General features: G+C 42.7%; 1 protein-coding gene across 1 annotated transcript; it reads left to right on the top strand.

Annotated features, from left to right (window-relative positions):
* The first annotated feature begins 2323 nt into the window (after positions 1-2323).
* Positions 2324-38118, top strand: LOC110537037 (BCL2/adenovirus E1B 19 kDa protein-interacting protein 3). The gene is made up of 6 exons (XM_036937007.2): positions 2324-2697; positions 13722-13866; positions 33895-33982; positions 34148-34227; positions 34755-34904; positions 37277-38118. The coding sequence occupies exons 1-6, from the start codon at positions 2655-2657 to the stop codon at positions 37323-37325; spliced, it is 555 nt and encodes a 184-aa protein (XP_036792902.1). The 5' UTR covers positions 2324-2654; the 3' UTR covers positions 37326-38118.
* Positions 38119-62056: the final 23938 nt, after the last annotated feature.

Here is a 62056-nt window from a genome sequence, read left to right as displayed (position 1 = left end):
GTGTCTGGGGTATAGAGCTCGGGACCATTCCATCATGATAGGTAAATTAATAAATATTATTAATTTATTTTAAAATGTACACTACCGTTCAGAAGTTTGGGGTCACTTAGAAATGTGTATTGAGATCAGGGCTTTGTGATGGCCACTCCAATACCTTGACTTTGTTATCTTTAAGCCATTTTGCCACAACTTTGGAAGTGTGCTTGGTGTCATTGTCCATTTGGAAGACACATTTGCGAACAAGCTTTAACTTCTTGACTGATGTCTTGAGATGTTGAATCAAAATATCCACATAATTCTCCTTCCTCATGATGCCATCTATTTTGTGAAGTGCACCAGTCCCTCCTGCAGCAAAGCACCCCCACAACATGATGCTGCCACCCCTGTTCTTCACGGTTGGGATGGTGTTCTTCGGCTTGCAAGCCTCCCCCTTTTTCCTCCAAACATGACGATGGTCATTATGGCCAAACAGTTCTATTTTTGTTTCATCAGACCAGAGGACATTTCTCCAAAAAGTACGATCTTTGTCCCCATGTGCAGTTGCAAACCGTAGTCTGGCTTATTTAAGACGGTTTTGGAGCAGTGGCTTCTTCCTTGCTGAGCGGACTTTCAGGTTATTGTCGATATAGGACTTGTTTTACTGTGGATATAGATACTTTTGTACCTGTTTCCTTCAGCATCTTCACACGGTCCTTTGCTGTTGTTCTAGGATTGATTAGCACTTTCGCACCAAAGTGTGTTCATCTCTAGGAGACAGAACGCATCTCCTTCCTGAGCGGTATGACGGCTGCATGGGTCCATGGTGTTTATACTTGCGTACTATTGTTTGTACAGATGAACGTGGTACCTTCGGGCATTTGGAAATTGAACCAGACTTGTGGAGATTTAAAATTATAAGTTGTCAAAAATATAAATGGTAAAAAATAAACTTATGTAGTACTTTAAAGTATTTTTACTTAAGTATTTTACACCACTGGTGTCACACACACAGTGTCTACCATTGTCCTAGCTAGCTAGAGTAGCGGTGTCGCCTCCCGCTTGTGTCTTCGTTCTTTTTTCGTGTTATTATGATGAATAAATGTATTGGCTGGTAAGAATGTGGTATATTTTTTCATCTAGCTGCCACAGCTGCTGGTGGGCCAAAAATGTTGTTTTTTGGCTCTGTTCGTAAACCATGTCGAAGGTCATTCCAAATCCAGTCACAGGCATTTGTTTACACCTTGTTCCTTCATGTTAACTCATTAGCTAGCTAAAAAACTGGTTCATTCACCAGTATATCTAAACATTTGGGGGCACAGAAAGAAAGGAAAATGACTAGCTTCTTTAGAAGATCAATGATCATAGCAATTAAAAAATTACTGATCTCTTGCATGTCGTCACTCAAAAACGTTGTGCTCTTAAAGAGACCGTGTAGAATTTTCTATTCAATGCATCTCAATAGGAAGAGTTTTACACCATGTAGAAACCTACTATTCTACAAACGACTTTGAATTAATTTCAATTACAGCTTTTGTATCAACATTTTAGCTTTTTATAATAAACAAATATCTTTACAGGGTTAAATATTGGTTTCTAGAGCACAACATGTGCTTCAAAAGTAGATATAGGCCCAATATACTATATATCGATCAATAAAAAAATATTCTGGTTCTCCTAGATTTCATGTTGTGCTCCTAACTTTTTTATATTAGGAGCACCAGTGCTACCAATGAACAATATTAATTTAGAGCCGTGTGTGTGTGTGTTTGAAGAGGAAGCATGGAAGCAAAAACCTGGAATCAGAAGAGCTACTGTGCATCATGACGGCCCGCCCTTGTGCGCCATGGTATCTCTATGGACACAACAACATGCACTTACTTCACAGGCACTGAACGAGCCTGAGTCTACATGCGGAGTGCTGATGTCACTAGTTGCTGGGCTTCTTTTCAAAGGAATTAAATAGATCAGTCACTGTCCACCAACCACCACAAGCTGTGACAACTCCCAAGTCCTCTATTTGATTCAGACAAAAAAATTGTTCATGTGGGGTAGCTCATAGATTGTATACTGAACAGAAATATAAATGCAACAATTTTAACAATTTTACATGTGTTTATATTTTTGTTCACTATATATACACTGTATGTGTATATAGGATACACTGTACATATTATTATATGGGTGAATTTGTTTGTTTTTTAAACATTCCCTGGGTGTGCATTTAAAACTATTATTTAAATCACTTTCAATACACATTGTCTGAATGGAGTTGAAGTGAGTTAATTCAATTATCTCTTAATCTAATCCACCGTACAAGTGTTGTCAGCTACTTAAATTGCTGTATGGCTCTTTACTGTTGAGCTTCCCCACTGGGCACAGACGTCATTTCAACATCTATTCCACGTTGTTTCTTTGAAATTATGTGGAAACAACATTGATTCAACCAGTGTGTGCCCAGTGGGTCAAGTCTGTTTTGTTTACCTCGATCTTCTCTGCACGTGAGTAGGGAGGGAGTGCTGGCGGATTAGCGTGCTCTGATCATCACAGTCTACGTGCTACCATAACAACAGTGAATGAAGAAAGGCAGTTTAGAATACACTTTTCTCCTCATTGCCCGTGTTTGTCAGTGTGAGAATCTCTCTCTCTGAATTTAAATCATCCTTCGGCCACTAACCATGTCTCTGTCAGGTTCGCAGACTCCAGAGGACGGCTTGTACGGTAAGGGTTTGGGGGACTGAGCTGGTCGGGGTGGTTACTTTGTGTCAATGTATAAAAAATTATTTATTGTTTTTGGGTCAATGCAAAGTCGGGTCAATGATGATTGATGTGTGTGTTACTATCAAATGTTTCTTAAAGCCTTGTTACTGCCCTAGGATGACTCTTTCTCTGTGTTTACCATAGGGATTAACTATGGCCAAGTGTTTCTAGGTTACATTCTTTATAAATAATTGCAAAAGGGGTCCATCAGGAACAGAACACTATTGATGTATAAATTACTATGTTCATCCTCAGGCCTGTAACGCTTATTTGTTAGTAACAATCAATTAATGATGCATGAACATTGACCTCTTTCATTAGAATAAGGTTGTTTGCTACATTTGACTTAATTCACGCACAACACTTATATAATCATTAACCATGACAGAATGCATGGATAGCGTGGACTAAAAGGGCAGGTTAGGGGAGAAACGTTAGCACACCCATTTGGAGTTGTTGCAACGGACATGTCATTGTGTAAACGGATTTCATGACTCACCTTTTTCTATCTCCCTAAGCCAATTAAACCCGGGAGATTCCCCTGAGGCTTATAGCTCACTGTACAGTTTGCTTATAGCCTCTACAGTACATGGGAGATGTTGTCCAGCTGTCAATGAATACACAACTCATACACAGATGGGAATAGTACATTGGACATGGTTGAACCGTAAACAGATTTATAAAGCCGTAATATCTAGGACTTTAACGCAAAGCTTTGGAACGAGCACAACAACACATTTGTGCTGTTTTTCAAGAACTAGGCCTATATTAACAGACATTACATAAACCTGATTGGCACTAATTCTATGGATGGATACTGGACGATTGACAGGCATTGGGTATTGCTGCGGTGCAACATGGTCAAGGCCACAGAGAGAGAAAGAGAGAGAGAAACAGCAGGCTGTCAGCCAGTGATTATGTCATAACTCTCTCTCTCTGGGAGGAAAACTAGGGCAACAGCACAGTTTCCCCTCTGTGCTCTCTTCTCCACCCCCCCCCCCCCACCCCCACCCCCCTCTATTCACAATGCCATCTCCACTGTTGCTGTTTACATGGTCTCTCACTTCCTTAAAGAAAATAAAACAGGGGAAGAGAAAAACAGAGGGGATGAGTGTTGATGATGTTTGCATACATGCATTCCTGAGAGAGAGATAATGAGATAGGAGAGAGGAGAGGGTGGATCATCTCATACAGAAATAAGATCTTATGTAAGCAGGCGGCGCTCTGTCAGGGCACTCTGCCAGGGCACTCTGCCAGGGCACTCTGTCAGTGCTTGGCCCTGTTTGTTTGTGTGTGTTAGTGTGTGTTGTGTTCGTCCGTGTGCATGTGTTGCATGTGCTTATCATGGAACACTCCAACAATGCAACGGACTAGTTTCAGAGGGAGCAGTGATGAGATTATCATGTTAAAGACCAGAGACCAGTAGGTTTAAAGATAAGTGCTAAATGCATTTTAAGGAATATAGTTGTAGTTGTTATCTTAATAAAATATATAGAATTCACAATGTGATTCACACAATAAACAATGGTCACAATAGGCCTAGTTAAATTTCCATAACTCGGGTAAATAGTCTATCAGTATTTCAATATCTTGGGTAAATAGTCTATGGGTATTTCAATACCTCAGGTCCACCCATCTAATATCAATAATCACCGGTATATCATCAGATCAATTCAATATAGAACTTCGCTAGCACAGACTGGAATATGTTCCGGGATTCATCCAATAACATAGAGGAGTTTACCACATCACCGGCTTCTTCAATTAGTGCTACGACGAAGTCTACCCCACAGTGACCATACATACATATCCCAACCAGAAGCCATGGATTACAGGAAACATCCACACTGAGCTAAAGGCTAGAGCTGCCGCTAATCCGGCCTCTTATAATAAATCCAAGCTACGACCTCTGGCGAGCCATCAAACTTGCAAATGTCAATACAGGACCAATATCGAATCCTACTACTCCGGCCCTGACACTTGTCGGATGTGGCAGGGCTTGCAAACTATCACAGATTACAAAGGGAAATCCAGCCGTGAACTGCCCAGTGACGCGAGTCTACCAGATTACCTAAATGTACTGAACAAAAACAGAAAGTGTTGGTCCCATGCTGAAATAAAACATCTCAGAAATGTTCCATGTGCACAAAAAGCTTATTTCTCTCAAATGCTGTGCACACATTGGTTATATCCTTGTTAGTGAGCATTTCTTATTTGCCAAGACAATCCATCCACCTGACAGGTGTGGCATATCAAGAAGCTGATTAAATAGGATGATCATTACACAGGTGCACCTTGTGCTGAGGACAATAAAACGGCACTCTAAAATGTGCAGTTTTGTCACAACACAATGCCACAGATGACTCAAGTTGAGGGAGCATGCAATTGGCATGCTGACTGCAGGAATGTCCACCACAGCTGTTGCCAGAGTTGTTTTAGAGAATTTGGCAGTACGTCCAACTGGCTTCATAACCGCAGACCATGTGTAACCACGGCAGCTCAGGACCTCCATATCTGGCTTCTTCAACTGCGGGATCGTCTGAGACCAGCCACCTGGACAGCTGATGAAACTGTGGGGTTTCTACAACTGAACAATTTCTGCACAAACTGTCAGAAATCGTCTCAGGGAAGCTCATCTGCGGGCTTGTGGTCCTCACTAGGGTCTTGAAGTTAGCATTGGCCCAGTAACGCGACGCAAACACAGTAGCTTGATTTGTGAAAAATTTTACTTAATAAGTTAATGGTCCACAAACTCATTCAACCAGTCTCAGGACGAGCCCCAAATTAACTGTAGTATAGATCCATTACACTTTGTGATAAAAAATGGGAAAGCGGAACCAGAATTGTTTTATTTTATATGAATTAATATATACAATAATATATATAGTAATATATACAGTACCAGTCAAAAGTATGGACACACCTACTCATTCCAGGATTTTTCTTTATTTTTACTATTTTCTACACTGTAGAATAATAGTGAAAACATCAAAACAATGAAATAACACAATGTATTAAATGTATTAACACATACATTTTTTAAACAAATCAAAAATTTTATTTTTATTTATTTTTTATTTCACCTTTATTTAACCAGGTAGGCAAGTTGAGAACAAGTTCTCATTTACAATTGCGACCTGGCCAAGATAAAGCAAAGCAGTTCGACACATACAACGACACAGAGTTACACATGGAGTAAAACAAACATACAGTCAATAATACAGTATAAACAAGTCTATATACGATGTGAGCAAATGAGGTGAGATAAGGGAGGTAAAGGCAAAAAGACCATGGTGGCTAAGTACAGTGCCTTGCGAAAGTATTCGGCCCCCTTGAACTTTGCGACCTTTTGCCACATTTCAGGCTTCAAACATAAAGATATAAAACTGTATTTTTTTGTGAAGAATCAACAACAAGTGGGACACAATCATGAAGTGGAACAACATTTATTGGATATTTCAAACTTTTTTAACAAATCAAAATCTGAAAAATTGGGCGTGCAAAATTATTCAGCCCCTTTACTTTCAGTGCAGCAAACTCTCTCCAGAAGTTCAGTGAGGATCTCTGAATGATCCAATGTTGACCTAAATGACTAATGATGATAAATACAATCCACCTGTGTGTAATCAAGTCTCCGTATAAATGCACCTGCACTGTGATAGTCTCAGAGGTCCGTTAAAAGCGCAGAGAGTATCATGAAGAACAAGGAACACACCAGGCAGGTCCGAGATACTGTTGTGAAGAAGTTTAAAGCCGGATTTGGATACAAAAATATTTCCCAAGCTTTAAACATCCCAAGGAGCACTGTGCAAGCGATAATATTGAAATGGAAGGAGTATCAGACCACTGCAAATCTACCAAGACCTGGCCGTCCCTCTAAACTTTCAGCTCATACAAGGAGAAGACTGATCAGAGATGCAGCCAAGAGGCCCATGATCACTCTGGATGAACTGCAGAGATCTACAGCTAAGGTGGGAGACTCTGTCCATAGGACAACAATCAGTTGTATATTGCACAAATCTGGCCTTTATGGAAGAGTGGCGAGAAGAAAGCCATTTCTTAAAGATATCCATAAAAAGTGTAGTTTAAAGTTTGCCACAAGCCACCTGGGAGACACACCAAACATGTGGAAGAAGGTGCTCTGGTCAGATGAAACCAAAATTGAACTTTTTGGCAACAATGCAAAACGTTATGTTTGGCGTAAAAGCAACACAGCTGAACACACCATCCCCACTGTCAAACATGGTGGTGGCAGCATCATGGTTTGGGCCTGCTTTTCTTCAGCAGGGACAGGGAAAATTGATGGGAAGATGGATGGAGCCAAATACAGGACCATTCTGGAAGAAAACCTGATGGAGTCTGCAAAAGACCTGAGACTGGGACGGAGATTTGTCTTCCAACAAGACAATGATCCAAGACATAAAGCAAAATCTACAATGGAATGGTTCAAAAATAAACATATCCAGGTGTTAGAATGGCCAAGTCAAAGTCCAGACCTGAATCCAATCGAGAATCTGTGGAAAGAACTGAAAACTGCTGTTCACAAATGCTCTCAATCCAACCTCACTGAGCTGGAGCTGTTTTGCAAGGAAGAATGGGAAAAAATGTCAGTCTCTCGATGTGCAAAACTGATAGAGACATACCCCAAGCGACTTACAGCTGTAATCGCAGCAAAAGGTGGCGCTACAAAGTATTAACTTAAGGGGGCTGAATAATTTTGCACGCCCAATTTGTCCGTTTTTGATTTGTTAAAAAAGTTTGAAATATCCAATAACTGTCGTTCCACTTCATGATTGTGTCCCACTTGTTGTTGATTCTTAACAAAAAAATACAGTTTTATATCTTTATGTTTGAAGCCTGAAATGTGGCAAAAGGTTGCAAAGTTCAAGGGGGCCGAATACTTTCGCAAGGCACTGTAGATACAATATAGCAAGTAGAACACTGGAATGGTAATTTTGCAATGGGAGAATGTGCAAAGTAGAAATAAAAATAATGGGGGTGCAAAGGAGCAAAATAAATAAAATACAGTAGGGAAAGAGGTAGTTGTTTGGGCTAAATTATAGGTGGGCTATGTACAGGTGCAGTAATCTGTGAAAATACAAAATACAGTGCCTTGCGAAAGTATTCGGACCTCAGATTGCAGCCCAAATACATGCCTCACCGATTTCAAGTAACAGACACATCTCAACATGGTCGATTTGGTGCGAAGAAACCACTACTAAAGGACACTAATAAGAAAAATATACTTGCTTGGGCTAAGAAACACTAGCAATGGACATTAAACAGGTGGAAATCTGTCCTTTGGTCTAATGAGTCCAATTTTGAGAATTTTGGTTCCAATCGCCAAGTCTTTGTGAGACACAGAGTAGGTGAACGGATGATCTCCGTATGTGTGGTTCCCACCATGAAGCAAGGAGGACGAGGTGTGATGACGTGGTGGTGCTTTGCTGGTGACAATGTCTGTGATTTATTTAGAATTCAAGGCACACGTAACCACCATGGCTACCACAGCATTCTGAAGCGATACGCCATCCCATCCCATTTGCGCTTTGTGGGACTATCATTTGTCTTCCAACAAGACAATGACTCAACACACCTCCAGGCTGTGTAAGGGCTATTTGACCTAAAAGGAGAGTGATGGAGTGCTGCATCAGATGACCTGGCCCCACAATCTCCTGACCTCAACCCAATTGAGATGGTTTGAGATGAGTTGGAATGCAGTGAAGAAAAAGCAGCCAACAAGTCCTCAGCATATGTGGGAACTCCTTCAAGACTGTTGGAAAAGCACTCCAGGTGATATATATATATATATATATATATATATATATATATTGTATTACCCTACGTACTAACCCTATACTAATTAAAACCTGTAACTTATTCCAGTCAATCAATCAAATGTATTTATTAAGCTCTTCTTACATCAGCTGATGTCACAAAGTGTTGTACAGAAACCCAGCCTTAAACCCCAAATAGTAAATAATTCCACTACTTTAACCCTATCTGATCCTACCCCAGGCCATTGACCTGAGAGGATGGGACACTACCACTCAACACACTCTGTAACTCTTCTGAAGTCAAATATCGTACCCCCATGTACTTCTCTGCAGCTGGCACCACAACATCTATTTTCTGTGATTAACGTTCCATTTCTGTGGTACAGTTGATAACCATTGCTATGAATGCTAAGAAGCCAACCTTACTGAAGCATATGTCACTCATTGGTCTATCCCTCTGTACTGGCACAGATCTACTATTCACAGGGATCCTCTCAGAATCCCTGACTATTGACCCATTCTCTACTTTTTTTTCTCGCACTGGACACTTCCGATCCCCAGCAACATGTGCACCCCTACAGCTGACACACACAACTTTATCCACCAAAGCTTCACAGTCCTCTATCCCATGCCTTCCTGCACACTTCCCACATCTTGGAATCTCCCTCCTGCAACCAGCTATGACATGACCATAAACGTTGCACCTGAAACAGCGCAGTGGATTCGCCACAAACACTCTAACAGGATAATTGATATATTCTAACATGACCTTGTCAGGTAAAGACTCTGACTCAAAACTCAAAAGGACTGACAGTGACTCCTCTGTTTCACCACGCTCACCACCGCATATGTGTCACACCAAACGGTGGGCGTCACAAACACCAGGAATCTTCAACTTTAAATGCTCCACCTCCACACGTAATGCTACCCCAAGAATCACTCCTTTCAATCGTGCCCTGTTCCTAAGAGCAAAGTAAAAAACATATCTTGACCCAAGTTGCGTCGCATGGAGCGCCTCCTCCCTCTGATCTGAAGAAACCCAAACAAACATCACAAGACCACTTTGGGTTACCTCACCAACTCAATACCACCCACCATCTTTTCCACCCAACCTGAAACCACCCATGGATCAGCCAATCAGCCTGTTTCCACCCTCTTCAAAAGTCTAATTCCCACGGGACCAAACGTATCTTTATCAACCTCGGGCTCCGAGCTCCTCACAACACCGTCTATCCATTTCACCTCCAGAACTCGAACTGGTTTTCGGCTCACTCTGTTTGAACTTGACAAAAACCTTCCTCAACATACCCTCTCCCTTGTTATTGCAAGCTTCAACAGATTTGAACCCATCCTCAGTATTTTCAACCTCCTCTCTCTTTCCCTCCAATCCTCCTCCAATAACCAATTACCTGACTCTGAAAATATTAAACTTTCCAAGCTGAAATCTCCTTCTAGACACATGCTAAGCCCTGTTCTCCCTCCACTTCAAACATACCAACCTTATCTAGGTTATACTCGCTATTTCGCAGTCTAAAATGGTGCATCCTCTGCAGGGCTTTCTCGAGATTGAAAGTGACTGAGCTGTCAATCAAAGGCAGGACCTAAATAATTTGCGCACTTCTGATTGGTTAAATCGTTTCTCACATACACATAAAGATGTTTAAAGGAAAACTTAGCAATTTTGTGAATTAAGCCTTTTTTCCTACTTACCCAGAGTCAGACAAAGTAATGGACACCATTTTTATGTCTTTGTGTGTAGTTTGAAGGAAGTTGAAGGTAGCATATTGATAGCTTTGCGCAATTAGCCTCTCAGGAATCTGGAAAGTATTCGGCATGGACTCTCAGATCCTCAGAAAGTTCTACAGCTCCACGACTGAGAGCATCTTGACTGGCTGCATCGCCACTTGACATGGCAACTGCTTAGCATCCGACCGCAAGGTGCTACAATACCTACAGTATATACCAGGCGGTGTCAGAGGAAGGCCTTAAAAATGGTCAAAGACTCCAGACACCCAAGTCATAGACTGTTCTCTCTGCTACCGCACGGCAAGCGGTACCAATGCACCAAGTCTAGAACCAACAGCACCCAGAACAGCTTCTACCCCAAAGCCATAAACTGCTAAATAGTTAGTTAAATCATTCACCAATAGCTAGCTACCTGGAATATCTGCATTGACCCTTTTTGCAACACCTCTTTTGACTGATCACATACTATTTCTCTAGTATTTATCTTTCTCTCTCTGCATTGTTGGGAAGTAAGTAAGCATTTCACTGTTAGTCTACACCTGTTGTTTTAGGAAGCAAATTTCATTTGATTTGAATTGCTGGAAGTCTCCAGGAACTACTAGCTGGCTTCTCTCAAAAGCAGGGAAATAGACCTTCTAACTACTCAAAAGCTGGGTGGTTGGTCATTTATAGTTTTACAAAGCTATACATAGTAATCAATGCAGGTGTATGCCACCTGGCAAAGATTGTAAAAGAGGTGCATGAAAAGCTATTTATTATGTGTGAATTGTTTCGTATTGTTTTCTAGGTATTACTACTGCACTGCCGGAGCTAGAAACACAAGCATTTCACAGCACCTGTGATAACATCAGCAAATCTGTGTATAATAAACTTTGATTTGACTAGGCCCTAACATGCTTAAACTTTACTCCCCAACGGGCTCGGGAGAGGCGAAGGTCAAGAAATGCGTCCTCCGAAACATGATCCGCTACGACACGCTGCTTCTTAACACACTGCTCACTTAACCCGGAAGTCAGCCATGCCAATGTGTCAGAGGAAACACTGTTCAACTGACGACTGAAGTCAGTTTGCAAGTGCCGAGCCCGCCACAAGGAGTCTCTAGAGCACGATGAGCCAATGACAGCCCCCCGGCCAAACCCTCCCCTGACTCGTGCGCCTCCCTATGGTGCCAGCTGTGACACAGCCTGGGATCAGCTCTTCGATGTAGTGCCTAAGAACGCTACGCAATTTGGGAGGCCCAAGCTTATCTGTCAAAAATACATTCAGAATATTCTAATTCTAATAAATTCAGAATGTTTAGGCATGTTAGCTGGCTAACTCATTGATCCTGCTTTGCAGTATAGCCCTCTGCATTACGTGTCATAACCTTAAGACAGCCGTCTACTGTAATGATAAAGCAACAACAGACAATTAAACAGTCTCTTTAGATCAAATCAAAGGTTATTGATCGAGTACACATATTTTGCAGCTGTTATCGCAGGTACAGCGAAATGCTTATGTTAGTATACCTAACAATAGAAAACAACACAAGCAAATCCAAAAAATGTAAATAAAAAAATGAAGAAATATAGTACCCGCAAAACACCAGTCTCAATGTAAACAGTGAAGAGGTGACTCTAGGATACTGGCCTTCTAGGCAGAGTTCCTCTGTCCAGTGTCTGTGTTCTTTTGCCCATCTTAATCTTTTATTTTTATTGGCCAGTCTGAGATATGGATTTTTCATTGCAACTCTGCCTAGAAGGTCAGCATCCCAAAGTCGCTGCTTCACTGTTGACGTTGAGACTCATGTTTTGCAGGTACTATTTAATGAAGCTGCAAATTGAGGACTGGTGAGGTGTCTGTTTCTCAAACTAGACACTCTAATGTACTTATCCTCTCGCTCAGTTGTGCACTGGGGCCTGCCACTCCTCTTTCTATTCTGGTTAGAGCCAGCTCGCACCGTTCTGTGAAGGGACTAGTACACAGACCAGAGGGCATTTCTCCAAAAAGTACAATCTTTGTCCCCATGTGCAGTTGCAAACCGTGGCTTTTTTATGGCGGTTTTGGAGCAATGGCTTCTTCCATGCTGAGCGGCCTTTCAGGTTATGTCGATATAGGACTTGTTTTACTGTGGATATAGATATTTTTGTACCTGTTTCCTCCAGCATCTTTACAGTCCATCTTTGCATCTTTACAGGGTCCCTTGCTGTTGTTCTGGGATTGATTTGCACTTTTCGCACCAAAGTACGTTAATCTCTAGGAGACAGAACGTGTCTCCTTCCTGAGCGGTATGACAACTGCATGGTCCCATGGTGTTTATACTTGCGTACTATTGTTTGTACAGATGAATTTGGTACCTTCAGGCATTTGGAAATTGCGCCCAAGGATGAACCAGATTTGTGGAGGTCTACAATACTTTTTTGGGGGTCGTGGCTGATGTCTTTAGATTTTCCCATGATGTCAAGCAAAGAGGCACTGAGTTTGAAGGTAGGCCTTGAAATACATCCACAGAAACACCTCCAATTGACTCAAATTATGTCAATTAGCCTATCAGAAGATTCTAAAGCTATAACATCATTTTCTGGAATTTTTCAAGCTGTTTAAAGGCACAGTCAGCTTAGTGTATGTAAACTTCTGACCCACTGGAATTGTTATACAGTGAATTATAAGTGAAATAATCTGTATGTAAACAATTGTTATAAAAATGACTTGTGTCATGCACAAAGTAAATGTCCTAACCGACTTGCCAAAACTATAGTTTGTTAACAAGAAATCTGTGGAGTGGTTGAAAAACAAGTTTCTGACTTCAACTGTATATAGGGCAGCAGTCTCTAAGGTGCACGGTAGAGGACATGGATGGTAGCCGGCTAGTAACAGTGACTAAGTTCAGGTCAGGGTATTGGGAGCAGGCTGGCTAGTGGTGACTATTTAACAATCTGATGGCATCTAATTTTTAGGTATCTTGGCCCAGCTTTGATGCACCTGTACGGTCTCTGCCTTCTAGATAGTAGTGAGGTGAACAAGCCATGGCTCAGGTGGCTGAGGTCCTTCATGGTCTTCTGGGCCATTCTGTGACATAGCGTGCTGTAAATGTCCTGGAGGGCAAATAGACTTATTTGTCTATTTTTAGTGTGTTCATGCTGTATCCCTCACTTGCATGACTGCTGGCTGATATGTGGTCTGCCAAACCCTCCTGATTTAGCCTACAGTCTTCCAGAATGGGGCTTTAGTAAAGTTATTCCGGGAGATTGAAAACGATTGAATAAGATTAACTGAAAAGTAAACTATGGAATGTTCCAGAATTAGCCCAGCTCTCAGTTTGCAACATTGCTGACAGGGTGCATGTCTCTGTCTCTCTCTCTCTCTCACACACACACACACACACACACACACACACACACACACACACACACACACACACACACACACACACACACACACACACACACACACACACACACACACACACACACACACACACAGACTCTTGGGTGGAGCTGGAGGAGCTGCTATCAGCGGTGAGCAGCAGGGCGAGTCTGACAGGACAAGAACAGGACACAGCCTCCTGGGCCCTGCAGGGGGAGCTACAGAGGATCCTGCTAGAGGCACAGCTCGAGAGTAAAGACAGGTTAGTAGCTGAGAGGGGAATAATAACAGGTTAGTAGCTGAGAGAGTAGTAATAACAGGTTAGTAGCTGAGAGGAGTAATGACAGGTTGGTAGCTGAGAGAGGAATAATAACAGGTTAGTAGCTGAGAGAGGTGTAATAACAGGTTAGTAGCTGAGAGAGGAATAATAACAGGTTAGTAGCTGAGAAGAGTTATGACAGATTAGTAGCTGAGAGAGGAATAATGACAGGTTAGTAGCTGAGAGAGGAGTAATGACAGGTTAGTAGCTGAGAGAGGAATAATAACGTAGCTGAGAGGAGTGATGACAGGTTAGTAGCTGAGAGGAGTGATGACAGGTTAGTAGCTGAGAGAGGAATAATGACAGGTTAGTAGCTGAGAGGAGTAATGACAGGTTAGTAGCTGAGAGAGGAATAATGACAGGTTAGTAGCTGAGAGAGGAGTAATGACAGGTTAGTAGCTGAGAGAAGAGTCATGACAGGTTAGTAGCTGAGAGGAGTGATGAGAGGTTAGTGGCTGAGAGGAGTGATGACAGGTTAGTAGCTGAAGCTGAGAGGAGTAATGACAGGTTAGTAGCTGAGAGAGGAGTAATGACAGGTTAGTAGCTGAGAGAAGTAATGACAGGTTAGTAGCTGAGAGGAGTGATGACAGGTTAGTAGCTGAGAGGAGTAATGACAGGTTAGTAGCTGAGAGAGGAATAATAACAGGTTCGTAGCTGAGAGAGGAATAATAACAGGTTCGTAGCTGAGAGAGGAGTAATGACAGGTCAGTAGCTGAGAGGAGTGATGACAGGTTAGTAGCTGAGAGAAGAATAATAACAGGTTAGTAGCTGAGAGGAGTAATGACAGGTTAGTAGCTGAGAGAAGAATAATAACAGGTTCGTAGCTGAGAGATGAGTAATGACAGGTTAGTAGCTGAGAGGAGTAATGACAGGTTAGTAGCTGAGAGAGGAGTAATGACAGGTTAGTAGCTGAGAGGAGTAATGAAAGGTTAGTAGCTGAGAGAGGAGTAATGACAGGTTAGTAGCTGAGAGAGGAGTAATGACAGGTTAGTAGCTGAGAGAGAAGTAATGACAAGTTAGTAGCTGAGAGAGGAGTAATGACAGGTTAGTAGCTGAGAGAAGAATAATAACAGGTTCGTAGCTGAGAGAGGAGTAATGACAGGTTAGTAGCTGAGAGAGAAGTAATGACAAGTTAGTAGCTGAGAGAGGAGTAATGACAGGTTAGTAGCTGAGAAGACTAATGACAGGTTAGTAGCTGAGAGGAGTAATGACAGGTAAGTAGCTGAGAGAGGAGTAATGACAGGTTAGTAGCTGAGAGAGGAATAATAAGAGGTTAGTATCTGAAAGGAGTAATGACAGGTTAGTAGCTGAGAGAGAAGTAATGACAAGTTAGTAGCTGAGAGAGGAGTAATGACAGGTTAGTAGCTGAGAAGACTAATGACAGGTTAGTAGCTGAGAGGAGTAATGACAGGTTAGTAGCTGAGAGAAGAGTAATGACATATTAGTAGCTGAGATGAGTAATGACAGGTTAGTAGCTGAGAAGAGTAATGACAATTTAGTAGCTGAGAGGAGTAATGGCAGGTTAGTAGCTGAGAGAGGAGTAATGACAGGTTAGTAGCTGAGAGAGGAGTAATGACAGGTTAGTAGCTGAGAGAGGAGTAATGACATGTTAGTAGCTGAGAGGAGTAGCTGAGAGGAGTGGTGACAGGTTAGTAGCTGAGAGAGGAGTAATGACAGGTTAGTAGCTGAGAGAGGAATAATAACAGGTTAGTAGCTGAGAGAGGAGTAGTAACAGGTTAGTAGCTGAGAGTAGTAATGATAGGTTAGTAGCTGAGAGGAGTGATGACAGGTTAGTAGTTTAGAGGAGTAATAACAGGTTAGTAGCTGAGAGAGGAGTAATGACAGGTTAGTAGATGGGAGGAGTAATGACAGGTTAGTAGCTGAGAAGAGTAATGACAGGTTAGTAGCTGAGAGAGGAGTAATGACCGGTTAGTTGCTGAGAGGAGTAGCTGAGAGGAGTGATGACAGGTTAGTAGCTGAGAGAGGAGTAATAACAGGTTAGTAGCTGAAAGAGGAATAATAACAGGTTAGTAGCTGAGAGGAGTAATGACAGGTTAGTAGTTTAGAGGAGTAATCACAGGTTAGTAGCTGAGAGAGGAGTAATGACAGGTTCGTAGATGGGAGGAGTAATGACAGGTTAGTAGCTGAGAAGAGTAATGACAGGTTAGTAGCTGAGAGAGGAGTAATGACCGGTTAGTTGCTGAGAGGAGTGATGACAGGTTAGTAGCTGAGAGAGGAATAATAACAGGTTAGTAGCTGAGAGAGGAGTAATGACAGGTTAGTAGCTGAGAGAGGAGTAATGACAGGATAGTAGCTGAGAGAGGAGTAATGACAGGTTAGTAGCTGAGAGAGAAGTAATGACAGGTTAGTAGCTGAGAGGAGTGATGACAGGTTAGTAGCTGAGAGGAGTAATGACAGGTTAGTAGCTGAGAGGAGTGATGACAGGTTAGTAGCTGAGAGGAGTAATGACAGGTTAGTAGCTGAGAGGAGTGATGACAGGTTAGTAGCTGAGAGAGGAGTAATGACAGGTTAGTAGCTGAGAGAGGAATAATAACAGGTTAGTAGCTGAGAAGAGTAATGATAGGTTAGTAGTTGAGAGAGTAGTCATGACAGGTTAGTAGCTGAGAGAGGAATAATGACAGGTTAGTAGCTGAGAGAGGAGTAATGACAGGTTAGTAGCTGAGAGAGGAGTAATGACATGTTAGTAGCTGAGAGGAGTAGCTGAGAGGAGTGGTGACAGGTTAGTAGCTGAGAGAGGAGTAATGACAGGTTAGTAGCTGAGAGAGGAATAATAACAGGTTAGTAGCTGAGAGAGGAGTAGTAACAGGTTAGTAGCTGAGAGGAGTAATGATAGGTTAGTAGCTGAGAGGAGTGATGACAGGTTAGTAGTTTAGAGGAGTAATAACAGGTTAGTAGCTGAGAGAGGAGTAATGACAGGTTAGTAGATGGGAGGAGTAATGACAGGTTAGTAGCTGAGAAGAGTAATGACAGGTTAGTAGCTGAGAGAGGAGTAATGACCGGTTAGTTGCTGAGAGGAGTAGCTGAGAGGAGTGATGACAGGTTAGTAGCTGAGAGAGGAGTAATAACAGGTTAGTAGCTGAAAGAGGAATAATAACAGGTTAGTAGCTGAGAGGAGTAATGACAGGTTAGTAGTTTAGAGGAGTAATCACAGGTTAGTAGCTGAGAGAGGAGTAATGACAGGTTCGTAGATGGGAGGAGTAATGACAGGTTAGTAGCTGAGAAGAGTAATGACAGGTTAGTAGCTGAGAGAGGAGTAATGACCGGTTAGTTGCTGAGAGGAGTGATGACAGGTTAGTAGCTGAGAGAGGAATAATAACAGGTTAGTAGCTGAGAGAGGAGTAATGACAGGTTAGTAGCTGAGAGAGGAGTAATGACAGGATAGTAGCTGAGAGAGGAGTAATGACAGGTTAGTAGCTGAGAGAGAAGTAATGACAGGTTAGTAGCTGAGAGGAGTGATGACAGGTTAGTAGCTGAGAGGAGTAATGACAGGTTAGTAGCTGAGAGGAGTGATGACAGGTTAGTAGCTGAGAGGAGTAATGACAGGTTAGTAGCTGAGAGGAGTGATGACAGGTTAGTAGCTGAGAGAGGAGTAATGACAGGTTAGTAGCTGAGAGAGGAATAATAACAGGTTAGTAGCTGAGAAGAGTAATGATAGGTTAGTAGTTGAGAGAGTAGTCATGACAGGTTAGTAGCTGAGAGAGGAATAATGACAGGTTAGTAGCTGAGAGAGGAGTAATGACAGGTTAGTAGCTGAGAGAGGAGTAATGACAGGTTAGTAGCTGAGAGAGGAGTAATGACAGGTTAGTAGCTGAGAGAGGTGTAATGACCGGTTAGTAGCTGAGAGGAGTAATGACAGGTTAGTAGCTGAGAGAGGAGTAATGACAGGATAGTAGCTGAGAGAGGAGTAATGACAGGTTAGTAGCTGAGAGAGAAGTAATGACAGGTTAGTAGCTGAGAGGAGTGATGACAGGTTATTAGCTGATAAAGGAGTAATGACAGGTTAGTAGCTGAGAGGAGTAATGACAGGTTAGTAGCTGAGAGAGGAATAATGACAGGTTAGTAGCTGAGAGAGGAACAATAACAGGTTAGTAGCTGAGAGAGGAGTAATGACAGGTTAGTAGCTGAGAAGAGTAATGACAGGTTAGTAGCTTGGAGGAGTAATGACAGGTTAGTAGCTGAGAGAGGTGTAATGACAGGTTAGTAGCTGAGAGAAGTAATGACAGGTTAGTAGCTGAGAGAGGAGTAATGACAGGATAGTAGCTGAGAGAGGAGTAATGACAGGTTAGTAGATGGGAGGAGTAATGACAGGTTAGTAGCTGAGAAGAGTAATGACAGGTTAGTAGCTGAGAGAGGAGTAATGACCGGTTAGTTGCTGAGAGGAGTAGCTGTGAGGAGTGATGACAGGTTAGTAGCTGAGAGGAGTGATGACAGGTTATTAGCTGATAAAGGAGTAATGACAGGTTAGTAGCTGAGAGAGGAGTAATGACAGGTTAGTAGCTGAGAGAGAAGTAATGACAGGTTAGTAGCTGAGAGAGGTGTAATGACCGGTTAGTAGCTGAGAGGAGTGATGACAGGTTAGTAGCTGAGAGGAGTGATGACAGGTTAGTAGCTGAGAGGAGTAATGACAGGTTAGTAGCTGAGAGGAGTGATGACAGGTTAGTAGCTGAGAGGAGTAATGACAGGTTAGTAGCTGAGAGAAGAGTAATGACATATTAGTAGCTGAGATGAGTAATGACAGGTTAGTAGCTGAGAAGAGTAATGACAATTTAGTAGCTGAGAGGAGTAATGGCAGGTTAGTAGCTGAGAGAGGAGTAATGACAGGTTAGTAGCTGAGAGAGGAGTAATGACAGGTTAGTAGCTGAGAGAGGAGTAATGACATGTTAGTAGCTGAGAGGAGTAGCTGAGAGGAGTGGTGACAGGTTAGTAGCTGAGAGAGGAGTAATGACAGGTTAGTAGCTGAGAGAGGAATAATAACAGGTTAGTAGCTGAGAGAGGAGTAGTAACAGGTTAGTAGCTGAGAGGAGTAATGATAGGTTAGTAGCTGAGAGGAGTGATGACAGGTTAGTAGTTTAGAGGAGTAATAACAGGTTAGTAACTGAGAGAGGAGTAATGACAGGTTAGTAGATGGGAGGAGTAATGACAGGTTAGTAGCTGAGAAGAGTAATGACAGGTTAGTAGCTGAGAGAGGAGTAATGACCGGTTAGTTGCTGAGAGGAGTAGCTGAGAGGAGTGATGACAGGTTAGTAGCTGAGAGAGGAGTAATAACAGGTTAGTAGCTGAAAGAGGAATAATAACAGGTTAGTAGCTGAGAGGAGTAATGACAGGTTAGTAGTTTAGAGGAGTAATCACAGGTTAGTAGCTGAGAGAGGAGTAATGACAGGTTAGTAGATGGGAGGAGTAATGACAGGTTAGTAGCTGAGAAGAGTAATGACAGGTTAGTAGCTGAGAGAGGAGTAATGACCGGTTAGTTGCTGAGAGGAGTGATGACAGGTTAGTAGCTGAGAGAGGAATAATAACAGGTTAGTAGCTGAGAGAGGAGTAATGACAGGTTAGTAGCTGAGAGAGGAGTAATGACAGGATAGTAGCTGAGAGAGGAGTAATGACAGGTTAGTAGCTGAGAGAGAAGTAATGACAGGTTAGTAGCTGAGAGGAGTGATGACAGGTTAGTAGCTGAGAGGAGTAATGACAGGTTAGTAGCTGAGAGGAGTGATGACAGGTTAGTAGCTGAGAGGAGTAATGACAGGTTAGTAGCTGAGAGGAGTGATGACAGGTTAGTAGCTGAGAGAGGAGTAATGACAGGTTAGTAGCTGAGAGAGGAATAATAACAGGTTAGTAGCTGAGAAGAGTAATGATAGGTTAGTAGTTGAGAGAGTAGTCATGACAGGTTAGTAGCTGAGAGAGGAATAATGACAGGTTAGTAGCTGAGAGAGGAGTAATGACAGGTTAGTAGCTGAGAGAGGAGTAATGACAGGTTAGTAGCTGAGAGAGGAGTAATGACAGGTTAGTAGCTGAGAGAGGTGTAATGACCGGTTAGTAGCTGAGAGGAGTAATGACAGGTTAGTAGCTGAGAGAGGAGTAATGACAGGATAGTAGCTGAGAGAGGAGTAATGACAGGTTAGTAGCTGAGAGAGAAGTAATGACAGGTTAGTAGCTGAGAGGAGTGATGACAGGTTATTAGCTGATAAAGGAGTAATGACAGGTTAGTAGCTGAGAGGAGTAATGACAGGTTAGTAGCTGAGAGCGGAATAATGACAGGTTAGTAGCTGAGAGAGGAACAATAACAGGTTAGTAGCTGAGAGAGGAGTAATGACAGGTTAGTAGCTGAGAAGAGTAATGACAGGTTAGTAGCTTGGAGGAGTAATGACAGGTTAGTAGCTGAGAGAGGTGTAATGACAGGTTAGTAGCTGAGAGAAGTAATGACAGGTTAGTAGCTGAGAGAGGAGTAATGACAGGATAGTAGCTGAGAGAGGAGTAATGACAGGTTAGTAGATGGGAGGAGTAATGACAGGTTAGTAGCTGAGAAGAGTAATGACAGGTTAGTAGCTGTGAGAGGAGTAATGACCGGTTAGTTGCTGAGAGGAGTAGCTGTGAGGAGTGATGACAGGTTAGTAGCTGAGAGGAGTGATGACAGGTTATTAGCTGATAAAGGAGTAATGACAGGTTAGTAGCTGAGAGAGGAGTAATGACAGGTTAGTAGCTGAGAGAGAAGTAATGACAGGTTAGTAGCTGAGAGAGGTGTAATGACCGGTTAGTAGCTGAGAGGAGTGATGACAGGTTATTAGCTGATAAAGGAGTAATGACAGGTTAGTAGCTGAGAGGAGTGATGACAGGTTATTAGCTGATAAAGGAGTAATGACAGGTTAGTAGCTGAGAGGAGTAATGACAGGTTAGTAGCTGAGAGAGGAGTAATGACAGGTTAGTAGCTGAGAGAGGAGTAATGACAGGTTAGTAGCTGAGAGAGGAGTAATGACAGGTTAGTAGCTGAGAGAGGAGTAGTAACAGGTTAGTAGCTGAAAGAGGAATAATAACAGGTTAGTAGCTGAGAGGAGTAATGATAGGTTAGTAGCTGAGAGGAGTGATGACAGGTTAGTAGTTTAGAGGAGTAATAACAGGTTAGTAGCTGAGAGAGGAGTAATGACAGGTTAGTAGATGGGAGGAGTAATGACAGGTTAGTAGCTGAGAAGAGTAATGACAGGTTAGTAGCTGAGAGAGGAGTAATGACCGGTTAGTTGCTGAGAGGAGTAGCTGAGAGGAGTGATGACAGGTTAGTAGCTGAGAGAGGAGTAATAACAGGTTAGTAGCTGAGAGAGGAGTAATAACAGGTTAGTAGCTGAAAGAGGAATAATAACAGGTTAGTAGCTGAGAGGAGTAATGACAGGTTAGTAGTTTAGAGGAGTAATCACAGGTTAGTAGCTGAGAGAGGAGTAATGACAGGTTAGTAGATGGGAGGAGTAATGACAGGTTAGTAGCTGAGAAGAGTAATGACAGGTTAGTAGCTGAGAGAGGAGTAATGACCGGTTAGTTGCTGTGAGGAGTGATGACAGGTTAGTAGCTGAGAGAGGAATAATAACAGGTTAGTAGCTGAGAGAGGAGTAATGACAGGTTAGTAGCTGAGAGAGGAGTAATGACAGGATAGTAGCTGAGAGAGAAGTAATGACAGGTTAGTAGCTGAGAGGAGTCATGACAGGTTAGTAGCTGAGAGGAGTAATGACAGGTTAGTAGCTGAGAGAGGAATAATAACAGGTTAGTAGCTGAGAGAGGAGTAATGACAGGTTAGTAGCTGAGAGAGGAGTAATGACAGGTTAGTAGCTGAGAGAGAAGTAATGACAGGTTAGTAGCTGAGAGGAGTCATGACAGGTTAGTAGCTGAGAGGAGTAATGACAGGTTAGTAGCTGAGAGGAGTGATGACAGGTTAGTAGCTGAGAGGAGTAATGACAGGTTAGTAGCTGAGAGGAGTGATGACAGGTTAGTAGCTGAGAGAGGAGTAATGACAGGTTAGTAGCTGAGAGAGGAATAATAACAGGTTAGTAGCTGAGAAGAGTAATGATAGGTTAGTAGTTGAGAGAGTAGTCATGACAGGTTAGTAGCTGAGAGAGGAATAATGACAGGTTAGTAGCTGAGAGAGGAGTAATGACAGGTTAGTAGCTGAGAGAGGAGTAATGACAGGTTAGTAGCTGAGAGAGGAGTAATGACAGGTTAGTAGCTGAGAGAGGTGTAATGACCGGTTAGTAGCTGAGAGGAGTAATGACAGGTTAGTAGCTGAGAGAGGAGTAATGACAGGATAGTAGCTGAGAGAGGAGTAATGACAGGTTAGTAGCTGAGAGAGGAGTAATGACCGGTTAGTTGCTGAGAGGAGTGATGACAGGTTAGTAGCTGAGAGAGGAATAATAACAGGTTAGTAGCTGAGAGAGGAGTAATGACAGGTTAGTAGCTGAGAGAGGAGTAATGACAGGTTAGTAGCTGAGATTGGAGTAATGACAGGATAGTAGCTGAGAGAGGAGTAATGACAGGTTAGTAGCTGAGAGAGACGTAATGACAGGTTAGTAGCTGAGAGGAGTGATGACAGGTTAGTAGCTGAGAGGAGTAATGACAGGTTAGTAGCTGAGAGGAGTGATGACAGGTTAGTAGCTGAGAGGAGTAATGACAGGTTAGTAGCTGAGAGGAGTGATGACAGGTTAGTAGCTGAGAGAGGAGTAATGACAGGTTAGTAGCTGAGAGAGGAATAATAACAGGTTAGTAGCTGAGAGAGGAGTAATGACAGGTTAGTAGCTGAGAGAGGAGTAATGACAGGATAGTAGCTGAGAGAGGAGTAATGACAGGTTAGTAGCTGAGAGAGAAGTAATGACAGGTTAGTAGCTGAGAGGAGTGATGACAGGTTAGTAGCTGAGAGAGGAGTAATGACAGGTTAGTAGCTGAGAGAGGAATAATAACAGGTTAGTAGCTGAGAAGAGTAATGATAGGTTAGTAGTTGAGAGAGTAGTCATGACAGGTTAGTAGCTGAGAGAGGAATAATGACAGGTTAGTAGCTGAGAGAGGAGTAATGACAGGTTAGTAGCTGAGAGAGGAGTAATGACAGGTTAGTAGCTGAGAGAGGAGTAATGACAGGTTAGTAGCTGAGAGAGGTGTAATGACCGGTTAGTAGCTGAGAGGAGTAATGACAGGTTAGTAGCTGAGAGAGGAGTAATGACAGGATAGTAGCTGAGAGAGGAGTAATGACAGGTTAGTAGCTGAGAGAGGAGTAATGACCGGTTAGTTGCTGAGAGGAGTGATGACAGGTTAGTAGCTGAGAGAGGAATAATAACAGGTTAGTAGCTGAGAGAGGAGTAATGACAGGTTAGTAGCTGAGAGAGGAGTAATGACAGGTTAGTAGCTGAGATTGGAGTAATGACAGGATAGTAGCTGAGAGAGGAGTAATGACAGGTTAGTAGCTGAGAGAGACGTAATGACAGGTTAGTAGCTGAGAGGAGTGATGACAGGTTAGTAGCTGAGAGGAGTAATGACAGGTTAGTAGCTGAGAGGAGTGATGACAGGTTAGTAGCTGAGAGGAGTAATGACAGGTTAGTAGCTGAGAGGAGTGATGACAGGTTAGTAGCTGAGAGAGGAGTAATGACAGGTTAGTAGCTGAGAGAGGAATAATAACAGGTTAGTAGCTGAGAGAGGAGTAATGACAGGTTAGTAGCTGAGAGAGGAGTAATGACAGGATAGTAGCTGAGAGAGGAGTAATGACAGGTTAGTAGCTGAGAAGAGTAATGACAGGTTAGTAGCTGAGAGAGGAGTAATGACCGGTTAGTTGCTGTGAGGAGTGATGACAGGTTAGTAGCTGAGAGAGGAATAATAACAGGTTAGTAGCTGAGAGAGGAGTAATGACAGGTTAGTAGCTGAGAGAGGAGTAATGACAGGATAGTAGCTGAGAGAGAAGTAATGACAGGTTAGTAGCTGAGAGGAGTCATGACAGGTTAGTAGCTGAGAGGAGTAATGACAGGTTAGTAGCTGAGAGAGGAATAATAACAGGTTAGTAGCTGAGAGAGGAGTAATGACAGGTTAGTAGCTGAGAGAGGAGTAATGACAGGTTAGTAGCTGAGAGAGAAGTAATGACAGGTTAGTAGCTGAGAGGAGTCATGACAGGTTAGTAGCTGAGAGGAGTAATGACAGGTTAGTAGCTGAGAGGAGTGATGACAGGTTAGTAGCTGAGAGGAGTAATGACAGGTTAGTAGCTGAGAGGAGTGATGACAGGTTAGTAGCTGAGAGAGGAGTAATGACAGGTTAGTAGCTGAGAGAGGAATAATAACAGGTTAGTAGCTGAGAAGAGTAATGATAGGTTAGTAGTTGAGAGAGTAGTCATGACAGGTTAGTAGCTGAGAGAGGAATAATGACAGGTTAGTAGCTGAGAGAGGAGTAATGACAGGTTAGTAGCTGAGAGAGGAGTAATGACAGGTTAGTAGCTGAGAGAGGAGTAATGACAGGTTAGTAGCTGAGAGAGGTGTAATGACCGGTTAGTAGCTGAGAGGAGTAATGACAGGTTAGTAGCTGAGAGAGGAGTAATGACAGGATAGTAGCTGAGAGAGGAGTAATGACAGGTTAGTAGCTGAGAGAGGAGTAATGACCGGTTAGTTGCTGAGAGGAGTGATGACAGGTTAGTAGCTGAGAGAGGAATAATAACAGGTTAGTAGCTGAGAGAGGAGTAATGACAGGTTAGTAGCTGAGAGAGGAGTAATGACAGGTTAGTAGCTGAGATTGGAGTAATGACAGGATAGTAGCTGAGAGAGGAGTAATGACAGGTTAGTAGCTGAGAGAGACGTAATGACAGGTTAGTAGCTGAGAGGAGTGATGACAGGTTAGTAGCTGAGAGGAGTAATGACAGGTTAGTAGCTGAGAGGAGTGATGACAGGTTAGTAGCTGAGAGGAGTAATGACAGGTTAGTAGCTGAGAGGAGTGATGACAGGTTAGTAGCTGAGAGAGGAGTAATGACAGGTTAGTAGCTGAGAGAGGAATAATAACAGGTTAGTAGCTGAGAGAGGAGTAATGACAGGTTAGTAGCTGAGAGAGGAGTAATGACAGGATAGTAGCTGAGAGAGGAGTAATGACAGGTTAGTAGCTGAGAGAGAAGTAATGACAGGTTAGTAGCTGAGAGGAGTGATGACAGGTTAGTAGCTGAGAGGAGTAATGACAGGTTAGTAGCTGAGAGGAGTGATGACAGGTTAGTAGCTGAGAGGAGTAATGACAGGTTAGTAGCTGAGAGGAGTGATGACAGGTTAGTAGCTGAGAGAGGAGTAATGACAGGTTAGTAGCTGAGAGAGGAATAATAACAGGTTAGTAGCTGAGAAGAGTAATGATAGGTTAGTAGTTGAGAGAGTAGTCATGACAGGTTAGTAGCTGAGAGAGGAATAATGACAGGTTAGTAGCTGAGAGAGGAGTAATGACAGGTTAGTAGCTGAGAGGAGTAATGACAGGTTAGTAGCTGAGAGAGGAGTAATGACAGGTTAGTAGCTGAGAGAGGTGTAATGACCGGTTAGTAGCTGAGAGGAGTAATGACAGGTTAGTAGCTGAGAGAGGAGTAATGACAGGATAGTAGCTGAGAGAGGAGTAATGACAGGTTAGTAGCTGAGAGAGAAGTAATGACAGGTTAGTAGCTGAGAGGAGTGATGACAGGTTATTAGCTGATAAAGGAGTAATGACAGGTTAGTAGCTGAGAGGAGTAATGACAGGTTAGTAGCTGAGAGAGGAATAATGACAGGTTAGTAGCTGAGAGAGGAACAATAACAGGTTAGTAGCTGAGAGAGGAGTAATGACAGGTTAGTAGCTGAGAAGAGTAATGACAGGTTAGTAGCTTGGAGGAGTAATGACAGGTTAGTAGCTGAGAGAGGTGTAATGACAGGTTAGTAGCTGAGAGAAGTAATGACAGGTTAGTAGCTGAGAGAGGAGTAATGACAGGATAGTAGCTGAGAGAGGAGTAATGACAGGTTAGTAGATGGGAGGAGTAATGACAGGTTAGTAGCTGAGAAGAGTAATGACAGGATAGTAGCTGTGAGAGGAGTAATGACCGGTTAGTTGCTGAGAGGAGTAGCTGTGAGGAGTGATGACAGGTTAGTAGCTGAGAGAGAAGTAATGACAGGTTAGTAGCTGAGAGAGGTGTAATGACCGGTTAGTAGCTGAGAGGAGTGATGACAGGTTATTAGCTGATAAAGGAGTAATGACAGGTTAGTAGCTGAGAGGAGTGATGACAGGTTATTAGCTGATAAAGGAGTAATGACAGGTTAGTAGCTGAGAGGAGTAAAGACAGGTTAGTAGCTGAGAGAGGAGTAATGACAGGTTAGTAGCTGAGAGAGGAGTAATGACAGGTTAGTAGCTGAGAGAGGAGTAATGACAGGTTAGTAGCTGAGAGAGGAGTAGTAACAGGTTAGTAGCTGAAAGAGGAATAATAACAGGTTAGTAGCTGAGAGGAGTAATGATAGGTTAGTAGCTGAGAGGAGTGATGACAGGTTAGTAGTTTAGAGGAGTAATAACAGGTTAGTAGCTGAGAGAGGAGTAATGACAGGTTAGTAGATGGGAGGAGTAATGACAGGTTAGTAGCTGAGAAGAGTAATGACAGGTTAGTAGCTGAGAGAGGAGTAATGACCGGTTAGTTGCTGAGAGGAGTAGCTGAGAGGAGTGATGACAGGTTAGTAGCTGAGAGAGGAGTAATAACAGGTTAGTAGCTGAGAGAGGAGTAATAACAGGTTAGTAGCTGAAAGAGGAATAATAACAGGTTAGTAGCTGAGAGGAGTAATGACAGGTTAGTAGTTTAGAGGAGTAATCACAGGTTAGTAGCTGAGAGAGGAGTAATGACAGGTTAGTAGATGGGAGGAGTAATGACAGGTTAGTAGCTGAGAAGAGTAATGACAGGTTAGTAGCTGAGAGAGGAGTAATGACCGGTTAGTTGCTGTGAGGAGTGATGACAGGTTAGTAGCTGAGAGAGGAATAATAACAGGTTAGTAGCTGAGAGAGGAGTAATGACAGGTTAGTAGCTGAGAGAGGAGTAATGACAGGATAGTAGCTGAGAGAGAAGTAATGACAGGTTAGTAGCTGAGAGGAGTCATGACAGGTTAGTAGCTGAGAGGAGTAATGACAGGTTAGTAGCTGAGAGAGGAATAATAACAGGTTAGTAGCTGAGAGAGGAGTAATGACAGGTTAGTAGCTGAGAGAGGAGTAATGACAGGTTAGTAGCTGAGAGAGAAGTAATGACAGGTTAGTAGCTGAGAGGAGTCATGACAGGTTAGTAGCTGAGAGGAGTAATGACAGGTTAGTAGCTGAGAGGAGTGATGACAGGTTAGTAGCTGAGAGGAGTAATGACAGGTTAGTAGCTGAGAGGAGTGATGACAGGTTAGTAGCTGAGAGAGGAGTAATGACAGGTTAGTAGCTGAGAGAGGAATAATAACAGGTTAGTAGCTGAGAAGAGTAATGATAGGTTAGTAGTTGAGAGAGTAGTCATGACAGGTTAGTAGCTGAGAGAGGAATAATGACAGGTTAGTAGCTGAGAGAGGAGTAATGACAGGTTAGTAGCTGAGAGAGGAGTAATGACAGGTTAGTAGCTGAGAGAGGAGTAATGACAGGTTAGTAGCTGAGAGAGGTGTAATGACCGGTTAGTAGCTGAGAGGAGTAATGACAGGTTAGTAGCTGAGAGAGGAGTAATGACAGGATAGTAGCTGAGAGAGGAGTAATGACAGGTTAGTAGCTGAGAGAGGAGTAATGACCGGTTAGTTGCTGAGAGGAGTGATGACAGGTTAGTAGCTGAGAGAGGAATAATAACAGGTTAGTAGCTGAGAGAGGAGTAATGACAGGTTAGTAGCTGAGAGAGGAGTAATGACAGGTTAGTAGCTGAGAGAGGAGTAATGACAGGATAGTAGCTGAGAGAGGAGTAATGACAGGTTAGTAGCTGAGAGAGACGTAATGACAGGTTAGTAGCTGAGAGGAGTGATGACAGGTTAGTAGCTGAGAGGAGTAATGACAGGTTAGTAGCTGAGAGGAGTGATGACAGGTTAGTAGCTGAGAGGAGTAATGACAGGTTAGTAGCTGAGAGGAGTGATGACAGGTTAGTAGCTGAGAGAGGAGTAATGACAGGTTAGTAGCTGAGAGAGGAATAATAACAGGTTAGTAGCTGAGAGAGGAGTAATGACAGGTTAGTAGCTGAGAGAGGAGTAATGACAGGATAGTAGCTGAGAGAGGAGTAATGACAGGTTAGTAGCTGAGAGAGAAGTAATGACAGGTTAGTAGCTGAGAGGAGTGATGACAGGTTAGTAGCTGAGAGGAGTAATGACAGGTTAGTAGCTGAGAGGAGTGATGACAGGTTAGTAGCTGAGAGGAGTAATGACAGGTTAGTAGCTGAGAGGAGTGATGACAGGTTAGTAGCTGAGAGAGGAGTAATGACAGGTTAGTAGCTGAGAGAGGAATAATAACAGGTTAGTAGCTGAGAAGAGTAATGATAGGTTAGTAGTTGAGAGAGTAGTCATGACAGGTTAGTAGCTGAGAGAGGAATAATGACAGGTTAGTAGCTGAGAGAGGAGTAATGACAGGTTAGTAGCTGAGAGAGGAGTAATGACAGGTTAGTAGCTGAGAGAGGAGTAATGACAGGTTAGTAGCTGAGAGAGGTGTAATGACCGGTTAGTAGCTGAGAGGAGTAATGACAGGTTAGTAGCTGAGAGAGGAGTAATGACAGGATAGTAGCTGAGAGAGGAGTAATGACAGGTTAGTAGCTGAGAGAGAAGTAATGACAGGTTAGTAGCTGAGAGGAGTGATGACAGGTTATTAGCTGATAAAGGAGTAATGACAGGTTAGTAGCTGAGAGGAGTAATGACAGGTTAGTAGCTGAGAGAGGAATAATGACAGGTTAGTAGCTGAGAGAGGAACAATAACAGGTTAGTAGCTGAGAGAGGAGTAATGACAGGTTAGTAGCTGAGAAGAGTAATGACAGGTTAGTAGCTTGGAGGAGTAATGACAGGTTAGTAGCTGAGAGAGGTGTAATGACAGGTTAGTAGCTGAGAGAAGTAATGACAGGTTAGTAGCTGAGAGAGGAGTAATGACAGGATAGTAGCTGAGAGAGGAGTAATGACAGGTTAGTAGATGGGAGGAGTAATGACAGGTTAGTAGCTGAGAAGAGTAATGACAGGTTAGTAGCTGTGAGAGGAGTAATGACCGGTTAGTTGCTGAGAGGAGTAGCTGTGAGGAGTGATGACAGGTTAGTAGCTGAGAGGAGTGATGACAGGTTATTAGCTGATAAAGGAGTAATGACAGGTTAGTAGCTGAGAGAGGAGTAATGACAGGTTAGTAGCTGAGAGAAAAGTAATGACAGGTTAGTAGCTGAGAGAGGTGTAATGACCGGTTAGTAGCTGAGAGGAGTGATGACAGGTTATTAGCTGATAAAGGAGTAATGACAGGTTAGTAGCTGAGAGGAGTGATGACAGGTTATTAGCTGATAAAGGAGTAATGACAGGTTAGTAGCTGAGAGGAGTAATGACAGGTTAGTAGCTGAGAGAGGAGTAATGACAGGTTAGTAGCTGAGAGAGGAGTAATGACAGGTTAGTAGCTGAGAGAGGAGTAATGACAGGTTAGTAGCTGAGAGAGGAGTAGTAACAGGTTAGTAGCTGAAAGAGGAATAATAACAGGTTAGTAGCTGAGAGGAGTAATGATAGGTTAGTAGCTGAGAGGAGTGATGACAGGTTAGTAGTTTAGAGGAGTAATAACAGGTTAGTAGCTGAGAGAGGAGTAATGACAGGTTAGTAGATGGGAGGAGTAATGACAGGTTAGTAGCTGAGAGAGGTGTAATGACAGGTTAGTAGCTGAGAGAAGTAATGACAGGTTAGTAGCTGAGAGAGGAGTAATGACAGGATAGTAGCTGAGAGAGGAGTAATGACAGGTTAGTAGATGGGAGGAGTAATGACAGGTTAGTAGCTGAGAAGAGTAATGACAGGTTAGTAGCTGTGAGAGGAGTAATGACCGGTTAGTTGCTGAGAGGAGTAGCTGTGAGGAGTGATGACAGGTTAGTAGCTGAGAGGAGTGATGACAGGTTATTAGCTGATAAAGGAGTAATGACAGGTTAGTAGCTGAGAGAGGAGTAATGACAGGTTAGTAGCTGAGAGAAAAGTAATGACAGGTTAGTAGCTGAGAGAGGTGTAATGACCGGTTAGTAGCTGAGAGGAGTGATGACAGGTTATTAGCTGATAAAGGAGTAATGACAGGTTAGTAGCTGAGAGGAGTGATGACAGGTTATTAGCTGATAAAGGAGTAATGACAGGTTAGTAGCTGAGAGGAGTAATGACAGGTTAGTAGCTGAGAGAGGAGTAATGACAGGTTAGTAGCTGAGAGAGGAGTAATGACAGGTTAGTAGCTGAGAGAGGAGTAATGACAGGTTAGTAGCTGAGAGAGGAGTAGTAACAGGTTAGTAGCTGAAAGAGGAATAATAACAGGTTAGTAGCTGAGAGGAGTAATGATAGGTTAGTAGCTGAGAGGAGTGATGACAGGTTAGTAGTTTAGAGGAGTAATAACAGGTTAGTAGCTGAGAGAGGAGTAATGACAGGTTAGTAGATGGGAGGAGTAATGACAGGTTAGTAGCTGAGAAGAGTAATGACAGGTTAGTAGCTGAGAGAGGAGTAATGACCGGTTAGTTGCTGAGAGGAGTAGCTGAGAGGAGTGATGACAGGTTAGTAGCTGAGAGAGGAGTAATAACAGGTTAGTAGCTGAGAGAGGAGTAATAACAGGTTAGTAGCTGAAAGAGGAATAATAACAGGTTAGTAGCTGAGAGGAGTAATGACAGGTTAGTAGTTTAGAGGAGTAATCACAGGTTAGTAGCTGAGAGAGGAGTAATGACAGGTTAGTAGATGGGAGGAGTAATGACAGGTTAGTAGCTGAGAAGAGTAATGACAGGTTAGTAGCTGAGAGAGGAGTAATGACAGGTTAGTTGCTGTGAGGAGTGATGACAGGTTAGTAGCTGAGAGAGGAATAATAACAGGTTAGTAGCTGAGCGAGGAGTAATGACAGGTTAGTAGCTGAGAGAGGAGTAATGACAGGATAGTAGCTGAGAGAGAAGTAATGACAGGTTAGTAGCTGAGAGGAGTCATGACAGGTTAGTAGCTGAGAGGAGTAATGACAGGTTAGTAGCTGAGAGAGGAATAATAACAGGTTAGTAGCTGAGAGAGGAGTAATGACAGGTTAGTAGCTGAGAGAGGAGTAATGACAGGTTAGTAGCTGAGAGAGAAGTAATGACAGGTTAGTAGCTGAGAGGAGTCATGACAGGTTAGTAGCTGAGAGGAGTAATGACAGGTTAGTAGCTGAGAGGAGTGATGACAGGTTAGTAGCTGAGAGGAGTAATGACAGGTTAGTAGCTGAGAGGAGTGATGACAGGTTAGTAGCTGAGAGAGGAGTAATGACAGGTTAGTAGCTGAGAGAGGAATAATAACAGGTTAGTAGCTGAGAAGAGTAATGATAGGTTAGTAGTTGAGAGAGTAGTCATGACAGGTTAGTAGCTGAGAGAGGAATAATGACAGGTTAGTAGCTGAGAGAGGAGTAATGACAGGTTAGTAGCTGAGAGAGGAGTAATGACAGGTTAGTAGCTGAGAGAGGAGTAATGACAGGTTAGTAGCTGAGAGAGGTGTATTGACCGGTTAGTAGCTGAGAGGAGTAATGACAGGTTAGTAGCTGAGAGAGGAGTAATGACAGGATAGTAGCTGAGAGAGGAGTAATGACAGGTTAGTAGCTGAGAGAGGAGTAATGACCGGTTAGTTGCTGAGAGGAGTGATGACAGGTTAGTAGCTGAGAGAGGAATAATAACAGGTTAGTAGCTGAGAGAGGAGTAATGACAGGTTAGTAGCTGAGAGAGGAGTAATGACAGGTTAGTAGCTGAGAGAGGAGTAATGACAGGATAGTAGCTGAGAGAGGAGTAATGACAGGTTAGTAGCTGAGAGAGACGTAATGACAGGTTAGTAGCTGAGAGGAGTGATGACAGGTTAGTAGCTGAGAGGAGTAATGACAGGTTAGTAGCTGAGAGGAGTGATGACAGGTTAGTAGCTGAGAAGAGTAATGACAGGTTAGTAGCTGAGAGAGGAGTAATGACCGGTTAGTTGCTGTGAGGAGTGATGACAGGTTAGTAGCTGAGAGAGGAATAATAACAGGTTAGTAGCTGAGCGAGGAGTAATGACAGGTTAGTAGCTGAGAGAGGAGTAATGACAGGATAGTAGCTGAGAGAGAAGTAATGACAGGTTAGTAGCTGAGAGGAGTCATGACAGGTTAGTAGCTGAGAGGAGTAATGACAGGTTAGTAGCTGAGAGAGGAATAATAACAGGTTAGTAGCTGAGAGAGGAGTAATGACAGGTTAGTAGCTGAGAGAGGAGTAATGACAGGTTAGTAGCTGAGAGAGAAGTAATGACAGGTTAGTAGCTGAGAGGAGTCATGACAGGTTAGTAGCTGAGAGGAGTAATGACAGGTTAGTAGCTGAGAGGAGTGATGACAGGTTAGTAGCTGAGAGGAGTAATGACAGGTTAGTAGCTGAGAGGAGTGATGACAGGTTAGTAGCTGAGAGAGGAGTAATGACAGGTTAGTAGCTGAGAGAGGAATAATAACAGGTTAGTAGCTGAGAAGAGTAATGATAGGTTAGTAGTTGAGAGAGTAGTCATGACAGGTTAGTAGCTGAGAGAGGAATAATGACAGGTTAGTAGCTGAGAGAGGAGTAATGACAGGTTAGTAGCTGAGAGAGGAGTAATGACAGGTTAGTAGCTGAGAGAGGAGTAATGACAGGTTAGTAGCTGAGAGAGGTGTAATGACCGGTTAGTAGCTGAGAGGAGTAATGACAGGTTAGTAGCTGAGAGAGGAGTAATGACAGGATAGTAGCTGAGAGAGGAGTAATGACAGGTTAGTAGCTGAGAGAGGAGTAATGACCGGTTAGTTGCTGAGAGGAGTGATGACAGGTTAGTAGCTGAGAGAGGAATAATAACAGGTTAGTAGCTGAGAGAGGAATAATAACAGGTTAGTAGCTGAGAAGAGTAATGATAGGTTAGTAGTTGAGAGAGTAGTCATGACAGGTTAGTAGCTGAGAGAGGAATAATGACAGGTTAGTAGCTGAGAGAGGAGTAATGACAGGTTAGTAGCTGAGAGAGGAGTAATGACAGGTTAGTAGCTGAGAGAGGAGTAATGACAGGTTAGTAGCTGAGAGAGGTGTAATGACCGGTTAGTAGCTGAGAGGAGTAATGACAGGTTAGTAGCTGAGAGAGGAGTAATGACAGGATAGTAGCTGAGAGAGGAGTAATGACAGGTTAGTAGCTGAGAGAGAAGTAATGACAGGTTAGTAGCTGAGAGGAGTGATGACAGGTTATTAGCTGATAAAGGAGTAATGACAGGTTAGTAGCTGAGAGGAGTAATGACAGGTTAGTAGCTGAGAGAGGAATAATGACAGGTTAGTAGCTGAGAGAGGAACAATAACAGGTTAGTAGCTGAGAGAGGAGTAATGACAGGTTAGTAGCTGAGAAGAGTAATGACAGGTTAGTAGCTTGGAGGAGTAATGACAGGTTAGTAGCTGAGAGAGGTGTAATGACCGGTTAGTAGCTGAGAGGAGTAATGACAGGTTAGTAGCTGAGAGAGGAGTAATGACAGGTTAGTAGCTGAGAGAGAAGTAATGACAGGTTAGTAGCTGAGAGGAGTAATGACAGGTTAGTAGCTGAGAGAGGAGTAATGACAGGTTAGTAGCTGAGAGGAGTAATGACAGGTTAGTAGCCTACACCAACAGAAATACGAGAAGCTTTATGCCCCTCTTGCACTCTCTCCCTCTTTCTTTCTCTGTCTCTCTCTTTTCTCTCCCACTCTGTGCGTGTGTATGTGTGTGTGTGTGTGTGTGTGTGTTTGTGTGTGTGTGTGTGTGTGTGTGTGTGTGTGTGTGTGTGTGTGTGTGTTGTTATTGAGAAGTCATGTTGACTTGCTCTCTGTGTTCAGTCCTCCACAGGTGGTGACTCCTCCACAGACTGTTGCTTCCCCTCCCCACAGTGAAGGCAGCAGCAGTACAGACTGTGTTACCATACAGGTACAGGTACTAAACAACAACACAACATTCACATCACACATTTTACTGTAGCAGTAGCAAGCCTTTGCTATTAGATAGCTTTAACACCACACAAGTCAGTGTTTTCATGATGGCAAATGTACTTATTAAATTACATTTATATTTCCCTCTCTTCTCCCGTCTCAGTCCGAAGAAGAAGGGGAGAGGGGGCTGATTTCTGAGTGGGTATGGGACTGGTCCAGTCGGCCTGAGAACGTTCCACCAAAGTAAGAACCTACGCATATAATTGGAATGATTCCAAATTGATTTTCACTGTACTTCATTTTAATTGCATTTACCTTATTTGAGTAGTTGCAATGTGAACACATTAACTAACATACACACAGTACTTGGCTGCTAAGAACAACCACTGACTCATGGGGGGCCTGTGGATTTGCTAGAGGGAATGTAGTTATTATTTCAATACATAATGAATAAAACTGTGTACAATAGCATTGAAACCTGACAGATAATATCTCTCCATTACATCTGAACATGACATATGATATTATTTTACAGTCATGAAGGTATCTTTCTCTTCATGGTATGAGACTACAGAATTTCTCCTGAGAAATCTCCTTTTATCTTGAAAAACAAGACAAAACAAAATGTTTAATTAATGTCTTCCCCCTCTCTCCTTCTCTTCCTCCTTTCTTTCCATCTATCTATGTTCCCATTTCTCCTGATCTCTCTAAATCTCTTTCTATCTTCATCTCCCTTGTTTCCCTTCCCCCCATCTCTCTCGCTGCCCCAGGGAGTTTGTGTTCCAGCACCCAAAGCAGCAGTCAGGCTCCCTGAGTGTAAGGAAGAGTGAGGTGATGAAGAGAGGCCTGTTCTCCTCCGACGTCCTCATGATCCTCATCCCCTCACTGCTGGTCTCACACCTTCTCACACTGGGAGTGGGGTAAGACACACACACACACATGCCCGTTCAAAGTTTGGGGTCACTTAGAAATGTCTTTGTTTTTGAAAGAAAACCACATCTTTGGTTCATTAAAATAACGTCAAATTGATCAGAAATTCAGTGAAAACAATGTTAATGTTGTAAATGACTATTGTAGCTGGAAACGGCTGATTTTTTAAAATGGAATATCTACATAGGCGTACAGAGTTCCACTATCAGCAATCGTCACTCCTGTGTTCCAATGGCATGTTGTGTTAGCTAATCCAAGTTGATCATTTTAAAAGGCTAATTGATCATTAGAAAACCCTTTTGCAATTATGTTAGCACAGCTGAAAACTGTTGTTCTAATTAAAAAAGCAATAAATATGGCCTTCTTTATTAGACTAGTTGAGTATCTGGAGCATCAGCATTTGTGGGTTCGATTACAGGCTCAAAATGGCCAGAAACAAAGAACTTTCTTCTGAAACTCATCAGTCTAATCATGTTCTGAGAAATAAAGACTATTCCATGCGAGAAATTACCAAGAAACTGAAGATCTCGTACAACGCTCTGTACTACTCCCTTCACAGAACAGCGCAAACTGGCCCTAACCAGAATAGAAAGAGTAGTGGGAGTCCCCGGTGCACAACTGAGCAAGAGGACAAGTACATTAGAGTGTCACAAGTCCTCAACTGGCAGCTTCATTAAATAGTACCTGCAAAACATCAGTCTCAACGTCAACAGTGAAGAGGTGACTCCGGGATGCTCTTCAGGCAGAGTTCCTCTATCCAGTGTCTGTGTTCTTTTGCCCATCTTAATATTGTGTTTTTATTGGCCAGTCTGAGATATGGCTTTTTCTTTGCAACTCAACCTAGAAGGCCAGCATCCCAAAGTCGCCTCTTCCCTGTTGATGTTGAGACTGGTGTTTTGCAGGTACTATTTCATGAAGCTGACAGTTTCTCAAATTAGACACTCTAATGTACTTGTCGTCTTGTTCAGTTGTGCACCGGGGCCTCACACTCATCCTTCATTTCTCAGAACAACAATAGACTGATGAGTTTCAGAAGAAATTCTTTGTTTCTGGCCATTCTGAGCCTGTAATCGAACCCAAAAAATGCTGATGCTCCAGATATTCAACTAGTCCAAAGAAGGCCAGTTTTATTGCTTCTTTAAACAGGACAACAGTTTTCAGCTGTGCTAACTGTCAAGGGAATTGTATAATTCCTATATGTGTTCATTAACCAATACAATTAAAATCCCTCTGTCTGTTTCTAAGAATTTGTAAGATCATTATTTGCATAAAATAGACAGAGACCAGTCTTATCAAAAGCATTTATTCTCGGAGCGCGCTGCTCATAGAACTCTGTACAACAGTTTATATATCAAATATGACGTCATAGGTTTTAAAATGTCCTTCCTCCTCTCGATCAGGACAAAGCAGGTTCAAAAGTTAATTCCAACTCACCAGCGCACATACATGACACACAATATAACTGGATTAACTCCTGAAGTCTCACCATAATTTATTACCACTTTAGCAGACAGTTCCAGATACGGAAAACCTGGAGAGGCTCTCGCTGTCTTATTTGATCGCCACAGAGTTATAGTTGAGTCGGTTCAAAATAGGTTAATGACCCTCTTTGCTTACTTAAGACACACACACACACATTCCTTCCTACACAATGGTTATCATTTCCAATTACCCCTTATCCATGCTACATAACCTCTTTCTTAGGAACTAACATTATTCATCAGATATTGTAAAACAGGGTAGAGTTTAATTAGTTATAGTTCTATTTAAATGTAGATATTGTTTAGTCATTATTCATAAAATTCCTAACACTAACATAATTGCAAAAGGGTTTTCTAATGATCAATTAGCCTTTTAAAATTATAAACTTAGATTAGCTAACACAAGGTGCCATTGGAACACAAGAGTTATAGTTGCTGATAATGGACCTCTGTACGCCTATGTACGTAGATATTCCATAAAAAATCTGCTGTTTCCATTTACAATAGTCATTTACAACATTAACAATGTCTACACATTATTTCTGATCAATTTGATGTTATTTTAATGGCCAAAAAAGGTGTTTTTCTTTCAAAAACAAAGACATTTCTAAGTAACCCCAAACTTTTGAATGGCAGTGTATATATGTTACAGAGAAGTACAGGACATATTAGCTACCAGCAGAGATAATGAGATGCAGTTTGTTTTAGTAATGATAATGAATTAGCCTACTATTAGGCCACCACCACCTGACTTTCCTAATGGCAGCAATCTGTTTTTATACAACAACCAGGTAAATGTGGTTAAAAATAGCAGATTAAAGATATAAGTATAAGTATTGTGTTATCAATATTAGCAGTATGTTTCTCTCTCCCTTTCTCAGGATATACATAGGGAAGCGATTGGCTGCCTCCACAACTAGCACTCTGTGATATATGCTTCAGGGTAGCGCTCCCATTTGTTGACGGCAGACCAATAGGAATGGCAGCCCTTCCCACAACACACCCGTTGCCCCCCTCTCTCGCTGTCATGGGGCAACATAGGACCAGGCCTTTCTTTACCACTGTCTCTCTGTCTGTCTCAATATGTCTGTCTGTCCACCACCCACCAGCACGTTGTGTGTCTGTCCATCAGTCAGTCACCCAGCATCTCTGAATCTGTGATTGTCCCAGGGCCAGAGAGAGTGTGAGTGTGAGTGTGAGTGTGTGTGTGTGTGTGCGTGTGTCAGGGCCGGAGAGAGACTGCTATACAGACATTGTGTCAATAACTCAGACTGAGATCACTATTACTTTAACAGCAGAGTAACACTGATCTCAGTTAACTAACAGAGAGAAACGAGTGATGAGATGGAGAGAGAAAAGGGAGAGAGAAAAAAAGAGAGTAACTCCTCACTAAATCCCCATGGAAGGTATGAGCAGGGCGTTGAAGAAATAGGGTATATAGTCCAATGCTTAACCAAATTTAAACCAAAATCGAATTCTGGTGAAAGAAAGTCCCCAACAGTATATCTTTATTTGACTCTGGTCACCAATAATTTGTGTCAGAAATAACAGTTCTGTGATAAGCCTGGGTGGTTTGTATAACGTTGAGGAATGGTTTGTATAACGTTCTAAGTGGTTTATGACAACACAAGTGGCGCTGGTTGTTTTTGTTGTCCTATATAACCATCTGACTGTTTAAACTGTTTGAAGGACCATAAGCCCATTAAACTTCATTCCTCATACAGCTCCACATGCCTGTGGTCCGTTTGTCTCTCTTACTAGATCTTTCCTTTTTTATACACTTTTATTGTGTTTGGCTACGCAATCATGTTATGCTAATAATGATACAAGTGCTAGAGAACTGTGATATAATAACATACAGTACCAGTCAAAAGTTTGGACACACCTACTATTTTTAATTCTATTTAAGGGTTTTTCTTTATTTTTTACTATTTTCTACATTGTAGAATAAAAGTGAAGACATCAAAACTATGATATTACATATATGGAATCATGTAGTAACCAAAAAAGTGTTAAACAAATCAAAATATATTTTAGATTTGAGATTCTTCAAAGTAGCCACCCTTGGCCTTGATGACAGCTTTGCACACTCTTGGCATTCTCTCAACCAATGAGGTAATGAGGTAGTCACCTGGTAGTCACCTGGAATGAATTTCAATTAACAGGTGTACCTTGTTATAAGTTAATATGTGGAATTTCTTTCCTTCTTAATAGGTTTGACTCAATCAGTTGTGTTGTGACAAGGTAGGGGGTGGTATACAGAAGATAGCCTTTCTAGATGAAAGACCAAGTCCATATTACGGCAAGAACAGCTCAAATAAGCAAAGAGAAACGACAGGCCATCATTACTTTAAGACATGAAGGTCAGTCAACACGGAAAATGTAAAGAACTTTGGAAGTTTCTTCAATTGCAGTCGCAGTAACCATCAAGCCCTATGACGAAACTGGCTCTCATGAGGACCGCCAAAGGAAAGGAAGTCTCAGAGTTACCTCTGCTGCAGAGTTCATTAGAGTTACCAGCCTCAGAAATTGAAGTCCAAATAAATGCTTCACAGAGTTCAAGTAACAGACACATCTCAACTGTTCAGAGGAGACTGCATGAATCAGGCCTTCATGGTTGATTTGCTGCAAAGAAACCACTACTAAAGAACACCAATATGAATAAGAGACTTGCTTGGGTCAATAAACTTGAGCAATGGACATTAGACTGGTGGAAAACTGTCCTTTGGTCTTATGAGTCAAATTTGAGATTTTTGGTTCCAACCGCCATGTCTTTGTGAGACGATGAGTAGGTGAACGGATGATCACTGCATGTGTGGTTCCCACTGTCAAGCATGGAGGAGGAGGTGTGATGGTGTGGGGGTGCTTTGCTGGTGACACTGTCTGTGATTTATTTAGAATTCAAGGCATACTTAACCAGCATGGCTACCACAGCATTCTGCAGCGATACGCCATCCCATCTGGTTTGTGCTTAGTGGGACTATCATTTGTTTCTCCACATTACAATGACCGGACACACCTCCAGGCTGTGTAAGGGCTTTTTGACCAAGAAGGAAAGTGATGGAGTGCTGCATCAGATGACCTGGCCTCCACAGTCACCTGACCTCAACCCAACTGAGATGGTTTGGGATGAGTTGGACCGCAGAGTGAAGGAAAAGCAGTCAACAAGTGCTCAGCATATGTGGGAACTCCTTCAAGAATGTTGGAAAAGCACACCAAGTGAAGCTGGTTGAGAGAATGCCGAGAGTGTGCCATCAAGTGTGCCTTGTCATCAAGGCAAAGGGTGGCTACTTTGAAGAATCTAAAATATATTATGATTTGTTTAACACTTTAGTTACTACATGATTGCATATGTGTGTTATTTCTTAGTTTTGATGTCTTCATTATTATTATACAATGTAGAAAATAGTACAAATAAAGAAAAACCTTTGAATGAGTAGGTTTTTTTGACTGGTACTGTATATCAAAACATTTGTATAAGTTAACCCTGATCCTAATTCAATTATCTGTCAGACATGTTTGTGTCAAGCCATTGTGTAACCGCAATATATTCTCATTTAGTCACACATCAGTGGAGGAACAGGCTACTTCAGTAATGCGAGTGTTGGGAAGTCATTTTCTGTACCGTAAACTGCAACATCTGTTGGACATTTTACAGCTTTTCCATGGGAGGTGAATCGTTGCGCATCAAAGTGTTTATATGGTAAATAAGTTTACCTTGCTACTTCTGGATTTATTGTGCATGTTGAGACAATATCCAGAACACACTCAGCTACACACACACACACACACCACACCACAGACACATACACACACACACACTCTGAAGGTTTTACAGGAATGCAGTGACATCATCAACACCATAATTTATCCGTGTGTAGTTTCCACCCATGTCTCTTTACCCCCCCCCCCCCCACAATTCAGACCTTAACTCTTTTATTGTCTCAGTCCTCCTGACATCCCTTCAGACCTTAAACCTTTTATTGTCTCAGTCCTCCTGACATCCCTTCAGACCTTAAACCTTTTATTGTCTCAGTCCTCCTGACTTCCCTTCAGACCTTAACTCTTTTATTGTCTCAGTCCTCCTGACATCCCTTCAGACCTTAACTCTTTTATTGTCTCAGTCCTCTTGACATCCCTTCAGACCTTAAACCTTTTATTGTCTCAGTCCTCCTGACATCCCTTCAGACCTTAACTCTTTTATTGTCTCAGTCCTCCTGACTTCCCTTCAGACCTTAACTCTTTTATTGTCTCAGTCCTCCTGACATCCCTTCAGACCTTAAACCTTTTATTGTCTCAGTCCTCCTGACTTCCCTTCAGACCTTAACTCTTTTATTGTCTCAGTCCTCCTGACATCCCTTCAGACCTTAAACCTTTTATTGTCTCAGTCCTCCTGACTTCCCTTCAGACCTTAACTCTTTTATTGTCTCAGTCCTCCTGACATCCCTTCAGACCTTAAACCTTTTATTGTCTCAGTCCTCCTGACTTCCCTTCAGACCTTAACTCTTTTATTGTCTCAGTCCTCCTGACATCCCTTCAGACCTTAAACCTTTTATTGTCTCAGTCCTCCTGACTTCCCTTCAGACCTTAACTCTTTTATTGTCTCAGTCCTCCTGACTTCCCTTCAGACCTTAACTCTTTTATTGTCTCAGTCCTCCTGACTTCCCTTCAGACCTTAACTCTTTTATTGTCTCAGTCCTCCTGACTTCCCTTCAGACCTTAACTCTTTTATTGTCTCAGTCCTCCTGACTTCCCTTCAGACCTTAACTCTTTTATTGTCTCAGTCCTCCTGACTTCCCTTCAGACCTTAACTCTTTTATTGTCTCAGTCCTCCTGACTTCCCTTCAGACCTTAACTCTTTTATTGTCTCAGTCCTCCTGACTTCCCTTCAGACCTTAACTCTTTTATTGTCTCAGTCCTCCTGACTTCCCTTCAGACCTTAACTCTTTTATTGTCTCAGTCCTCCTGACTTCCCTTCAGACCTTAACTCTTTTATTGTCTCAGTCCTCCTGACTTCCCTTCAGACCTTAACTCTTTTGTTGTCTCAGTCCTCCTGACATCCCTTCAGACCTTAACTCTTTTATTGTCTCAGTCCTCCTGACTTCCCTTCAGACCTTAACTCTTTTGTTGTCTCAGTCCTCCTGACTTCCCTTCAGACCTTAACTCTTTTATTGTCTCAGTCCTCCTGACTTCCCTTCAGACCTTAACTCTTTTATTGTCTCAGTCCTCCTGACTTCCCTTCAGACCTTAACTCTTTTATTGTCTCAGTCCTCCTGACTTCCCTTCAGACCTTAACTCTTTTATTGTCTCAGTCCTCCTGACTTCCCTTCAGACCTTAACTCTTTTATTGTCTCAGTCCTCCTGACATCCCTTCAGACCTTAAACCTTTTATTGTCTCAGTCCTCCTGACTTCCCTTCAGACCTTAACTCTTTTATTGTCTCAGTCCTCCTGACTTCCCTTCAGACCTTAACTCTTTTATTGTCTCAGTCCTCCTGACTTCCCTTCAGACCTTAACTCTTTTATTGTCTCAGTCCTCCTGACTTCCCTTCAGACCTTAACTCTTTTATTGTCTCAGTCCTCCTGACTTCCCTTCAGACCTTAACTCTTTTATTGTCTCAGTCCTCCTGACTTCCCTTCAGACCTTAACTCTTTTATTGTCTCAGTCCTCCTGACTTCCCTTCAGACCTTAACTCTTTTATTGTCTCAGTCCTCCTGACTTCCCTTCAGACCTTAACTCTTTTATTGTCTCAGTCCTCCTGACTTCCCTTCAGACCTTAACTCTTTTATTGTCTCAGTCCTCCTGACTTCCCTTCAGACCTTAACTCTTTTGTTGTCTCAGTCCTCCTGACATCCCTTCAGACCTTAACTCTTTTATTGTCTCAGTCCTCCTGACTTCCCTTCAGACCTTAACTCTTTTGTTGTCTCAGTCCTCCTGACTTCCCTTCAGACCTTAACTCTTTTATTGTCTCAGTCCTCCTGACTTCCCTTCAGACCTTAACTCTTTTATTGTCTCAGTCCTCCTGACTTCCCTTCAGACCTTAACTCTTTTGTTGTCTCAGTCCTCCTGACTTCCCTTCAGACCTTAACTCTTTTATTGTCTCAGTCCTCCTGACTTCCCTTCAGACCTTAACTCTTTTATTGTCTCAGTCCTCCTGACTTCCCTTCAGACCTTAACTCTTTTGTTGTCTCAGTCCTCCTGACTTCCCTTCAGACCTTAACTCTTTTATTGTCTCAGTCCTCCTGACTTCCCTTCAGACCTTAACTCTTTTATTGTCTCAGTCCTCCTGACTTCCCTTCAGACCTTAACTCTTTTGTTGTCTCAGTCCTCCTGACTTCCCTTCAGACCTTAACTCTTTTGTTGTCTCAGTCCTCCTGACTTCCCTTCAGACCTTAACTCTTTTATTGTCTCAGTCCTCCTGACTTCCCTTCAGACCTTAACTCTTTTGTTGTCTCAGTCCTCCTGACTTCCCTTCAGACCTTAACTCTTTTATTGTCTCAGTCCTCCTGACTTCCCTTCAGACCTTAACTCTTTTATTGTCTCAGTCCTCCTGACTTCCCTTCAGACCTTAACTCTTTTGTTGTCTCAGTCCTCCTGACTTCCCTTCAGACCTTAACTCTTTTGTTGTCTCAGTCCTCCTGACTTCCCTTCAGACCTTAACTCTTTTATTGTCTCAGTCCTCCTGACTTCCCTTCAGACCTTAACTCTTTTGTTGTCTCAGTCCTCCTGACTTCCCTTCAGACCTTAACTCTTTTATTGTCTCAGTCCTCCTGACTTCCCTTCAGACCTTAACTCTTTTGTTGTCTCAGTCCTCCTGACTTCCCTTCAGACCTTAACTCTTTTATTGTCTCAGTCCTCCTGACTTCCCTTCAGACCTTAACTCTTTTATTGTCTCAGTCCTCCTGACTTCCCTTCAGACCTTAACTCTTTTATTGTCTCAGTCCTCCTGACTTCCCTTCAGACCTTAACTCTTTTATTGTCTCAGTCCTCCTGACTTCCCTTCAGACCTTAACTCTTTTATTGTCTCAGTCCTCCTGACTTCCCTTCAGACCTTAACTCTTTTGTTGTCTCAGTCCTCCTGACTTCCCTTCAGACCTTAACTCTTTTATTGTCTCAGTCCTCCTGACTTCCCTTCAGACCTTAACTCTTTTATTGTCTCAGTCCTCCTGACTTCCCTTCAGACCTTAACTCTTTTATTGTCTCAGTCCTCCTGACTTCCCTTCAGACCTTAACTCTTTTATTGTCTCAGTCCTCCTGACTTCCCTTCAGACCTTAACTCTTTTATTGTCTCAGTCCTCCTGACTTCCCTTCAGACCTTAACTCTTTTGTTGTCTCAGTCCTCCTGACTTCCCTTCAGACCTTAACTCTTTTATTGTCTCAGTCCTCCTGACTTCCCTTCAGACCTTAACTCTTTTATTGTCTCAGTCCTCCTGACTTCCCTTCAGACCTTAACTCTTTTATTGTCTCAGTCCTCCTGACTTCCCTTCAGACCTTAACTCTTTTATTGTCTCAGTCCTCCTGACTTCCCTTCAGACCTTAACTCTTTTATTGTCTCAGTCCTCCTGACTTCCCTTCAGACCTTAACTCTTTTGTTGTCTCAGTCCTCCTGACTTCCCTTCAGACCTTAACTCTTTTATTGTCTCAGTCCTCCTGACTTCCCTTCAGACCTTAACTCTTTTATTGTCTCAGTCCTCCTGACTTCCCTTCAGACCTTAACTCTTTTATTGTCTCAGTCCTCCTGACTTCCCTTCAGACCTTAACTCTTTTATTGTCTCAGTCCTCCTGACTTCCCTTCAGACCTTAACTCTTTTATTGTCTCAGTCCTCCTGACTTCCCTTCAGACCTTAACTCTTTTATTGTCTCAGTCCTCCTGACTTCCCTTCAGACCTTAACTCTTTTATTGTCTCAGTCCTCCTGACTTCCCTTCAGACCTTAACTCTTTTATTGTCTCAGTCCTCCTGACATCCCTTCAGACCTTAACTCTTTTATTGTCTCAGTCCTCCTGACTTCCCTTCAGACCTTAACTCTTTTATTGTCTCAGTCCTCCTGACTTCCCTTCAGACCTTAACTCTTTTATTGTCTCAGTCCTCCTGACTTCCCTTCAGACCTTAACTCTTTTATTGTCTCAGTCCTCCTGACTTCCCTTCAGACCTTAACTCTTTTATTGTCTCAGTCCTCCTGACTTCCCTTCAGACCTTAACTCTTTTATTGTCTCAGTCCTCCTGACATCCCTTCAGACCTTAACTCTTTTATTGTCTCAGTCCTCCTGACTTCCCTTCAGACCTTAACTCTTTTATTGTCTCAGTCCTCCTGACTTCCCTTCAGACCTTAACTCTTTTATTGTCTCAGTCCTCCTGACTTCCCTTCAGACCTTAACTCTTTTATTGTCTCAGTCCTCCTGACTTCCCTTCAGACCTTAACTCTTTTATTGTCTCAGTCCTCCTGACTTCCCTTCAGACCTTAACTCTTTTATTGTCTCAGTCCTCCTGACTTCCCTTCAGACCTTAACTCTTTTATTGTCTCAGTCCTCCTGACTTCCCTTCAGACCTTAACTCTTTTATTGTCTCAGTCCTCCTGACTTCCCTTCAGACCTTAACTCTTTTATTGTCTCAGTCCTCCTGACTTCCCTTCAGACCTTAACTCTTTTATTGTCTCAGTCCTCCTGACTTCCCTTCAGACCTTAACTCTTTTATTGTCTCAGTCCTCCTGACTTCCCTTCAGACCTTAACTCTTTTATTGTCTCAGTCCTCCTGACTTCCCTTCAGACCTTAACTCTTTTGTTGTCTCAGTCCTCCTGACTTCCCTTCAGACCTTAACTCTTTTGTTGTCTCAGTCCTCCTGACTTCCCTTCAGACCTTAACTCTTTTGTTGTCTCAGTCCTCCTGACTTCCCTTCAGACCTTAACTCTTTTATTGTCTCAGTCCTCCTGACTTCCCTTCAGACCTTAACTCTTTTATTGTCTCAGTCCTCCTGACTTCCCTTCAGACCTTAACTCTTTTATTGTCTCAGTCCTCCTGACTTCCCTTCAGACCTTAACTCTTTTATTGTCTCAGTCCTCCTGACTTCCCTTCAGACCTTAACTCTTTTATTGTCTCAGTCCTCCTGACTTCCCTTCAGACCTTAACTCTTTTATTGTCTCAGTCCTCCTGACTTCCCTTCAGACCTTAACTCTTTTATTGTCTCAGTCCTCCTGACTTCCCTTCAGACCTTAACTCTTTTATTGTCTCAGTCCTCCTGACTTCCCTTCAGACCTTAACTCTTTTATTGTCTCAGTCCTCCTGACTTCCCTTCAGACCTTAACTCTTTTATTGTCTCAGTCCTCCTGACTTCCCTTCAGACCTTAACTCTTTTATTGTCTCAGTCCTCCTGACTTCCCTTCAGACCTTAACTCTTTTATTGTCTCAGTCCTCCTGACTTCCCTTCAGACCTTAACTCTTTTATTGTCTCAGTCCTCCTGACTTCCCTTCAGACCTTAACTCTTTTATTGTCTCAGTCCTCCTGACTTCCCTTCAGACCTTAACTCTTTTATTGTCTCAGTCCTCCTGACTTCCCTTCAGACCTTAACTCTTTTATTGTCTCAGTCCTCCTGACTTCCCTTCAGACCTTAACTCTTTTATTGTCTCAGTCCTCCTGACTTCCCTTCAGACCTTAACTCTTTTATTGTCTCAGTCCTCCTGACTTCCCTTCAGACCTTAACTCTTTTATTGTCTCAGTCCTCCTGACTTCCCTTCAGACCTTAACTCTTTTATTGTCTCAGTCCTCCTGACTTCCCTTCAGACCTTAACTCTTTTATTGTCTCAGTCCTCCTGACTTCCCTTCAGACCTTAAACCTTTTATATATTTTTTTATTATTTTTACATGTGCTGACATGAAATCAGTCAAGACTTGTACACTTGCAGCTTTCCCATGAACCGAACACTGACCATGTGTAACGCATGCTCCCTTACCCCATTTAACATCTCATATAAAATAATGGGGCTTGGCTGGGCCGGGCCAGGGGAGTGGAGTGCTATTTTACTGCCTGGGGTAAATTGCTCCCATTTGTTCTGAGCCCTGGCCCAACTAAATAGGTTTCTCATCCATCAGCAGGGTGTTTGATGTGAAGGCTCCTGCTGGGGTCACACTGCTAGCTGACAGTGCAACCGCTATTGTACATACTGTTGTTGGAAGAGCACAAAAACACCTGGTTTCCATTCTCAAACAGACACATGCAGACACACATGGGCGCATGGTTATACACATATGTTTACACACACAAACACACGGCATCTTGTCTTGTGTTCTGTACTGCACGCTAGGTTGACTGTAATTGGTCAATTTAGGTTAAGTAATGTTATAGAAACAGTTCAGTGGATTTGAAGGGGAGGTCTATGCAGATTCTCATGTTTACATTTGTGTCGTTTATCAGATGCTCTTATCCAGAGTGATTTACAGGAGCAATTGGGATAAGTGCCTTGCTCAAGTGTACATCAACATATTTTTCACCTAATCGGCTTGGTGATTCGAACTGTCGTTAAGGAGCCCAATGTTCTTAATAACCCCTAAGCTACCTGTCGTCTTCTACAGTGATCCACCCTGTACCCCTCTGTCTCCCACTCACCCAAAACCAGTTCACACAACAAGGTGGTACAGAGAACCCACTAACCACCCCCCTCCCTAACCACCCCACCACCCTCCCTCCCTGGGAGAAATTCATTCATTTCCTGAACCTCCGCTTCAGAAAGAGTGGGACGTCTGTCTCTCTGTAAAAGGCATTATCTTTCGGCCTCTCTTTCCTGCCAAACAGGAAATAGAGACTCCAGTTTCATACAGGCTGGGCCGAACGAAGGAATGCATTTAAATTGGCATGTCATAACCATGACTTAACATTCAAACAAGGTGACCAGATTACACCAAGCTCCGCTCAAGGAATTGCATTTCCCCAATCGTTTCATTCTGTACAGAACCACCATTTTTTTGGTTTCGTTCCACTGCTCCGACCAGAAAAATAAAGTTCTGAAATGGTTAGAACCCCAAAAAGTACAGGTTTAAATTGTTCCTTTTGAACCTGTGAAATTAACAGTTGTTTACATTTAGCTCATTAAATGACTTCACCAATCAGTGAGGATAGAGCAGGAAAGCTAGTTGTTTACATGCGTGATGGACAGAGAAGTGGAGCCTATGGCGCAAGATGCGACTGAAATTTTGCGGGTGGGGAGAGATCAAGAGAGGGTTCAGGAGGAGGCTTGAAGCGCTGGGCATCTTGTTATGACATGCATTATGTGAATTAGGTCCACATAATTATACAATTTTAATGTCCTTTGAGCTAGCTAGCTAATGTGCTTGTGTGTGCAAAGCAGCACCAGAATTAAAAACACGTCTTAGTTAATAAATCCAATGTCAAACGTGATAATAGCACAGAATTTTTTTTATTCATTCATCTCTATCTAATTCAACATTTCTCTCCCTATCTTCTGAATCAAGCTTGTAACGTCAGTACAGTAGGCTATGCTTCGGAGGGGGAGTGGCAGGTAGCCTAAACACACACAGGTAAAGATTTTCAGCTTACAGGCAGACACTGGAAAAAGTTTGTGAGTGACAGAGTGAGGGCTTTGCATAGGTGCTTTGTTGTGGAACTAGAAAAAAACGCCTGGAACTTAAAATAACGTTATTAAGCGGTTCCCATGCTTTAAAATAACAGTTATTTTCCAGGAACAGTTTTGTTCCAGGTTCCATTTTTCTTCCCTGAAAAAAGTATTAATCTTCCGGTTTCCGATTCTGTTCCCTGAACCGGTTCCAACCCCGGGTTCCTTCAATTTTCATCTCCGTGATCCATTTATTGTAATGAACAATTTACCTCATCATTTATCATAAGAAACAATATGCCTCATTATTTATTATAAGGAACAATATACATCATCATTTATCATAAGGAACAATGTACCTCATAATTTATCATAAGGAACAATTTACCTCATAATTTATCATAAGGAACAATATACCTCATAATTTATCATAAGGAACAATATACCTCATAATTTATCATAAGGAACAATATACCTCATAATTTATCATAAGGAACAATATACCTCATAATTTATCATAAGGAACAATATACCTCATAATTTATCATAAGGAACAATATACCTCATAATTTATCATAAGGAACAATATACCTCATAATTTATTAGTAGTAACATTATAAACCGGGAGGTTTGATCCCTGAATTCTGATTAGCTAAAAGCCATGATATATCAAACAGTATACAATGGGTATGACAAAACATTATTTTTACTGTGCTAATTACGTTGGTAACCAGTTCATAATAGCAATAGGGCACCTCAGGGATTTGTGGTACATGGCCAATATACCATGGCTAAAGGTTGTATCCAGGCATTCCACGCTACGTCCTGCATAAGAACAGCCCTTAGCGTTGGGATATTGGCCATAACCACACCTCCTCGGGCCTTATAGCTTAAATATACCTCATAATTTATTATAAGGAACAATATACTTCATCATTTATCATAAATATCAATATACATAATAATTTATCATAAGGAACGATATACTTCATAGCACCATCACACACTCATACTACACAAGTGGCCAAAGCACAATAACACACTGTCTGATATGCAACCGTCCTCACTCCCACGCATGGCTTCACACACTATCTATCAACTTCACATTGGGGGAGAAAGTACTTCTGGGAATCCTAGATTCTAGTAAAATCCTTGAATTCAAATAATTTAAGTTTGTGAACTCTATGGGAACAACATCATGTCCCACGCATCCAACCGAATTCCACCCCAACACACAATAGAACCCCTACTACACACACTATAAAACACTGTCCTGAATCCTGAATCCTGAATGATATGTCAAACTGAATATGGTCTACCCAGAGAGACAACCAACACCTCAGTGATACCAGCCTTCAGCACACTGGTGGATGTCATGACAACACACCATTATGACTCTCTAACTCACATCAACACCTACCTTCCCCCACACGTTTGACTAAGTTTCTTTTGATCACAGCAGAGACTGTTCCCAGTCAGCACACCAAGGTGAACATAAGGATGAAAGAGATTCCTTTGTGTTGCTACTGGGCTGTTCTGGTGTGTGGATTTCCCCCCAACATGTAACCAAACACGTGAAGACAGCTTTGCCAGATTGTGGACCAATTAACCAGTGTCAAAATGGTGTGTGTGTGTGTGTGTGTGTGTGTGTGTGTGTGTGTGTGTGTGTGTGTGTGTGTGTGTGTGTGTGTGTGTGTGTGTGTGTGTGTGTGTGTGTGTGTGTGTGTGTGTGTGTGTGTGTGTGTGTGTCTGTGTCTGTGTCTGTGTGTCTCAGAGCCAGATTGTGAAACCAACGTCATAATAGTTTCCATGTGGCGTCTACTCTCTCCTCCTATTTCCACTCTCTTCCCAGCAGTAGTCAGTCATGTGCCCTGTGGACTGACAAGGACTACAGTGTACTACTGTGCCATTTCCCATTTGAATTCATTGGTGGACTAAACCCATCCAGCCCAGACATGCTTGGCTCAATGAGGCATTATTCATCATAGGCTTAGAATGAAAGATGGGATGGAGACGCACACAAATGCATGCACGCACACATACACTCTAAGATAATGTACAGTACTGTAAGAAAGTAATGGCAGATAAGCAAAGGTGTGTTTTGTCCTCACATCTTGGGCCAAATACAATTCTTTGAAGTAGGCCTTAAAGCTAGAATCCTTCATTGCTACATAACTTTTGGACTTATAAATTAATAATATTTACCCATTAATTCTTGAGGAATATAACTTATAAATGCATTGTGAGCTTAGTTCAACTGTCGTACACCACTAGAACCCGAAAAATAAGCTGTTTTTACACAAATATTTGTAAACAACATAAATGTAAACAAAGACGGTATAAAACATTGGTTAAAACTATCATTTTGATATCATGTATGACCAGTCCTTGCATCCATGGCTCTCGCTATGAATTTGAGAGTGGCTACATTTCTCCAGGCCTATCCCTCAGCCTTTTACCGAAACAGAGGTTTGGTGTGCTCTTTGTTATTGTTTCAATTAAGGATTCTAGCTTTAATCTATGCAAAGAACAGAATTAAATATGATTTTTTTGGAACAAGAGAGAGAGAGAGACATCTATCAGATGCTTAGCAGGCTCTGCTCACACTTACTGTGGAGGCCAAATCACACGACTAACAACATTGGACACTTAATGGAACACAAAGCCTTCACTATCTCATCCTGGAATATTCCAGGACTGAGGTCATCGGCCTTTGGCCTAAAGAGCAGAAACCTGGACTTTACCAAAGAAATTAGAAATACAGACATTGTCATCCTACAATAAACATGGTATAGAGGAGATGGACCCACTGGTTGCCCTCTAGGTTACAGGGAGCTGATAGTCCCATCCACCAAACTACCAGGTGTGAAAAAGGGAAGGGAATCAGGGGGTATGCTAATTTTGTATAAAGCAGACCTAACTCTATTAAATTAATCAAAACACGAACATTTTTACATGTGTCTAGAAATTCAAAAGGAAATTCTCTCAACATAGAAAAATGTCCTCTTGTGTGCTACCTATATCATCCCACTACTAGAATCTCCATACTTTAATGAAGACAGCTTCTCCATCCTGGAGGGGGAATTAATCATTTCCAGGCCCAGGGACATGGACTAGTCTGTGGCAACCTAAACACCAGAACTGGACAAGAACCTGACAAGAACCTGACACCCTCAGCACATAGGGGGACAAACACCTACCTGGAGGTGACAGCATTCCCTCCCCCATATGCCCCCTTGGAACAGCTACAACAACATAACAAACAAAAACGGGTAACAATACCTGGAGCTCTGTCGCACGCAGGGCATGTACATAGTCAATGGTAGGCTTTGAGGGGACTCCTACAGTAGGTACACCTATAGCTCATCTCTTGGCAGTAGTACTGTAGAATACTTTATCACTGACCTCAACCCAGAGTCTCCCAGAGCATTCACAGTCAGCCCACTGACACCCCTATCAGATCACAGCAAAATCACAGTTTACTTGAACAGAGCACTACTGAATCATGGGGCATTAAAGTCAAAGGAAATTAATAATAGAAATAAACTCAATAAACTCAACTGTGTTTATTTTCAGCAAACTTAACATGTAAATATGTGTATGAAAATAAGAAGATTCAAGAACTGAGACATAAACTGAACAAATTCCACAGACATGTGACTAACAGAAATATATTCATGTGTCCCTGAACAAAGGGGGGGGGGGGGGGTCAAATCTAAAGTAACAGTCTGGTGTGCATTAAGTACTGCAGTGCATCTCCTCCTCATGGACTGCACCAGATTTGCCAGTTATTGCTGTGAGATGTTGCCCCACTCTTCCACCAAGGCACCTGCAAGTTCCCGGACATTTCTGGGGGGAATGGTCTAGTCCTCACCCTACGATCCAACAGGTCCCAGACGTGCTCAATGGGATTGAGATCCGGGCTCTTCGCTGGCCATGGCAGAACACTGACATTCCTGTCTTGCAGGAAATCACATACATAACGAGCAGTATGGCTGGTGGCATTGTCATGCTGGAGGGTCAGGTCAGGATGAGCCTGCAGGAAGGGTACGACAGGAGGGAGGAGGATGTCTTCCCTGTAACTCACAGCGTTGAGATTGCCTGCAATGACAACAAGCTCAGTCTGATGATGCTGTGACACACCGCTCCAGACAGAGTACAGGCCTTGGTGTAACGCTCATTCCTTCGACGATAAACGCAAATCAGACCATCACCCCTGGTGAGACAAAACCGCGACTCGTCAGTGAAGAGTAATTTTTGCCAGTCCTGTCTGGTCCAGCGACGGTGGGTTTGTGCCCATAGGCAACATTGTTACCAGTGATGTCTGGTGAGCACCTGCCTTACAACAGGTCTACAAGCCCTCAGTTCAGCCTCTCTCAGCCTATTGCAGACAGTCTGAACACTGATGGAGGGATTGTGCGTTCCTGGTGTAACTCGGGCAGTTGTTGTTGCCATCCTGTACCTGTCCCACAGGTGTTATGTTTGGATGTACCGATCCTGTTCAGGTGTTGCTACACGTGGTCTGCCACTGCGTGGACGATCAGCTGTCCGTCCTGTCTCCCTGTAGCCCTATCTTAGGCATCTCTCTGTAGAGACATTGCAATTTATTGCCCTGGCCTCATCTGCAGTCCTCATGCCTCCTTGCAGCATGCCTAAGGTACTTTCACGCGGCTGGGCAGGGACCCTCTGCATTTTTCTTTTGGTGTTTTTCAGGGTCAGTTTTCATAACTGTGACCTTAATTACCTACAGTCTGTAAGCTGTTAGTGTCTTAATGACCGTTCCACAGGTGCATGTTCATTAATTGTTTATGGATCATTGAACAAGCATGGGAAAATGTGATTAAACCCTTTATGGTTCTCAATCAGAGACAACGATAGACATCTGCCTCTAATTGAGAACCAATCTAGGCAACCATAGACATACAAACTACCTAGAAAGGAAACAGCCCCATAAACATACAAAAAAACCTAGACCAGAAAAAACACATAAATCCCCCATGTCACACCTTGACCTAACCCATCGGGTGCGGCCGGTAGTCCGCACCTGATGGTGCGGACTACCGGCCGCACACCTAAATCCATAGGGGAGGGTCTGGGTGGGCGTCTGTCCACGGTGGCGGCTCTAGCGTGGGACGTGGACCCCACTCCACCATAGACTTTGTCCGCTTTAGTCTCTTCCTAGGAACGGCCTAGGATTGGAAACCCTACTAAATGGCCCCACTGGACTGAGGGGTAACTCAGGACTGAGGGGTAGCTCAGGACTGAGAGATAGCTCAAGCTGGTTGACAGCTCTGGCAGCTTCTGGCCGACTGACGGCTCTGGCGGATCCTGGCCGAATGGCGGCTCTGGCGGATCCTGGCCGAATGGCGGCTCAGGCGGATCCTGGCCCGAATGGCGGCTCTGGCGGATCCTGGCCGACTGGCGGCTCTGGCGGATCCTGGCCGACTGGCGGCTCCTTGCAGACTGCCGGCTCTGGCGGCTCCTTGCAGGCTGGCGGCTCTGGCGGCTCCTTGCAGACTGCCGGCTCTGGCGGCTCCTTGCAGACTGCCGGCTCTGGCAGCTCAGGACAGATGGGAGACTCTAGAGGCTCTAGACAGACGAGAGACTTTAGCGGCTCTGGACAGGCGGGAGACTCTAGCGGCTCTGGACAGGCGGGAGACTCTAGCAGCTCTGGACAGGCGGGAGACTCTAGCAGCTCTGGACAGGCGGGAGACTCTAGCAGCTCTGGAGAGACGGGAGGCGCTAGCAGCGCTGGACAGGCGGGTGGACCTGTAGCCAAAGGACGGAGAGACAGTCTGGTGCGGGGGGCTGCCACCGGAGGGCTGGTGCGTGGAGGTGGCACTGGATGGACCGGACCGTGAAGGCGTACTGGAGATCTTGAGAGCAGGGCTGGCACCATCCGCCCTGGCTGGATCTTCACCCTAGTCTGGAAGATGTGGGGAGCTGGGATGTAGCGCACCGAGCTAAGCTAAGCATGCGTACTCTTCCCCCCCTGGCGCTTGAGGGCACCAGGCTGCCCTGCATCACGCACTGCTATCATCCACTACGCACATCCGCTTTCCCTCGTCACGCGCATCGGCAATATTGGACTCACCTGGACTCACTCATCACCTGTTTATTTCCTCCCCTATATTTGTCAGTTCCCCAGCTCTGTTCCCTGCTGCTGCATTGATTGTTCTTTGTTTGTGACGCTGTTACTTTGTTTGCTGACGCTGTTACTGTCTCGTTCCATGTCCGTTCATTATTAAATGTTTGACTCCCCGTGCCTGCTTCATCACTCCAGTGTCATCCATGTGACAAATGGTTTGAAGAAGAATGCAAAAACCTAAGAAAGAAATTAAGAAACCTATCCAACCAAAAACAGAGACCAAGAAAACTTGAGCCTTCCTTATGGTGAATAACTAAAGCAATACAGAAATACACTACAGAGAAAGAAGGAACAGCACGTCAGAAATCAGCTCAAGGTAATTGAAAAATCCATAGAATCTAACCACTTCTGGGAAAATTGGAAAACACTAAGAAATAAAAAGAAATTAGAAATAAATAAAAGTAACAAATAATGAAAGAGCAGCAGTAAAATAACCATAGCGAGGCCATATACAGGGGGTACCGGTGCAGAGTCAATGTGCGGGGGAACCGGTTAGTCGAGGTAATTGAGGTAATATGTACATGTAGGTAGAGTTATTAAAGTGACTATGCATAGATAATAAACAGAGTAGCAGCAGCGTAAAAGAGGGAGGGGGACATGTAAATAGTCTGGGAGGCCATTTGATTAGCTGTTCAGGGGTCTTATAGCTTGGGGGTAGAAGCTCTTTAGAAGCCTCTTGGACCTAGACTTGGTGCTCCGGTACCGTAATAGAGAGAACAATCTACGACGAAAAAGATCGCGCCGGAGGGGATGGCTGCCGTTTATTGGGCTCTTAGCCAACTGTGCTATTTTATTTATTTTTTCGCATTGTTTGTAACTTATTTTGTACATAATGTTGCTGCTACCACCTCTAATGACCGAAAAGAGCTTCTGGAAATCAGAACAGCGATTACTCACCTTGAACTGGAAGAAGAATTTCTCTTTAATTAGTCAGACAAGAGGGATTGAAAAGGTATTAAGGAAGGAGATCGAGGTGCCTTGTGAGGATCAGCCGACAAGTGCCTAATCTGCCTTCGCCATTGGTACTATCGGCCAACGTACAATCGCTGGATAATAAATTGGACAAACTACACACACGTATTTCCTACCAATGGGACATTAAAAACTGTAATAGTTTCACCAAGTCGTGGCTGAACGACGACATTAATAACATAAAGCAGGTGTGTTATACACTGTATCGGCAGGATAGAACATCAGCCTCTGGTAAGATACGAGGTGGCGATCTATGTATATTTGTAAACAACAGCTGGTGCACAATATCGAAGTCCCAATGTTTTACTTGCCTGAGGTAGAGTATCTCATGATAAGCTGTAGACCACACTATCTAACTAGATAGTTTTCATCTGTATTTTTTGTAGCTGTCTACATACCACCACAGACTGATGCTGGCACTAAGAGATGTATACCGCCATAAGCAAATAGGAAAATGCTCATCCAGAGGTGCCGCTCCTAGTGGCTGGGGACTTTAATGCAGGGAAACTTAAATCTGTTTTACCTCATTTCTACCAACATGATAAATGTGCAACCAGAGGAGAAAAAACTCTAGACCACCATTACTCCACACACAGAGACCTTTACTCCACGTACAAAGCTCTCCCTAGCCCTCGATTTGTCACATCTGACCATAATTCTATCGTCCTGATTACTGCTTATTGATTATTGACTCGGTCAATAAAAAAGTGGTCTGATGAAGCAGATGCTAAGCTACAAGACTTTTTGCTAGCACTTCCAAAGACTCGAATATGTTCTGGGATTCTTCCGATCAGTCACTGACTTCATCAACGTGTTGTTAACTACCCGTCAGGAAGTCCAGGATCCAGTTGCAGAGGGAGGTATTTAGTCCCAGGGTCCTTAGCTTAGTGATGAGCTTTGAGGGCACTATGGTGTTGAACGCTGAGGTGTAGTCAATGAATAGCATTCTCACATAGGTGTTCCTTTTGTCCAGGTGGGAAAGGGCAGTGCAATAAAGATTGCATCATCTGTAAATATGTTGGGGCGGTATGCAAATTAGAGTAGGTTTAGGGTTTCTGGAATAATGGTATTGAAGGGAGCCATGACCAGCCTTTCAAAGCAATTCATGGCTACAGACGTGAGTGCTATGGGTCGGTAGTCATTTAGGCAGGTTACCTTAGTGTTCTTGGGCACAGGGACTATGGTAGTCTGCTTGAAACATGTTGGTATTACAGACTCATACAGGTAGAGGTTGAAAATGTCAGTGAAGACACTTGCCAGTTGGTCAGCGAATGCTCGGAGTACACGTCCTGGTAATCCGTCTGGCCCTGCGGCTGTGTGAATGTTGACCTGTTTAAAGGTCTTACTCACGTCAGCTACGGAGAGTGTGATCAGTTGTCCGAAACAGCTGATTCTCTCATGCATGTTTCAGTGTTACTTGCCACGAAGCGAGCATAGAAGTAATTTAGCTTGTCTGGTTGGCTTGTGTCACTGGGCAGCTCGCAGCTGTGCTTCCCTTTGTATGTATGTAATAGTTTGCAAGCCTGCCAAGCTCCAAAGCTGGTGTAGTACGATTTGATCTTAGTCCTGTATTGACGCTTTACCTGTTTGATGGTCTGTTGGAGGGCATAGCAGGATTTCTTATAAGCTTCCGGGTTAGAGTCCCGCTACGTTTTTTCTTGTAAGCAGGAATCCGGAAGGTAGAATTGTGGTCAGATTTGCCAAATGTAGGGCGAGGGAGAGCTTTGTCCATGTGCACAAAGCCTTCACTATCTCATCCTGGAGTGAAGGTGGTCTAGAGTTTTCTTTCCCTCTGGTTGCCCATTTAACATGCTGGTAGAAATTAGGTCAAATGGATTTAAGTGTCCCTGCATTAAAGTCCCTGGCTCCTTGGAGCGCCGCTTCTGGTTGAGCGTTTTCCTGTTTGTTATGTTGGTAAAAAGACAGCTACGAAGAATATAGATGAAAACTCTCTTGGTAGATAGAGTATCTCATGATAAGCTGTAGACCACACTATCTCAGGTGAGCAAAACCTTGAGACTTCCTTTGATATCGTGCACCAGATGTTGTTTACAAATATCCTCTCTGGCACCAGTGGGACGGTAGCGTCCCACCTCGACAACAGCAAGTGAAATTGCAGAAATCCCATAATTCACATTCCTTAAACATACAAGTATTATACACCATTTTAAAGATAAACATCTTGTAAATCCAACCACAGTGTCAGATTTCAAAAAGGCTTTATGGCGAAAGCACACCACGCGATTATGTTAGGTCAGCGCCTAGTCACAGAAAACCATACAGCCATTTTCCAGCCAAGTAGAGGGCTCACAAAAGTCAGAAATAGCGAATAAATTAATCACTAACCTTTGATGATCTTCATCAGATGGCACTCACAGGACTTCATGTTACACGATAAATGTGTGTATTGTTTGATAAAGTTCATCTTTATGTCCAAAAACCTCAGTTGAAATTGGCGTGTTATGTACAGTAATCATTGTCTCAAACAAACATCCGGTGAAATTTCAGAGAGCCACATCAAATTACAGAAATACTCATCATAAACATTGATGAAAAATACAAGTTTTATGCATAGGATTAAAGCACACCATGTGATTATGTTAGGTCAGTGCCTAGCCACAGAAAACCATACAGCCATTTTCCAACCAAGGACAGGTGTCACAAAAGTCAGAAATAGCGTTAAAATTCATCACTTACCTTTGATGATCTTCATCTGGTGGCACTCCCAGGTCTCCATGTTAGACAAAAATGTTTGTTTTGTTCTAAAAATGTCCCTCTTTATGTCCAAAAACCGTTTTGTTGGTACGTTTAGTTCAGTAATCCAAAGGCACAATGCGCGCTCTCAACATCCAGACGAAAAGTCAAAAAAAGTACAATAAAAGTTTGTAGAAACATGTCAAACGATGTTTAAAATCAATCCTCAGGTTGTTTTTGTCATAAATAATCAATAATATTTCAACCGGACAAAAGCTTCGTCAAAAGAAAAGGAGAAACAAGAAAGGCGCGCTCCCGATCACACGCTGGACTCATGGCTGAAAATGTCCACTGTCTACTCATTGAAAGTGCTGTATCTCCCTCATTTTCAGAGTAAAAGCCTGAAACAATGCCTAAAGACTGGCCACATATAGAGGAAGCCATATAGATCGTGAACTGGGTCCTAAGTCTTTGTATGGTGGATAGGCTTTCAATGGAAAAACAGCCTTTCAAAATAATAGTACTTCCTGGATGGATTTTCCTCAGGTTTTCGCCTGCCATATCATTTCTGTTATACTCACAGACATTATTTTAGAGTGTTTTCTGTCCAAATTTACTACTTATATATGCATATCCTAGGTTCTGGGCCTGAGTAGCAGGCAGTTTAATTTGGGCACGCTTTTCATCCAAAATTCCGAATGCTGCCCCCTACCATAGTGAAGATATACATAGACCACCACCCCTTGTCTTACCAGAGGCTGATGTCCTATCCTGCCGATATAGTGTATAACCCATGTTGATCATGTTGTTGTTCAGCCTCGGTGAAACATAAGATATTACCGTTTTTAATGTCCTGTTGCTAGGATATATGTGCTTGTAGTTTGTCCAATTTATTATCCAGCGATTGTACGTTGGCTGATAGTACCAATGGCGAAGGCAGATTAGGCACTTGTCGCCGGATCCTTACAAGGCACCCCAACCTCCTTCCGCAATATCTCTGTCTCTTTCTCCTGCGAATGATGGGGATGAGGGCCTTGTTGGGTGTCTGGAGTAAATCCCTCTCGTCCGACTCATTATAGAACAATTCTTCATCCAGTTCAAGGTGAGTAATCGCTGTTCTGATGTCCAGAAGCTATTTCCGGTCATGAGAGACGGTGGAAGCAACAAAATAAGTTACAAACCATGCAGAACAAAAACTAAATAGCACGGTTGGTTAGGAGCCCATAAAACATCAGCCATCCCCTCCGGCGCCATCTCAGTTTTGTCCCTATAACAAATAACAAACAGCAAAAACATATACATGAGCAAATACAAATCTTAGAATCAACTATTAAAGACTAGCAGAACCCACTGGATTATCCAATTACATTGAATAATACATGACAAAATACAAACCCTCCAACCCAAAAAGGCCTGTGGTGTTGATGGTATCCTGAATTAAATTATAAAATATACAGACCACAAATTCTAATTGGCTATACATAAACTCTTTAACTTCATTTTTAGCTCTGGCATCTTCCCCAATATTTGGAACCAAGGACTGATCACCCCAATCCACAAAAGTGGAGACAGATTTGACCCCAATAAATACCGTTGTCACGCCCTGATCTGTTTCACCTGTCTGTGCTGAGACAGGGATGCAGCTTAAGCCCCACCCTCTTCAAAATATATATCAACGAATTGGTGAGGGCACTAGTACAGTCTGCAGCCCCCGGCCTCACCAAAACTAGAATCTGAAGTCAAATGTCTACTATTTGCTGATGATCTGGTGCTTCTGTCCTCAACCAAGGAGGGTCTACAGCAGCACCTAGATCTTCTGCACAGATTTTGTCTGACCTGGGCCCTGACAGTATATCTCAGTAAGACAAAAATAAAATGGTGTTCCAAAAAAGGTCCAGTTGCCAGGACCACAAATACAAGCGCCACAGGTAACTTCCACAAAGCTGTGAACGATCTGAGAGACAAGGCAAGAAGGGCCTTCTATGCCATCAAAAGGAACATAACATTTGACATACCAATTAGGATCTGGCTAAAAACACTTGAATCAGTTATAGAACCCGTTTCCCTTTATGGTTATGAGGTCTGGGTGCCGATCACCAACAAAGATTTCACAAAAAGCGACAAACCCCAAATTGAAACTCTGCCTGCAGATTTCTGCAAAAAATATCCTCCGTGTACAACGTAAAACACCAAATAATGCATGCAGAGCAGAATTAGGCTGATACCTGTTAATGATCAAAATCCAGAAAAGAGCCGTTAAATTCTACAACCACCTAAAAGGAAGCGATTCCCAAACCTTCCATAACAAAGCCATCACCTACAGAGAGATGTACCTGGAGAAGAGTCCCCTAAGCAGGCTGGTCCTGGGGCTCTGTTCACAAACACAAACAGACACCCAAAAAAGATAATTACACATTGGAAAGAATTAACATAAAACTGAATAAACTAGAATGCTATTTGGCCCTAAACAGAGAGTACACAGTGACACAATACCTGACCACTGTGATTGACCCAAACTTAAGGAAAGCTTTGGCTATGTACAGACTCAGTGAGCATAGCCTTGCTATTGAAAAAGGCCGCAGAGGCAGACCTGCCTCTCAAGAGAAGACAGGCTATGTGCACACCGCCCACAAAATTAGGTGGAAACTGAGATGCACTTCCTAACCTCCTGCCCAATGTATGACCATATTAGAGACACGTATTACCCTCAAATTACACAGACCCACAAAGAATTTGAAAACAAATTTTGATAAACTCCCGTATCTACTGGGTGAAATACCACAGTGTGCCATCACAGCAGCAAGATTTGTGACCTGTTGCCACAAGAAAAGGCAACCAGTGAAGAACAAACACCATTGTAAATACAACCCATATTTATGTTTATTGTTTTCCTTTTTATACTTTAACTATTTGCACATCGTTACAACACTGTATATTTACATAATACTACATTTGAAATGTCTTTATTCTTTTGGAACTTTTGTGAGTGTAATGTTTACTCGTCATTTTTTATTGTTTGTTTCGCTTTTGTTCATTATCTATTTCACTTTCTTTGGCAATGCAAACATATGTTTCCCATGCCAATAAAGTAACTTACATTGAAATTGAGAGAGAGAGATGCCAAGAGAGAGAAATACACAGAAAGACAACAAGATGGTAGGAAGACAGACAGAGAGAGAGAGAGAAAGAGAGCACGAGAGAGAGAGAGGGTGAGTGGGTCGAGGGTGGTGGAAGGTGATGTACGTGCTGAATGGTGCCTGTGTGAAGTTAGTGGAACAGCTGCTGGCTAGTCTGTGGGCTGACTGACTGGATGGGTCCATCTGGTAAGAGCATTACCTGGGTCCTCTTACCACTGAGGGGGCCTCCATTAGCTAGTCTTGGACAATCCTTCCTGAGAATTTCAGTGGGCACTAAAAAGGCTGTGTAGTTTGTGAAATTATACATTTCCCCTCACATGTACTGTAGTTGTTTTGAGAATACCTTGGTAGGTACACCTTGTGCAATAATTACACTTCCAGGAAAAGTATAATTTCTCCACTTGTCCACAGTGGAGAACATTTTGAGTGATTTCACAGACAACTTCATTGATTGGTAGATAGACTTTATGGCCAAGCAAATGGAAAAGGTGTGGGTATGACAGCATACTAATTATCTAAACTGAGTCCTATTGGTCTCTTACAGGACATAAAACAATCATGTAGGACCAGACATGTTTCCGGACCATGTAATCAGTGCAGGAAAAACTCTAGGCTATAACTAAAACCCAGAGTTTTTCCTGGTCAGGTCACCTACATATAAAGGATAAATTATCTGTCTGGAATGTGTCCTATCCTTGGCTAAGAGCAGACCTGCCTCAGGTTAGGTAGGTTTATTCTCAGGTTACACTAGTCTTTTTCTTAAACAGCCTCCTAAAATTACAGCTAAAGATGGAATAAATCTGCATCAGTAATACCGAATGCATTACATTTTAAAATCCTAATTTACATACATTGGCTGAGAATATATTTTCCAGTCTTCTTTTGACCCTCAAAAAAATTAAGCTTTGTATAATTCATACTTTCGACTGGTACGACCTGGAAAAACTTGGAACCTAAACAGACAGAGTAAGATGGATGAGATCCTCCTCACCATAGCACCTAGGGGCTTAACTCAAGTCAACTTCTATTCTTACCTGGACTGCCTTAGAAGACCATTCTAGAAACAAATTGGCTCAAATGTTTAAAGACAAATACCCACAATCCCATAGGATGTGGGAGGATTATTAAGCCTTTGGCATTAGAGCTG

This window comes from Oncorhynchus mykiss, chromosome 12 (assembly GCF_057628025.1).
Source record: "Oncorhynchus mykiss isolate SJ-2025 chromosome 12, ASM5762802v1, whole genome shotgun sequence".
NCBI lineage: Eukaryota > Metazoa > Chordata > Actinopteri > Salmoniformes > Salmonidae > Oncorhynchus > Oncorhynchus mykiss.
Note: the sequence above shows the minus strand (reverse complement) of the source record. Positions and strands in the feature narration are given on the sequence as shown.

Excerpts from the sequence above, each read along its gene's own strand:
- LOC110537037 (XM_036937007.2), top strand. The coding sequence starts at position 2,655 with ATGTCTCTGTCAGGTTCGCAGACTCCAGAGGACGGCTTGTACG. Across the intron at positions 13,867-33,894 it reads CAGCTCGAGAGTAAAGACAG|TCCTCCACAGGTGGTGACTC; the intron begins GTTAGTAGCTGA and ends CTCTGTGTTCAG. Across the intron at positions 34,905-37,276 it reads CTTCTCACACTGGGAGTGGG|GATATACATAGGGAAGCGAT; the intron begins GTAAGACACACA and ends TCCCTTTCTCAG.